This window comes from Trifolium pratense, linkage group LG2 (assembly GCF_020283565.1).
Source record: "Trifolium pratense cultivar HEN17-A07 linkage group LG2, ARS_RC_1.1, whole genome shotgun sequence".
In the NCBI taxonomy this organism is placed as follows: domain Eukaryota; kingdom Viridiplantae; phylum Streptophyta; class Magnoliopsida; order Fabales; family Fabaceae; genus Trifolium; species Trifolium pratense.
Window position 1 is genome coordinate 13,433,422 of NC_060060.1, and position 71,327 is coordinate 13,504,748.

Here is a 71,327-nt window from a genome sequence, read left to right on the forward strand (position 1 = left end):
TTATTGTGGAACATAATTAATGATTATATTTGTGTCAAGGATATATTTGCAAATATTAAAATGCAGTGTTTAATATAAAAAACTTAATAATGAAACAAAATCTACATTAAATGTTTGACACTTATTAACACATCAGCAATGTACCGGTACGCATCCACATAAGATGTGTATCGAAGAATTCGTCTAAATTTTTTTGAATATATTAAATAAAGTGTGTCCCATAAAAAGAAGAGAGAGAGTTCTTATATTAGAAGTGGTACCTATTAGGTACTAAAATGTGTTGCGCTCCAATTATAGTACCTAATAGGTACTACACCATTGTTAAAATTATAAGTTGAAAGATTTGATGTAGATTTGATTTATTGTGAAACATGATTGAAGATACATTTGAAAATATTAAAAAGTAGTGTTTAATTTATAAAAAAGAAAAATAGTAGTGTTTAATATAGAAATTAAAACTTAATAAAGAAACAAAATATGTGCTTGCCACTTGTTAACCACCTCAGCGATGTACTGATGCACATCTACGTAATATGTGTACTGAAGTGTTCACCAAATAAATAAGGTTATACATTGAATACTTTTAAATTTATAATAATATTAAATGAAAATAACTATATATAATATACTTCCTTAATTGGTATATGTAATTTTTTCAAAATGTTACTTAAAAAAATTAATTAATCATTCTTATAAAAAATCATTTTTAATTAATTTCATAAAAATGTATCCTAGTCATCAAATCTAGTTGCTTTAATTATAACTGGACAGCTGTCCAATATAGTCTTGTTCTGTCCAATGTTCTCCACATCACACAATGTTGAAACATAAAAAATCATTTTTCTATTGCATAAAATCACACTAACTTTTCCTTTAACCACTCATTTTTTCTTGCCTCATTTTCTCATAAAAGTATCTCTCTCCTCCTATATGACTATTCTCATGTCACCCTCTGTTAACTTTTTTCCTATAGCTTCTATTTTCTCTTGCATTCTTCTTCTCCAGCTTATTACCATTTTCAACAATCACTTCCATATACACAAATCCCTTTAAAAACTCCTCTCTATCATTTTATTTCCTTACTAGGTACATACAAAATGAATCCACTTTGTGCAACATTTTTATTTCCATTTTTATGAAGTTTATGTTTTACCAAATGTATTAAGATGAGTAGGACTAGTACTATTAGTTCAAAATTAGATAGACCCTCAAATTTCAAGTTTCAATAAATAATTCTTTTCCTAACTAAGGTTTGATTGATGGAGACTAATCAAGCTAGCTAGCTTTAGTATAGGTGTTCAGAAAGAATATCAATCAGAACAAGACCTTTGTTAAAGATTAAAATTATTTTATTTTTAAAGGGTGTTTTGTCCTATCTAAATCTATAACTATAAAGTGTGTGTTCTGTCACCTATGAAATATGAATGACATTGTGATATTGTTCATTGGTCTAAAAAGGTTGTATATTGATCAGTAACCGTTGGATGTTAATGTATTATATGGATGACTCAAATAAAGTAGACACGTACTTGTACTTAACTTTATAGTAATAGTAATTTTTTAATGAATAATTCATGAATAAACATAAACATAGGACTTAGTTGGAAACAAATTAAGTAGTGTGAATTTCTCTCATGTAACCAAAAAAAATTAAGTAGTGTGAAGACTGAAGAGGAAACCAAAAGGACCTTGTGTTTTTGTATGAGGTTCAAAGAGCAACACTTGTCCAAAGCACGGTTCACTATTTCGTTAGGTTTCTAAAAAAATATGTGAATTGCCAACTCCTAGTTCTACCAACCAGACCATCTACGATGATCACAAACATTCAACACTATTTTTTTACTTCCCAACACTCCACATTATTTTATCTTTCTTTTACCTAATCATTCAACACATATTCAATTTTTATCCTCTCGAATAGTTTTTTCATTCAACACTCTACCCCACCACTTTTTATTTCATATTCTTATTTAAATTTATATTTTTGATTTTATGATTACATAAAATTACAATTATCGATTAAAATTAAATTAAAATAATAAACACACAATTTGTTTTTTAGTTTTTTTTAATAAAAACAAAATTTATTTAAATAATTTATACGATATAAATCATTTTAACTTAATTTAAAATACAACACACAAGTAACGTAATTAGTACGATACAAATAATTTGAAATGCAATACAACAAACAAGCAACATTATGTATGTTTTGAGGATGTTGGTTGAAAAATTGATTTGGATTTTGATAATTGTTGGGATGATTAGAAGAATTTTGGGTGTTGTTGAAGTGATTATTGAGATCCATTTCACTTAAAAAAAAGACTAATATTTCAAGATTAACACTAATAGGAAGATAATAATAAGATTATTATAGTGAAAAAATTCGTTTTTTTCTTCTGTGTCCAAATCAAATGAACCAAGTCTTTATTTATAGAAAAAAAAAATCATGAATTTTGGTAAAAAAATAAAAAATTAATTTGCTATGAAATAATTGAGTTTAAACATTTAATGTGATAAAAATCCAGCGAACCAATCAGATTAAGCCATGTGTCCCGCTCAGGATTCTCTCTCCGCGTCCCTCTCATGTTCACGCGCCCTGTCGGCGAGTGGGTTACACGCGCCAATTTGCGCGAACCAGAACATGCCACGTGTCCTCCGCGACAGCATTCAACACAGTTGAAAATTTTCAACACTTCTCTCCTCCACATCATTTTCAATCATTCAACACCTCTCAACACTCATTCAACACCAGCAAATTCAACCATTGTATATGGTCTTAGCAGTTGGTGATTGCCAATTTGGCAGTACTATTGAAGGACATGGACATGGTGTTCCAAGAAATTGGATTTTCCATAATTATATCATACTCTGGTGTAACAAATTCTAGCCATCTTATTTGTGATCGGCAGTTGAGATTATTTTATATTATAAAATTTTGTTTAAAATATAAACTATTTGATCGTAAATTTAGGCTTGAGATTGATTAATGCGTAAAATTGTGTAATATATTTATTATGGTGAATCTAAATTTGTGTTTCAACTACAAATTTTGTTAACAAATGTCTTAAAGATGTTAGTTAAATGACTAAACGCATGTTGAAAGAGATGATAGCTAGTAATTGTCAATGCAGAAACCTTGTTCAATAATTGGCTTTTGAAATAGTTACAGGTATAGAGACTCTATGACAAACATATGAATAAATCAAATTCATACTAGAATGAGAGAGATCATGATGCTACGCCAGTATATCAGACTCTAATTGAAGGATGACTTTTATATGAATGAATTGAAACTTGAAAATACACATTTTAATAAGATTCATTTTTTTTTTTCAATGGCCTACTACTAGAATTGTGGTCTTGCATTCTCATTATACATGAATGGTATGTATTACAAGAGTGTTGAGTCATAGTTGACTCATCAGCATAATAACTATTCGATATGCATAAAAGTGTAACTAAATATATAAGATATTAATAAGAGTAGAACCTCTCATTAAATTTACCTCACGTTACATTTCAGCCATCCAATCTTTTTTTGTTGTGCATTGTTCACTCAAATAAAAAAAAAATTGAAAGGTGGAGATCAAACTGGACCACATCCAGTGAAATTTGGACTGGAGAGGATCCTTTCTCAAATTTTTTTTTGAGAGTAGAATCCTTTCTCGATATTAATCATGATACAATGAATATTTTAATATTATAATACATATCAAACAAACTCTTTCATTAAGCATGTTTAACTTGAAGAATTTTTTTGATGAATAACCTTTTGCGAAGTTTTTACAAAGTATTGTGAAAAGACGAAACACATTGCTAAAAAAATTTGTTTTGGCTTGTGAAAACAATCGACGGTGCTTAAAGTACCAAAATAAATTCTTTTAAATTTATTTTGGCTTGTGAAAACAATCATTCTTCTTTAAATTCTTTTAACATTGTGGTCCATCCGTTAGATTCTCACCATGTTCTTGTACCCACGCCTTATACCACTTCAAAGACATATTGAGCTCCAAGTATAGGGAAATGGATTGAGTGCATTTATTTTCACCATGCAGTCATACATTCACACCATTTAATAGTCCAGATTTAATACTCATCAAATAAATAAAAAACATAAATAAAATAGGTGGTTGAGATTCACCTGGAGTCACTTTTTGACAGCCGGGAATCCAAATCTCCAAGCATAGCCTTCATGGATGCACACCACTTAATTTACATTTATAGTATTCTCATACGTAACTATTACCCCCTCCATTTCTAAATATACGAACATTTATCAAAATTCACGGATATTAAAAAAGTTATTAAAATTTGTGTCAAAAAAAAGTTTTTTTTTACACAAAAAAAAATTATTAAAATAATAAATTTGTACTATTACTAAATTACCAATTATTTAATGTTAATTTTTTATATTCAATGCAAATTGGTGATATTAAATATATTTTAAAAAATAATAATAAATGTATATAGAAATTTATAGAAGATCTTATTTTTAGTGATATATTTTATTTTATTTTTTATAAAAAGAGTCTTATAATATTAGACAGAGAAAATACAAACCAAAAATTAACAAAACAATTCCTTTAACTAACTTGATACTTTTTAACTACTAACTAAATTAGAAGTTCAACAAGAATTAGTTGCAGGAGTATCATAACCCACTTGGTTGGTCTAGTGGTATATTGATTTGAGATGTGAGAGTATTCTCATCTTCAAGGTTTCAGGTTTGATTCTCTCTTGTGTCAATTTGAATGAGTTCACCGACTTTATTAATCGACTTGACTATTTTAATAAAACAATAATTCCTATGGTCCTATCAATTCTACAATGAATCTAAAAAGTTAAATGTTTCTTATAGATATGACCGGAGGGAGTAGATATGATTCTATATTCAGCTATGATATTTTCAATTTCGGATTTTGAGTTTTTTTTTTTATATTTTTTATCTGATTTAGAATATGGTTTAGAGAAATTCTTCCTTGGGATATGGAATTTGGTTTGAAATCGTAGTTTATTTCCATCTTGACCACCATTATTTTTTAGCACTATGCCCGTACCAAAATTGTTTTTCTCTTTCGGACGATTGTCTGTACGAAATTGTGGACTGATCTGGAAAATAAATACTTCAAATTTTCCTTTGTTAATATTTGACTATGATTTGTAATGTGTTTTTGTTTGGACATGCAGAAAAAAGATCCTCGTGTCAATTCGATATTTCAAGAGTTTTTTTTTTTTTTTAAAGAAAGGTACTGTATTTCAAGAGTTTAAAGAACACATATTGTAATAAAGAACACATAATACATATTGTAAAGAACACATATTGTAAATTAATTTTACAATGTATATGAATGATTTAATTTTCTACCATGTCATATAAAAAAGTGGAGTTAAATTGGATGATATGACGAAAAACAAAGTTTTGATTAATTAAAAGTGATAAATTATTTTACATTGTTAATGTATATTATTTTTTCTCTTGATATGTGATTCAGACAACACTTTAAAAATATTATTGGAATAACATAAGAAATAGATGTATTTATTTTTTCAATGACAAAGTCACAAAGATAATTAATGGTATAAAGTATTATTCATATCTAAATATGATTTAGATAAAAATAAATTGGACAACGTTCACAAATGATAGTTTAACGGGTAAAAATGTTAAAATTATTAGGTTGAACGTTATGATTGGGGTTGAAACTCCAATCTCTTCACTACCTTCAACATTCATAATTAAGTAGCACAAAAATGTTTAAGACAATTGGTTTTGCCATTAAAAAAGGAGTAACGGCACAACTTATTGCATGTTTACCTTTTATTCAAATGTAATTATCTTATGTATATAAATATATTTTTACAACTAAAAAAAAAAATCGACTTCAACATTATGTAAATATGATTTTTATATTATTTTATCTCATATTGGTTCCAAGTTCCAACACCACTCATATCCGTATTGTATTTACACAATATCAAATAATCTTTCCGTCCAAAATAAATTACATATTTTTGACTTTGTCTACTATTTATATGATCTTTGACTGTATTTTTTTTTACTAATATGTATATGCGAATATTAACATATGAGATGTTGTTCGATGAGTATTTTCAAAATATATCATTTTTATAATTTTTAATAATAGATAATTTAAGATTCCGTAAAAAAAAAAGATAATTTAAGATATTAATAATTAATGTTGTGCATTGGCAAAAATGAAGGTGGTCAACTACGTCATTTATTTTGGAACAGATGGAGTATATTGTTTAACTTTTGTGTGACTAAAAACACACAGATAAAAGAAACTCGTAATCCCATTAGCTTTCATTAACTTTATACTCCATAAGAATGAATTGTGCTTTTTACATTACTCCATTTGAATTTGAATTAAAATATAAGCCTCAATTTAAAATAAAATATAAGCAAAAATTAATCAAATTATACAGGTAAAAAATGTAGTAAATGGAGCAAACACAAACCCATTAAGTATATGACTAAAAACATTTAATTAAGTGATTTTATTTAGAAACCCACTTGGAGTTAGTCTAGTGGTGTTGACTTGGGTCCTTGGAGTATGCTTCTCTCAAGGTCTCAGGTTCAATTCCCCCTAGTGCAATTTCGGTGGGTTAAGTCTATACAGAGCAAAAAAAAAATATGCTGGCTTTAAATGGGGCTCTCGCAATTGGGCGGTGAGATTGGTCCCTTATATTAGTCGGTCTAAAGGCTGAATACCAAGTTTAAAAAAATAATTTTATTTAGAACACAGAAAGTTATTTGACCAAGACTCTATCCTTCACTCAAAGAAGAGAAAAACCAAATTACATAGGAGAAACATGGCTTCTCGCCCCCTCCCCCCAATGACTTTTTTTTCCCCGAATTTATATTTTAGCCTTTGAATAACAACTTTGGAACACATTTTCCAATTTTTTTTGCCTTAAAAATTTGGAGAGAAAAAGAGAGTCATGGAGGGAAGAGAATTTTTCTAGAAGAAATTGTCCAATCAAAGTTGGGCATAGTCATGGGCAATATGACAAGGCCATGAGCAGCACAATTATGGACCTGGATTGGGTGCATTCAGCACCCATGACTGCATGTGCAGTCAGTGAAAGCATAACCATTCGATCTAGATCTAGTGGTGTATATTTAAAGACCAAAATTTTTATACTTTAACTCAAATTAAATATAAGCTGTTTGATTTTAATCAGATGACTGTGATGCATTGACTACATCACAGTGACTGCATTAAATCCATGTCCGCTCAATTACACTTCTGATTGCCACAACATTGATAGAGTTAGGCAAAAAGATCTAACTGCGCAACACATTGAAAAACAACTATTCCCCAATATAACTTGGAGAACCTTCGAATCGAATAATAATAGCGCTAACAATGCCTTGAATCTTGATCATGCATTCAACAATCACAGGGCTCCGTTGTGGTAGTAATGATTACCTTCTTAACAACGAGACCAAAGCCCCATTGGCAATCAAAAGATGGGAGTTACTTTTGCCGCCCTATTGGTTACTCAAACACCGTCCGCAACTTAAGTAGCGGACGACATTTTTTCCCCAAAACGCCCTATTTTACACATCCGCTACTTAAGTCGCGGATGTGTAAAAATAGTGCGCGCAAGTAACCAGTAGGGTGGCAAAAGTAGCTCTGTCAAAAGATAGGAGGCATCACAATTAACATTTCAAAATCCATAGGAGGTTTCCATATTGGATTAGGGTTCTTCCGTTGAAGTTTTCAATTCCAATTTGGGAGTTGGGTTGGGGTTAGTGTGAAGTTGTTGGTACTCCTTCAAAATAGCAGTATATTTGTTGATGGTGTCCCTGTTAAAGCATGTCAACTCCATCAAAGTAGCTTTTATTTTGCACAAGCAACATTCCATTCCATGTGGTTGATGCCACTAATTCTGCGAAGCTACTATTACCATGAAGAATAAACTAGGAAACCCAACTGCCACGGAATTGATAGTTAATTTTAGTTCTTTCAAAATAAAAAAACTTTCCTATCAAAAGTTCAAAAGTAAATTAATTTCGCAGTTCTATTTAAATTACGGAATAGATATATGTTATCTAAATTGTTGTCAATTTTACTTTTAATAATATTCACTATTTTGAAAATTTAAATTTTAAAAAGACGTTTAACAAAAAAAATAAATTAAAAAGACATTTAGGGCTCGTTTGGTGCACATGATAAGGAGACAGGATATGATAGCACTATCCTATCCTACTTAAATCTGTTGTTTGGTGAACCAATAGGAAAGGATAAATTAATCCTATTTCTAATCCTATCCTATTCATCCTTTGTTATTCTTATCCTTAATTTTTGGTGGGTTACCAACAGGATAAAATTTTCACGCCTTATATTCTTCTAATCTCACACGCTTTATGCTCCAACAGTCCACCTCTCTCTACCGCCGCTGCTCTCTCTCCCCCTTCTCTCCACGTTCTCTCATGTTATTTTGGTTTCTATTCCTATTTTTTATTGTCCCTAATTCTCTTTGCTTCATTTTTCTTTCTACAGATCCCTCCATGTATTAGTTTTGCTGAATTTCTTTGGAATTTCAATTGAAACACCGTAAGAGAACAATTGTTTAATCACAGTAATAGAAGAAAAATTGTTTAATTTGCTGAATTTTGCTGAATTTAATTTGGGGTTTCGATTTCTACAGATCCATTCCTTCAATTTTGCTGATAAGATAGTGTTATCCTATTACTATCATATCCTATCCTTATCCGATTTCTTATCATATCCCATTGCTATCATATCCTGCGCACCAAACAGGCCCTTTAGGGCAGGCCCTTTAGGGCAAATTTATCTAGTAAAATAAATGCCCAACTAAAAATGGCGGTTAATTTTGAAATATCTTGTAATTCTAGTGTAAATTTAATTTTGACAAAAATTAGTATTTATTCATAGTTAACTTTGGAGTTTCCTTTATAATGTGACATTGATTTTGACTAAATTAAAATATCATTACATTTAAAACATGTCTGTCGAATGTTTCAAACGATGTTTTCATTAGCTTTTTTATTTTGACTATTATTCATTAGCTGTTTTAGTAGAATAGATGCTACATATATACGAGGTTATGAAGTTTAAAACAATTCATATCCCTCAAACAGAATAAACAAATTGCATCAATACCATGTATGGGAGAAAGTTATGAAGGTGAAATAGAAAGTAGCGAAATATCAGAATATAAATTCAGGTTCCATGCAACTTCAGGTGATAGAAAAGTAATATCCACCATGCACATCTTGTAACCTGTATAATTCGTCTTAAGTTCTAAAAAACCACACATTTGAGTTCAAACAAACATGAAAACTGAAAAAAGCAATAAACATAAATGTCATTCCGGACATGAAAATGACAGGATATTGCAAGGGACATCAAGCAAGCGTTCTTTAATGTGGTCCTAGGACAATCTCAGCCATCAGAAAGTCGTTTTCCTCTTCCCTCGGTGGCATTGGGTGGCTATCATCAGACACATTCAACATACATCACCCATAAGCTAATAATAAAGAGCTCCTAAAACTGGTAGGAAGCTGACCCCAGATTTTAAAAAGCAGCTGAGGGGCAGTCGGAAATCAAAAAAAAGGCAAAGTTCTGCGTCGTATTCAAGCAAACAAGACCACCCTCTAAGGCTAAGAACATAAATATATATCCGATAAATACACGGAAACACAACAGTCATGTCACTAGGTCCACTGTCCACAGCATCCAAAAATAAAATGTTTTTTTTTCTTTCATTTTTTAGGGGGAGGGGGTTGAAGTTACCATTTAGTCCAGTTTTCTGTTTAGTAATAGGATTTTTCTTCCCGTTCCTCAATAATGCTATCCTAAATGTCTCGTGATATTATTTCCCATTGTGCCACATGTAAAAACTGAGATAATTTTTAGATACCTGCCTCCAGTTTCCTCCTCAACTCTTAAGCGCTCTCCAAAAAAACGAAAAAACAAAGTGCCGAAGCACATTTGCAGCTCTAATTTCTCATTGAAATAGAGTGATCTGAGCCATGAAGACCAACTTGACCAGTACTTTCGCTAGTGGAGAGATGTAATGGAGTATTCAAATCCCCAAATGCAGGTTTATGTTCTGCATTATTTGGTACAACAACTGGTCCTCCTGCACCATCATAGATAGTTTTCTCCAGAGCAATATTGTGCACTTGTTCTGCCAGTACATCATGATTCAATACTCGATGTGTTTGAACGTTGGTAAACTGAACAGGGGGAGGCAAGATCCATTTCTCCCAATCATTTTGCCTCCTTATTCTGTCTCCCTATAATATAAATAAAGAAATAACAGAAAATCAAAACAAAAGGTTCAAATTGATAGAACAGGAAAATTTGATTAGTCTAGTAAATTCTTTATACTAGATATTCCAATGCAACAATATCTCCATTCAAATTATAAACACAAATCTCCAATGCAAGATTCAGAAAGAAAAAGTGGTAAAAGAATGAAAATGGGAAAGAATGAAATTCAAAAGCGAGGGAATTAAATTCAAAACAACAGTTTCAATAAATTGTGTATCCATTCAAGGAAAATGAGAATTATCATATTTATTCAATATTCCAACTGAAATTGTGTATCCATTTAAGTAATAAACTAAAATTTCTTCTGAAGATTCAGAAAAATACCTGCACTTCAACAGCAGATGAAGTTTGAATTACATCTATTATAAGCTGGATATTTTCAGTCAAATCCTTGACCTGGCAGATGGAAATATTTTCATTAATTAAAATATAATGCTACAACTCACATCCAAATAGAAGAATTTTAAAGACAGTTAAGATGTAACCAAAACAAGATGGGTTTGAAAAACAGCACAGTACAAAATTTAAATGATATATGATGTGGTCAATCACAAAATAGTCAACACTATAAGTTCAAACAAACATGAAAACTGAAACAAGTATTACAAACATAGCCACACAAATTCATATATCCAACCCCGTCTCTCCAGCTACGACCATAAATATGATGGTAAATAATTCAGTAGATAAATTTCTGTGTACACCAGAACATACAATTTTGCATGTTTTAAAGGCAATTACATGTAATCAAAAATACATTGATCAACATCAATAACCATAATATCACAACCACATCAATGATTGTATCCATTATATGAGCTACTTTAGCTGTTATGAGGTGATAGTAGTACCAATAATAATAATGACCGTAGTAATACTTGATATGCTAAAAATAAAATAATTACAAATCCAAGAGAAAAAATAATTAAAAAGAGAAAATTAAAAGGATTAAACTTCATATCCTTTTTAATAGCTTTTTATTTTTCTTCTGATATGGTTCATTGTGCATACATTCATGTATGGTTATAATTAACTATCAAACCCATGCTTTTCCAGTGAAGGAAGCCTGAGAAAAAGGCACCAGTGGCAGAAGGCCAAGCAAACGTATAATGCCCAGCAGGCGATGTTTCACGTTTTCATCTTACTGAGGTTCAAACAGGTTATGGATTACAGAAAAAATGTCATTTTAAGTGAAATACTTGTGCAATTGTTTAAAAAAAATATATAAATTCAGGACCTAGCCTTGCCTTTTAAAATTTTCCAGAAAAGAAATCTATAAACTTTCCTCAAGACACTAAAAGCAACTTTTTTGTTTTCCTAGTTTAATTTAGTGATACACAACATAACTAACCACAACTAGAGCCCAAGCTCCTTAAAGAGAACTGCAATATTATAGAAAGCAAAGGTAGGATAACAGAAAAAGTAAAGACATTTACCAAAAATAAAAAAATATAAAAAACCATAACATCAATCCACCAAAATTTGGAGAAATACTAGCGTAATTCCTCGGACAATTTGATATAGTATAGGGTAGGATGCTAGCTTTGGCAATATGACAGGTACTCTGCAGCCATGGGGAGACAGGATGAGGATTGTCAGACTTTAACGCGCCAAAGGCTTGGTAACTTTAGATCTTCATGAACCATCAGATCAATCATGTCACATATAGTGCCACGTGTCCTTAACTTTCGCTCAAAAATTGAAACTGCACGATGAGAAGCATTTCCTTCTGGTACCCTTAACCAGATGCCGTTGTCCAAGCAACCCGTCACATGACCACCGTCATCAACTCCGATAACAGCTTCTGCCTCGACCCCCGTGGCCACATTCTCACCACCGTTACCTCCGTGTATATGCTGCACATTCCAACTTGAAGCAAAGAAAGCATTGGAATTCCACATAAAAGTCAGACTCCATTCAAACCTTCTTTCTTGAGCACCTCTATTAATGCATCAATAGGAACTAAAAGACAAACTGCAACAAGCCAACAAGAAAGACAAATTCGATCTGAGATGGAAAGAGGTTTGCCGGGGCGACATGGAAGCATGGGTCGCAACTCCCATTTTAATTTTTGGGTGGGTCGATGGCAGCAACAACGGGTGGCTGTTCAACGGTGGAAGGCGGATCGACAGTGGACTGACGGTGGAAGTTAGAGGGATTTGTACTATTATGTGTTTTTTAAAATAAATTAAAAAAACTGATGTGTGGCAAGATCTGGTGCATCCAATTGATCAAACGGCTGACATTCATTGAAAGGTATTGTACCTTTCTCGCCATAAAGGCAGAGAATCCGGTTCATGGGGAGATAACACGAGCTAACACCAATGTCATGCTGGATTGCCATAGAACAAGCAAAACAAATTATAACACAGTATTTATCAATATAAAAACACTGCATATGCAAACAATCAGTCATGACCCAATCCTTTCCAAAAAGCGCCAAAATTAGTAAATATGTGGCTTTCATTAAAAGGTTGAAGATGATCAAATAAAACTATTCCTTCTACTTCAGCGGTAGTATAACTATAACTATGAAAGTAAAACTAAAAGCGCATACTTGTGTGTGTGTGTGTGTGTGTTATGAGTCAGCTGTAAAAAAAAAAAACGAATAACACATTCTCACCTCTCTCTCTCACACACACATACAAGCAATCATATACCCTAAACTACTCACTTTTTTGAAGCCTGCAATTAGTTTTATTGGAACCCAGCCCTGGTCATCCATGTTCTGCCGCAAGAATATATCTTTAACTAAATTTTCATTACTGCAATAGAGAAGTTGGGTTATTGTTAACAGTCACTTTCTGAGCCAATAAAAAGGCGATGCTAAAATTGACAGACCAAAATAGAAGCAGTACCTAAAATAGTAATCAATCTGGCTGACTATCTTACTGTGCAACTGGGGGTCTGGCCCTGCATAATAAAGGGCATGGTGTGGCATCGGTGGCACAAAGGGAACACCCCTTAGTGGATCCAGGGGTGGAGGTGGAGGTGGAGCTGCGACAAATACCACTGGAGGTGCAAGTTCTGAAAATGAATAAAGTCATCAGAGAATATCCATATCCTGAAAGAAATCATCTTGACATTAATACAACATACCATGGAATCCCATGTGGCCACCATAAGGCCGCAATGGTGGTGGATGAATAAATTGTGGAGAATTAGGAGGCATAGATGGCCTTATAATTCTTGGAGAAACTCTTGGCGGCACATGCATATCTCTGCCATTGAAATTTCGACGATTGTTCCAGTCTTGATCACGCCTGTTCCCATAGTTATGATGGTTAGAACCATCACCACGCTGATGTGGACCACCATTACGATTTCTAAATGAATTACGCTGATGTGAATGATCATTTGACACAAACCCACTTCTCTGTGTATGGTCTTTGGAAGAAGAGTTGTGAGATCCCGTTGCAGCTATTGAAACTTGGGGTGCAGACTGTTGAGTGTGGCCCCCACTAGAAGATACATTTGAACTGTTGTGTTTGATTGGTTTCTGGCGAGTTGGTGCCACATTGTTTACATTTACATGTACATTATCTCCTCCGACTTGTTTTTGTGAAGAGGAAGAAGGTGTGCTTTCCATACCCTATAATCGGCACTTAAAACAATAGCAATATTGTTGTGCATATATATAAAACAAAAACTAAAAAACAAACAGCCTATATGAATATTCCAACAAAGTGAAAAATGAGAGCATTTCACAATCCATCTGTTTGCGATGACACATCAATTCGATCTAACAATATTCCCACATCACATACTAAATATGATGTGGCCATTTTCCATAAATTCAGACCAAAAATGTACTTGCATTTTCCAAATTGTTCAGTGAGAAAAATAAGAAAAGTGAACTTCGCTGTGAAGTACACAACCTAAAGGCGTATCCATCTTCCTAATCTACTGAAATATACTTCAAACTTCATTTTGCATGATATCATCAGTGAAATTAATTTCAACCATTGAGAACATATAAAAAATCAATTCAACAACGCTACAGAAATAATCATCTCTAACAAATCAGAATTATTGAAATTGCAGGTATTATAAATTGCAACAACTGAAATACTATAGTGAATCGCAACAGAAACAAACCTGCGATTGAGGAACCGAAGATCCATCTAACAAACCCTTAGATGACTCCGATTTCACAGCACCTCTAGCAGACTCAGACAACGCTGGCCAAGACTGTGCATCCATAACCGGTCGAACCTCCGAAGCTACGCCATTAGCAGAAGGCTTATTCCAAACAGGTCTCTTACCATTAGGTCCAGTACCGTCATTGCGGTCACCACCGTTATCAAAACTCTCAGAAACCGAGCTAGAATCATCAACCGGTAAAGTTTCAGACGGAAAAATCTCCACCGATGAAGAAACAGTAACAACGGACTCCGATTCGCCGCGAACTACTTGATTCCACGGCGAAGAGACAGGAACGCGACGCGATTGGATGTTATCAGAGGAATGGTTACCGATCATAGCCATCGATAACAGCGAATCTTTAGGGCGAAGAACTAACTATGAGAAAATGAAATGATCAACGTTATGAACGAAGATTTGATTCGATTCGAATCGATTAGGGTGATTTGTGAGATTTAAATGGAACTGTGAAATGAAATGTGGTAGATTAGGGTTCCAAAAATTGTGCGATCGAATCGCAGAGAATAATGAGAGGAGGAAGAAGAAGAAGAAGAAGAGAAGAAAAGTTTGTTTTATTTGTGTTGGGAGAGAAGAATGCGTTAGAAAGAAAGATTGAAGAAACGTTTTGGATGCGAGGTTTTCTTACCGTGAAGGGATGAGTTTACGGAAATACCCTCTGGTTTTGCTACGTTGGAGTCTTGGTTGTGACGTGTTACGGAACTTTGACTCATACACTCTTCAAAAAAACAAGTGTCCGTTTCTTTTGCTGAATAACAACAGTTCTTAATAATGGCTCCCTCCAAATAAAAAGACTTATTTAATGTATTTATTGATGTCTCTTATTTTCAATAAAATTGCTGTCTTTCATTTCAAAAATTTATCTTTTTAGTCTTTTAATTTAATATTTTTTTCTTCTGAATTCTGATATTTTTCTCATTTTTTTTATATTATATGATCTTTCTATTTTTTTTTTGACGCAAGATCTTTCTATTTAAGATGCAAATTGTGATGCGTTTTTTTCCTAACATATTGTGATGCAGAAGTGTTTATTATATTTTTTTATGATATGATCTGTTCATTTATAACGTGACACTATTTATTACGTTACGTTAAATGTTCATATCATAAAAATAAATGTGTCATTTCACAAATAAAAATGTGACATCATAAAAAAAATGAGATAAGGTCCGAAATTTTCTCAAGTGTAACACTGATTGAATGGTCAACCAAATGATTCATAAGGCGGCATGCGGTGGAGTGATCAGATATGACGCCGGTGCATGGATTGACGGAGTGGCCCGAAACTTAGAGTCGTGCACAATACTTATGGCGGAAGTTCCTCACTACACTTCAGCTGGTGTGGGGTAAGGGCATCGTTATGTTTCTCTAGAGTCAGACTAAGCGATTGTTGTGTCCTTGATCAACAAAGGATGTCCTTCATCTCATCATTGCGTCGCCATTGTCTTCCTCATCAATCGCCTTAAGATGAAGGACTACAAGTTCAAATATCTCGTATCTATAGACAGGCAAACCAAGTTGCTGATTGAATTGCAAATTATGCTCTCTATACCTACGCGTTCCATTATTCTCGGTCACCCACCTCCGAGTTGTGTGAACCTTATCTGACAGAATGTTGCCAATATTTTTTAGTTGTCATATTCGTTTGTAATTTGTCTAAAACGGTCTCCCTATTATAAATAAATAAATAAATTTTAGGACAAAATACCAATTATTTAGAATAGGGGCACACAAAAAAAAATGAATGTATTTGATTTAAAATTTAAATTAAATATATATATAAAAAATTAATCATATTTTTAGAAAGGTTGAAATTTTTTTGTTTGTTTTATTTTGGAGGGTGTAGTATAATTGTAAAAGATAAAACTGTTTAGATTGTTTTTTTACATGTGAAAAGTAGGAAAAGAAAAGACTACACTCTCAAAAGAAAAATTATCCACAATGAGTGGGTGGAACACAGAGACGAGAAATCCATGATCTTCAAGCTATTGAGAGAAGAAGAATCCAACTCGCAAAAAAAATAGAAGAATAAATCCAACTTAGCAAAAACATTGGTACGTACACTACTTTTCTATCCATAGGGGATGACACAACTCCACATTTAAGTCATCGTAGCTTTATAAAAACTATTCATAAGCATGCATTATGCATAAGATGATGAATAATGGTGTGTTTATTTGAGCTTTTAAAAAAATTATATTTTATTTTAGGAATTTTTTAAAAAAATTGAAGTAAATGAGTTATAAAATAATTTGGTGGATGAATACTGAATAGAGAATTGAATGATAAAGATGTCATATGTTTGATTTCTTTGCGACCCACAAACAATATAGTCATATTTGGTTGTAAAAAAAAAAATAACAGTAAAAAAAAATAGTTGTCAGTCGACATTGCATTATAGAGACATTGCATTATATATGTAGGGGCCGAAATTCGAACCTTTACACCCCACTTTTTCCGTGATTTTTTTTACTTTCATTACTATTTTCTAAGCTAAAAATGTAGTAAATACAATTCAACTTGTGCCGGTGGGATAAAAAATAAGTTCTTTTATAATAAACTATCTTGGTTATCTTTTCTATCTTCTTATTTTTTTTATATAGACTCGTGTATAAATTAAGTCGTTTGTATTCATTATTATTCAGTTTATCAATAATATTTGTTCCCTAATTTTTTCTCATCATGAGTTCGATACAAAATTGTAACGCTCCTCACAATTTTTTTTCCAAATTTTTCATTTTTTATTGTTACAAGAGAGGAAAAAAGGAAGAAGAAGAAGAAGAAGAGATCAAGAGATTACTCTCTGACAAAAGTTACTCCCCAAAATATTTCAAAAAAAAAAAAAAAAAACTCCCCAAGAATTAACAAGAAGGATGCTAGCCAAGGTGGTTGGGGGTTCTACAAACTTCACAAGAGGAGCATTAGAGTTGGCTCCCATCTCCGCACGCACATTACCCTCTCGAAGAGTGTGTTCAATTACGAGGCTCCAATCTCTATTCAACATATGATAATGTTGTGAGTTTCATTAGCAAACTTATGGTGGAGGGAGACACCCTCCCATACCAAATTGACAATTTGAAGTGAGTCAGAATAACAAACAACACTCCTCTAACCCTTTTCCCAACAAATTTTCAAGTCGTGAAGTACGATCATGATTTCATCATATAAGATATCAGTTTGTGTTGCAATTAATGACAATTAAAGACTTTTTTATTTAAGATTAAAAAACACCAAAAATACAGTGAGAGCGATTGAAACCCCAATTAGGGTTTTAATTTTTTTGATGAATTTTTTGTTGTTTTTTTCTTTTAAATTTTAAAAAATAAATTAGATTGAATATTTGTACCGGCGAATCCCAAAAAATCATATGGGATTAATTTGCCCTTTATTATATGAGCCTCATCTGTCCAAAATACTTGAGCTTAGCTCGCCTCAATATCACAAGGGCCCATCATGCCTAGAAGATTTGACCGAGAACAACATACAACATATAGGAACCTAATAACGATGGACCCGATCATAGAAAGAGTGTAAGACCTATTTCTGCCATAGAACATAGGCCACACACTCTCAATAGAGAACATAGGCCACACATGATACCTTGTTTAGGGATAGCGGAGCTCACCACTCCCACGACAACCTCGAGCTATTTCTGCCAGAGCAGATACCTCAAGGCCTATATACCATAATTTCTTAAAAGAACCAAATTTCAGGACAAAAATAAAAGACATCAAAGTTTTGGGTCGGAGGGAATTAGCATAAATTTGAAAAAGTATCGATAAGTTATCCTACCTCCGTCTCTAAACATAAGACCATTTTGAGAAAAATACGGAGATAAGAAAGTTGATTGTAGCATTGAATTTATTAATAATTGTTATTGCTTTTACAACTTTATCCTTTAAGAAAGAGAATGAATTAATGTTTTTTTTTTAGTATATTTAATAAACATTGAAGGTTGTAAAAAAAATAAAATAAATAAAGATTGTAGAAAAAGATGCACTATAATTAGGGGTATATGTTGGTAAAAAAAAAATTTAATACCCTTAAAAAATCGAAAGAAATCTTATAAAAAGGGACAAAGAAAAATCTCAAAAGGTCTTGTAATAATTAGAGAATGAGTATATTTTAGATTTTTTTTTTCGTTTTTCTTTTACTTCATTCAGACATAAATATAAGCAAAAATGCATTTTTTTTAGATTAATTGAATAACAAATGTATATAATCTGAATTATAGTCCATATTTATTCAATAAATCTAAAAAGTATTTTTTTTCTTATATTTCTATCCTAATAGAGTATTTATTATAAAAAAGGAAAGAAAAAAAAAAGAAAAAAAAGGAAGCATTGCACACGAGAGATTTGAACAAATTCACTCTGAAACATTTTGGAATTTGACCTAAATTCCTTTTTTTATTTCCGCGGGAGAAATGGAAGAAAATGACCGGGACGAAGAATCCGATACCACAGTCACCATGAGCACGTTTTCTCAGCACAATTTCAACGACGACTCTGAAACTCTTTGCATCTCCATCATCGAGGTGCTCAATTTCCATTTCTCAAACTCTCATTTCATCACTCCAAAATCTCAAACTAACAAACACTCTTTCATTCTACACTCTCAACACAGAACATGAGGGAAGATTACGGTTTATACGTGTGGCCTTGCGCTGTAATTCTCGCCGAATATGTTTGGCAACAGAAGCACCGATTCACAGGAGCTAACGTTGTTGAGGTATGTGTGTGTGTGTGTTTTATTTTATTTTATTTTTAAAGAAATTCGTGATTATATGTTAGTTTATTGTTTACGTTTTCTTGTAATATATTCTTGTAGCTTGGTGCTGGAACTTGCTTACCTGGTTTGGTTGCTGCAAAAGTTGGTGCTAATGTCACTCTTACCGATGACTCCAGCAGATTAGAGGTAATACCCTATCACTATGTGTTTTCCTTACCGTTTTTTATTGATATATGTTTTAAATTAGGCCGTGTTTGTACAATTTGGTGGTTAATTTAGTTTGTATAATCATCGGCATTTAGGATTTAAAGGATACACACTGTCAGTGTAAATTAGTTTTGCATTGACATCGATGAAAATTCATTATTTATTTTGATGATTACTACATTTTAAAAGTGGTGATATGACATGGCAAAATTGAGAGTTCATGTTGAATGTCAGTGTAAAACTACTTTACACCGATAGTGTATGTATGCGTATTAACTCTAGTACTTACATTTCGACAAATTTATAAAATCACTTGCTCAACGTGTGACAAGCTTTTTAATAAGCGTTTAATTAAGGTGTATGTTTACCAAAAATGTACCAAGTGTTGCTTTGAATCCAACTGTTTTATGGATTTTGTCAATTATGACACAATGCTTTTCAATTTTAGTTAGTAGTATTTATCATATGATTATTTAATGGGGGAATTCTGAAACTAGTAGATCTGTCAAATGACTGCTGCCTGTTATTGACTTCAGGTGCTTGACAACATGAGACGAGTTTGTGATTTGAATAAACTTGAGTGCAATGTAAGCTATCACTGCAACGAAGCTCGTTGGAAAAATTTGCCTTTCAATGTTAATATTAGTATCTGGGTGTACTGTATATAATATATATTGTGGATTTTCTGAAAGGTGGTTAGAAACAATAACTGATTTTGAAGTTTTTATTTGTATCATGTTTGTCTGTGTTGTCTGAATGAATGTATTGGTTTCTATTTAAAGGTGCTAGGACTGACATGGGGTGTTTGGGATTCATCCATATTTGATTTACAGCCTACAATTATTTTGGGCGCTGACGTGTTGTATGACTCAAATGGTGAGAAATGGGTTCTGTTTCAGTTATTTGTTACCTTTCTCTGTAGGTTTGATGTACTAAAACACTGTATCTTTATATTATTTAGCTTTTGATGATCTCTTTGCCACTGTGACATTCTTGCTCCGAAATTCACCTGGATCAACTTTTATAACGTCATACCACAATAGAAGGTACTTTTCATTCCGTGTGACACTCAGATATTGTGAAGATATTTCATCTTAACTCTAATTTCTGCATCTTATAATATTTATAATATTTTCTTAATTAGCTACTGAATCTTTTGCAGTGGGCATCACCTTATTGAGTTCTTGATGAAAAAATGGGGCTTGAAGTGTCTCAAGCTGCTTGATGGGTTTTCTATTCTGCCATCCTTCAAGGCTTCTCAGATAAGTGGTAACATCCAATTGGCAGAGATAGCTCTAATGTCGAAAGATAATGCTTGAGGTACCTCAAAGCTTTATAATCAAATTTAGTAGTATTTGTATTTTTAGATGACACTGCAGCTGCTATATATATTGTACTTCTTGATGATGATCGAGCAATAGAACAGGACAGGATCATCCTAAAGGAATAACTCCTAAGATGGATATTGTATTTCTTTGCTATACATTTGATGAAGAAAAAACAGGCTTCCTTTTTATTTTAATGTTGCTTAATGTTAAAACCTGGTAGCAACTAGCAAACTTTTTGGATGTAGAATCGCGATTGCGCACATGAAACAATTTTCAAGCAGTATTTATTTCAACTGCTTTACGTACTATGTTCGGGCTTGATTTGATTTACTATTAAGAATCACTTGGGGTTTTATTATACAGTAACCGAATAGATGGTTAGATGTTGATATTTGGTGTGTTGTCAAATGGTCATACTTAAAAATCCTTATGACTATTTTGAATCGTTTTCAAATTTAAGTTTTGCATTCTTATCTACTATTTCAAGCTGTAGCCTATGGTTGTAAACATATGCTGGTCATGTTCCTGACAAGACCGAGCTCTTACTTTTTTCCATGAAAATCATCACTTGGAGAAGCAGAGCTCATGTGGCTGAATGAAACCTTTCTTGACTAATTATTTAAGAGTTAAGATTACTTATAACTATATTTCTCAATTGATTTGCCAAGATAAGATTGAGCTTTTATTACACTGAAATAAGAATACACATTTCTTTATAAATGAAAAAAACACAATATTCTTGCCATCTTCAAAATGTGATCCACCACTTTTCATACAATAATAACTTGTCTGAATTACCACAATTAACTTGAATTAAATTAATGCTTTCTAATTAATCTTTCTGCAGTCCTTCCTAACTTCTTGCCCACCATTGATGCTACTCATTTTGATCATGGATTTTGCAAAAGCGTCATAGAAAGCTTTTTGTGAAGCGGAAAACTTAGAAACAAAATACTTGGTTTTTGGGCTGTCAAGCAAAGCCTGATCAGAAGAAAACAAGGCATTTTGTTGGAGGATCAACTTGTAATATGTATTATCAAAAGCTGTTGAAGAAGGGTCCATCGTGGCGCCTGCATTTTTTGCCTGATTTTTCTTTGGACAAATTGATTTTAGTTTTGTTGCAAACGACGGATTTAATGAAGGGTCAACATCATGTGTAGCATTAAAGTTTTGGATTCTGTTCCGGAAAGACGAGCAGTGAGAGAAACCTAAGGTATGCCCTCCTACATTTTGGGTCAAAACAAGTTACTTTGAACTCCATTACAGTATGATATAAATTGGAAATCATGAAAAATAATGAAGTTTTGGCTGCTTTCAATTTTAAGAATTGCTTACCTGACAGAGCTACCAAGTCTTTCGCTGACAATGCTCTTTGAGAGAAACTTTGCTGCAGTTGTGATATGTTGAATGTTGGTGCTGGCAATTGTCTTGTTTCAATGGCCTTGGATGTTCTTCCATCCTTTCTTCCCTTAGGAACATCCCATTTAGGTCCTCCTGACTGTAGAATATATTTGGATATACCATCAGTTAGAACATACAAATACAAGTTACCATATCTGCATATATCAATGCTAAAAATAAAATAAAAAAAACATAATGGAATCTCAATGTCAAGAACTTTGGTTCTTGACTTTGCTTTATTACCAGATAAACCGCGTCTCTTGCTGCGAGAGCAAGGATATCAGCGCAAGAAACTACACCAGGGCATTTAGCTTCTAATGCTTTCTTTGCTTTATCAATGACATAGAATGCATGCAATGAAATGTTTGGCGGTCCGTCCTTTTCTGCTTTGTTGTTTCCTTTTGAATTTAGCAGCACAGATGCATCACATCCCTTAAAAAGTATAGGAAGAAAATGACATAATGAATAAATATATATAGATGGTGTGAGGAAAAAGGAAACAAGAAAAAAATGTCAAGAAAGGAGTTCATTATAGCAATACTCGAATGAAGCAATCATGGAAGTGCATTCGCAAAAGCGCTGCCGGAACAGTTTTGTCCTTAGCAGTAGCATCCTTCACTGTCTTCAAAACAATAAACTCTAGATCATGGCATGTTTTTTCATAGTAGTTTACGCTCAGTGATTTTCCTGTAGAAACCACTGAAAACATGACAATCAAATTCAAGAATGTAACCATGGCAGCCATGCTAATTAAGAGTACTTGATTTTTTTAAGCTGTTATTACCTGAGGAAATCAAAGATGAGTTGAATGGGTTTTTAAAGGGATTAAAGAGATTAATTATTAGATGAGATAATGTGACCCTTGAAGACCAGTTCGTTAACTAGTATTGTCAATGAAAGAGTAATGTTTAAGCATTCTCATTACAAAAAGACAATGAACTTTATGGTACGTAAACCAAAGGAAGTTTCAATTGTTCTCGTGTACAATGTTTATAGGTCGGGTGGAATTTCATGGTGTAGGGCATGTTACTCTTAATTTTTTTTTTAACAAGTCAAAATGAGATATATTAACAAAAAACCTCCTCAGCACAAGATGTCCCGAGAACAACTACAAGAGTTTACAAATAGTCACAAAAAGAAATACAAACAATCACACAAGGCCCAAACATAAAAGGAGACTAGACCACCAACTATGGTAGTTTAAGACTAAAGTAACACTCGTCGTCTTCAACCACCTATAGGAAAAAAGCTTGATCTTGTCCAATAACTGATGAATAGTATTAACTGAGCCCCTGAACAACCTGTAATTTCTTTCCGTCCACACAACCCATACACTAGCAAGCCAAATGAGTTGCAAAAAAGATGCATGTTACTCTTAATTAGAATAAATTAGTTACAAGTTCAAACTAAATGTAGTGTTAAGCTATAATTGCATGATCTTCATGATTACTACAATTAGTAGAAACTCAAGTCCTATGAGTACATTATTATGATTCATTGATTATTACATATTTTTTTGGCAATGGCATTTCCCTAGTGTGAGGAGTGAACTGCTTTATTTTAAGGCCACATTTAGGTTAGTGGCCACGTCCTATTTTATTTTAAGGCTGTCTCAATAAGTTTTCTAAAAGTTATTTTACTTTTTACATGGTATTCTATATATTTCTTTTAACTGCGTGAAGGAATTTTATTTTTTTTTAGGATTAATCGGTTAGGAGAACCTAGATTCAATTCTTAGTAGAAATAATTTTTTGTCGGTCTTTGTTTAATTCACGGCTGAACTTTAAATTATTAGGTCCCCTTCCCCTCGATTAATACTAACAAAAAAAATAAAAATAGAAATCTAGCAAAAATGATATATCCACCATTCTAATTGGTACTAACAAAGGCCTATGTTTATAAAAGTAGTGATTTGTATGTATTGAGTATAATTAGATTTTTATACATTCAAAATATTAGTAACTAGTAATAGAAACTCGATTTCTTTTAGAAAATAGAGGGATTTGGATAGTCTCCAGCTCATCCTCTCCTGTTTGTTGCCATCATCTCAACCTTTCATTCATGCTTTTTCCCTCTCTTTAAAATTGTTACTTTTACTATGAGGCATTTGATGAAAAACAGCAGGGATGACCTAACAGAAATGACAGTAAATGATCAAATTTTAAAATAGAGAAGATTTTATTCCAAAACAAAAAGAGTCTTAAATCCATTCTCATTCGATCTCTCTCCTCATATCCTCTTCTTCCCTCTTCTTTATCAAAACTAACTCAAATTGAAACTCCCATTAGATAGATCCAACCAACCCAACTTTCAATATATCAACACAACTCTTCTTTTGTCGATCTCTCCTACCACAATGCATGGCGGGGTGGGGAAGACTTCGAGACGGGGAAGAGAAAATAAGAGAAAACATTCTACCTTCGAGTGATTACTATATATTTTTATTTTAAAAATATCATAAAAACATTAAAAGGATTTGAGAATTGATGAAGCCCTCTAAAATGATTTTCTAATACATTTTGAGTTTTTTCATATTAGAGAGATTTTGTATTATAAAAAAATATTAGCCCTCCCCTCAAGGTGCATGACTATCATTTTTTTTCCTCTCAAAGCCCTCCCCCTCCCTTCCTAAACTCCAAAACACAACACGAAAATAACACTTTTTCCAGCTGAATGAGATCCCTTGTGATAACTATTTCTACCCAAAAAAGAAGGCTTATAACTATTTGAAAACAACTTTGCTCACCCTTTATTGCTAAAAAGCCTAACCGAAACTAACTGTATTTTGTCCGAAAGTACATATCTACGTTTGAAATAATTTCGGGAGGTGGGAAAAGCTCTTCCTTAACCATTTATCCAAATCAAGCAATACATCATACATATAACTGTTTCCTTTTGTTTGGGTTACAAATACTCATTGCTAGTTAGTAGTTACTAATGCCTCTCCTCAATACTATGTAGGAGGTGGTTAAGACCGAGCCATCGTAATTATGTTTTTTTTTGCTACCAAAGCTTGCATTCTAAGTCTTCCTATGATGCTAGCCATGTTGGCATGTTCTATCTATCAAAGCTATAATTATTGCAGTTGTTTTTCTGTTGATGTGTTTTCTTTTTTTTTTTGAAGAAGCTGTTGATGTGTTTTCTAGTTAAAAGGAATCTAATTATTGAGAGACCTGCTTTATTTCTATGTCCAAACAGTTTGGTGATTTTACAAAAAGGTAGAGCATAATGCAAATGTTGTTCATCGTTTGAGATGAAAAAGTTGCTATCAAGTTAGTGTGGCTAGCTGTAATGATGTACTTTTTAGGTCCATTGGACCCTTTTTTAGTTTTGAATTGATAATGAGTTGATTGTGTTTTTGACTATGATCCATTAAGATTAGAGAAATGATTATTGAGCATCTAGATTTTGATGCCAAATATAATGTCTTAATTTTTGTGTAATTTTGAGATGTACTATAACAAGATAAAAATGCGAGAGATAGAAATAAACACATTCCATTTATGTATTTTGAGATATTTTTTTTTTGGTTTATATGTATTTTGAGATTTAAGTAACACAGTTTACTTCTTGTTTAATATTCTTGCATGTTCTAAAACTCTTATATTTGAGAGTTCATAGGTCTGAGTTATTTTGAGTTGGGTGAATGTTTGTGTCAATTAAATTTGAGTTTTCATGTGTGTAGAATGAAGCTATGAAGTTTGAACTTAGGATCTCATGTAAAATATCCAAATTAAATTTGAGTTATTGTATTCGGTTTGTTATTTAAAAAAATAGATTGTTGATCCAATTGTAGGAACCCGAAGGATCGAATCATAAATCTCTTCTTAAAACTCCGTTATAGTCTCGTAGCCTAGGAAGCACCGACACTCCTCAGATTAGGCGTGTTCGTGTCGGACACCGACAGTTATGATTACACTAAATTATGTCATTTTTCCAAATTTTTATCGGTGTCGACGTGTCAGTGTCCGTGTCGTGTCCGGTGTCCGTGTCTGTATCCGTGCTTCATAGCTCGTAGCTCACCACCAACTGAGCTTCCTACGAGACACGAACCCGATTACATTTGATTAAGTTCTCTTGAACCACTTATATTATTTGCATTTGAATTTGAATTTTGAACATAGTAGATTTATATAACCAACCTGCAAGGATTTGCATTGAAGTTCTAAACATAAAAAATGAGGTCAACCAACTACAATAGAGCTAGTACAATGTAAGAATTTAAATGTATATTAGTATTTGGTATACAACTATGTCTGTATGCTTTTACATTATTCACAAACCCTATCAAATCAATGCTATCAAGACTCCAAAAAAATGTGTAGTAATATAATGCTCTCGTGTTCTTAAAAAAAATAGTACTAAACTAAATAATAAAACACTAAACAGCTAAATCTATGCTCATAAAAGGGCTAAAAGCAGAAGAAGGGCCACTATAAATGCAAAAGCAGGTTTTATCTTAAATGAGTGACTAGATGGTAGTTTTTCAGGATCATTAGACTGATTAGATGTTGGTTCAGGATTAACAGCAATAGCAGGAGAAACAGCAGGAGCATGTGTTCGGTTAACTGGTAAATTCGAGAGTTCATCCTCATAACCTGATAATACAAACATATCATATCTCATTAACAAAAGCTGATGGAGAAGTAAATGAAATTATAAGGTGGCATTGTACTCACAGTTAGATTCCTTCCAACCGAGCGTCATATTCTCGCGATCAAAGACTACTCGGTAACCAGTCATGAAGTTTTCTGCAAAAAAAAAATATAATGATCAATGTTGCGGACATTATATTTTCGTCAACTTACGTTTGATGAGGAAAAATCAATTATGATGCTCTTTAATGAAAACCAATTAGTTATTAAAAGCTTCAATTCGATTAAAATACTCACGTCCAATGATATTCACATTGTTGCTTTTCAAGACAGCCAAACAAAGAACATTGTTAACATCCTGGAATTAATACCACAAGAAGCATATACGAGGTTAAGAGGGATAAAAAAACATTAGATATCATCAATTACATGAATAACAAATGTTAAATTTTATGCTCTCACCCGACCACTAACCATTACTATTGGATCCATGACAAAATAATTGTCTCCGCCTTTCATCGTCAGGTTAATATTAGGAACTTGAACCGACTGGTTTGATCTGGAAACAAAGTTGAAATCTTAACTAATTTGCAACTAATACATTTTACGGTTGATAGAATGAGAAAAGTTTAAATAACAATAAGTGTTTGGCGATTAATTTGAAATGAAAAAGAAGAGAATTCTCTCAAGCTATAAATTATAATCACCTTAAGTCATAGCAGTACTCAAATGGAAGATCATCAGAATTAGAAAATGAATGTCTTGGTAGTTTAATCTTCGAATCAAACTGCAAAAACAATGGAAAAATTAAAAATAACTCAAGTGACATGAAATGAAACTCTAATTACCTTCTTAAAAAAATACTATTAGTTAAGATTACTTACACTTTGAGTAATTTGCTTATACGCCGGGTTGTTTAGGTATGTATATGAGGTACCAGTGTCAAATATTGCATTGAACTCAAGATCAGCATTTGTTCCCCCCACAATAATTTGTGTCACAGTGATGTTGTAAGTTGACCTACAAAAAAGAAAGCTCGTGTTAAAACTTCAAATACAAGGCACTTCTAATACGGACCTTTTAAAAAAGAGTTCAAAGACGAACCCTTGAAGTTAACTTCGTATAGCAGGTTAATCTAATATTATAGCACGGTACTTCTAAAATACACGGTGCTTCTCAATATTATTGCAAACTGGTAAAAGCACAAACGAAATCTAAGATATATGTAAATGTATAGTAACCACTTACTGTGATGGTCTAATGTTGAATGGTGTTTTTCCTTGGTCCAAGCTGCTAGTAGTATTATCCCCAAATGTGATTCTTCCCAAACCATCATCACCAAAACACATTGAAAAAGAATTTGAAGTTAGGCCTTGTTTGGCTAAGATACTTGGAACTGATACATCACTCATTCCTAGTCCAAACAAACCATTTGGAGCTGCCCCATTCAGAAAAGCTCCTGTTTGAACTTGTCCACAACTGCAACATATTCATTCAATGACAAATACAAATGTTCAGGTTACAGAAAGAGAAAAAAGAATATGCGCTAATCAATCACAACCATGTTTTCCACCACTTAAGCCCACTTTTTTATATGACATGGAAGGTTGAACCATTCTTATTGGTTGTCAGTATAAAATTAATTTACACTGACAGTACATGTCCTTTAAACTTACAGAAAAAGTAAGGCCTTGATAAAAACATATGTATGTGTGTAAACTCAAAAGTATATTTGAGCAAAATGTTGAGAATTTACCCAAAAGTAATTCTTGGGTTGGCCTGTTTAGTTTGATTAACATGATCTGTAATTAGGTGCAACTCATCCTCTACCAAAAAACCAGTAGTTGAAGTATCTTCTGATAGATATTCAACTTGATATGGACAAGTACCAGTAGATGAAGAACATTGTTTCTGATGCTCACATAAGCTGCTATTGCAAGGAACATTCTTGCTAGTTGATGATCCTTTGTTATCATAGATATTAAACTCAATTTTCTGTTAAGATAAAAAAGCAAGTGTCATTAAATGCAAATAATATAGATAATATAAGAGATGAATTTCTATACAGTGACAGTGTAAAATATTTTTATACACACATCCAATCAAATCAAACGACAGTGTCACATTTATAGGTTAGTTCCAATATAGTTTTACACCGTCAGTGTATACAAATTAGTAGAGGTGAATTTTTAGATATATACCTTTCCTGTTGATAGCTGTATACCACGGACACATTTGGTACAATTGCAAGGGAGCCAGAATAAGTCACTCCCAGTGTCCAATGCAACAAGATATGATGAAGCTGGTGTCCCAACAGAAACATTGGCAAAATGCAAACTGAAATCCAAACATTAAAACATACACATTATTATCATCCACAATAAGAATGCATAACAAACTATTTTTACTTCTATATTAATTTTGTAAAAAAAAAAAATTAACACAAAAAGTGAAAAAAGCCATGTTCGGATAAACAACTTATTTGCAGCTTATAGCATAAGCATTTATCATGATAAGTGTTTACATATAAGCAATTTAGATAACAAAATATAAAAAAGTAAAATGTTTTTGTATAAGCTATAAGTTATTTTCATAAACTATCTTGAAAAGTTTATGAAAATCAACTAAAAATAGCTTATGAACAATGTTATAAGTTGTCATAAGTTGTTTATATAACTTCTCCCAAACAATCTCACAAAACACTAGTTATACACTAGACAAACTCAAATAAGTTAATCCAAACAAAACCTATTAAATAACATATTTTAAAATTTAGTACATTTTCAAAATAATAGAATAAATCATCAATTTAGTCTCCCAAAATTTAGGCATGAAACAATTTAATATCTCAAAATTTACAATATTTTTAAAAAATTACATAAAAAAATTCGATTTCTTCCGAATTGGTTAACTTAATCTAAAAACTTTTTTTTTTTTTTTTGGTAAAGACTTAATCTAAAAACTTATATCATCTAAAATGAAAAAAAGAAGAAAAAAAAACTAGTGTAATGAAAAATTATCAATCTCAATAATCAATTTTAAAGACTAATAATCTTTGTCTCTAGATCACATAAAAAATTCAAAACACTCTCTCTCTCTCTCTGCTTTTTTTCTTTTCTAAAAAGTAGTTTCCCATGTGAACCTTTTTTCATGTGCCAAAACACAACCTTATGTGGTTGCTACATCATAGAACAATCATATAATATATGAACCAGAAAAAATAAATAAAATTTAAACAACATAAAATTTCTCATAAAAAAACACAGAAAAATAAATAAAATTTCTCATTAAAAAAAAAACACAGAGAAAATTAACAAATGGTAGAAAAATGACTTACTATCCAAACAAGCCAATCTGATAAGTGGAATTATCAGGAGAAAACGTAAGAAGCTTCTGATCAACATCACCACCGTCATCAGCAAGATGCCGCCCGCGAAACACGCGGTCTCTGTCGGCCATAGCAACATAATATTCACGAGTTCCTTTGTCAGGTACTTTGTCAATACCCAAAATACCCTTCACCGGATCAGAAAACCGATGGTGAATATCAAATCCAAATGAACTATAACCATAACATCTCTGTGATTGTGAAATTAAACATAGTATTAACGTTAGTAATATTGATAGATACAAAGAATTATGTGTTTGGTAGGAGATGAAAAATGAAGCCATAATGAATAAATATGATGAGTTCAATTGAAGCTATAGTAATTGTGATGTGAAATTCTTATATATTTTTGAGTTAACTTAACAAATGACGCGCGTGTCAAATAAATGTCAGTGGTAGAGTCAAGAAGCGTGTGGTAAGAAACTTCCGTGTGTGTATGTATCATATGAAACATTCAAATATTGACAATTTATATCATACGTTCCTCAATTCACATTTATTGGTATACTAGGTACAAACCGGTACGTACGCACGGAACGCGCCTTCGGCGCGTTATATTGCGTCGGTGCGTTAGGTTGTAAGGGTTCTACGGCGCGTTGCACGCGCTTTCGGCGTGTTACGAAGTTGGTTTCAACGAAGATATTTTTTGATAAACAGAACAATTAATTGGATTAAAAGGTTGCGATATCATTAATCGACACAATGTTTGTTTGCGATAATAGTTAAAAAAAAGTATTTGATAAAAAAAAAGTAGTAGATTCGCATTCCGTGAGTTTACTCTATCCATTCATAATTTAAAAGTATTTATTTAACAATCGATTAAAACAAATGATATATGTAGATTTGCATGTCGTGTTAACAATTACGTAACTTATATGCAACTTTCTTTTTTTTTTTGACATAAACTTATATGCAACTTTTATTTTGTATGTATATGTCTTATTCTATTACTTGTTCGATAAATACCTCAAATTATCCGTGAGTAGTTTAGAAAAATCTTGCAGCTCTGTCCATCCCAAGTATTTGATCTTTTTAACTATTGACATATATATATATATATATATATATATATATATATATATATATATATATATATATATATATATATATATATTAAGATATGATAAATTTAATTAGAGTTATACAATTTTATCTTTTAGTTCACTTAATAAAAAAAAAAATTATTTACAGATGCATGTTTTTATTTTTGTAAGAGCATCTTGGATATATAAACGTTTCTGAAACAGTTTCATAAAATGATGATTGTTATTTATTTTTTATTATCATTGGAGGAACTATGATACAGGAGAGTGGGTAGCAAAGAAATAATTCAAAATTAAATAGTATTTTTTTTATTCTTTTTTAAGTGTCACTTTTTAAATGAATATAATATTTATAAAAAATGAAAATCACATTTTTGTTTTATGAAATGATCTATTTTAGAATAAAAAATTTGATAAATAACTCTTTGATCAATAAAAATAATAATCGTTAATTTATTAATTTAAAATGAAAATGATCAAAATACTTCAATTTGTTACTCTATTGTAGAGGTTTCCCAAAATATATAGTATAAAATAAAGGAGAATATTAACGTATGTATCAAAAACACATGTTAAGGAAACAAATTTAGAAAGTATTTATTGAAATTAGTTGTGCATTTTATCTCTTCAGCATTAAATTTTTACACCATTAAATATAGAATTTTTATATTAAGGTATCTTAACATGTACCCTTAAGGCAGACGTTATCATGACACTAAAATAAAAAGTAAAAAAGTCATAATATATTAAAATTATTATCACAAGTTCTTTTTTATGCCTCAAAAGACTTGATTTATTTTGAATTAGTCATAAATTGTTGTAAGAGTGATAAGATAGTTGATGTTTTGGTTTAAGATTCACAAGTACTACTCTGAAGAACAAGTCAAAGTCTTTCTTTTACACACGCGACCGGTGTAGGTAGGTCCCTGGTTGGAGACTTTCTTTTGAGCAACTTTAAAATAATATTCATGCAAGTAAATGCAAAGACTTTACATTTTATTTAAAAATTCAGTAGTATGATTTTTGAGTCTTGCATATGAAAAAATTTCCCTTGAAAAAAAATCAACTTGTTTTAATTTATATTTTATAAAATCTTACGTTGTATATTGCCTTGAAATCTTGAAATCAAAATTCAGAAAACAGATTGTGCTAGGCGCAGAGGCTACTGCACTAGCACTAGCACGAGGCGCAATTGTTAAGTAAGGTTGGAGCCTGGCTACCGGAAGCTGCCCTAGGCGCAGGCACGCACACCTATTTATATAGTTGTGCATTTTCTGAGTTTTGTAAGGGGATTTTAAGATATCCTAAAGCCAACAAAAGACTATAGTTTATAAGAGAACTGTTGGGCTTAAGAATAATTCTACAAGTGAGTTGGACACCACACTCTTAAACCCATAAACCAAACACCTTAAGGTTTTGGGTAAGAAGAGTGTGGTGTCCAACTCACTTGTAGAGTTGTTCTTAAGCCCAATGTGGATGATCCCCCGGCTGCCCCCTCGTGATGACCCAATAGTGGTATCAGAGTCGATGGTTCGACGAAGGGTTGAACTGGCTCCTTGTATCAAAAGTCTTCCTGACAAAGGTGGTCAGGCGGCGAGTCTCGTGGAGCAGTGTGGCTTACGGCGGTACAAGTGTAGGATGAAGAAAGTTTCCGCTTGAGGGGGAGCATATCCAAGAGTGGATGGACTCACACTTGAGGGGGAGATTGTTGTGGCAAGTGTGAGTGGTTAAGTCCCACATTGCTTAGAAAAGTGGAGGTTGAACACTTTATAAGTGAGATGACCCATAAACCTAATACCTTAAGGTTTTGGGTAAGAGTGTGGTGTCCAACTCACTTGTAGAGTTGTTCTTAAGCCCAATGTGGATGATCCCCGGCTGCCCCCTCATGATGACCCAACAAGAACACTCTTGGACAATCTCTAGGGTTGAGGTATTGATTCATCACCTTGGGAAACACTTTCATATTGGATTTTTTGGCCAGGGAAGAAATTCGGGCAAATGGTAGAATTATGATCAAGGGTAATTCTTGTAATTTATTTGGAGAATTTCTTTGTAAACAAATATTCTTTTTTAGAGTGGAACGAAAAACTGCTCTCTCCAGTATGTTGTTTTTTGATCGAACTGAATAAACAATTTATTGTGTCTTTTCTCTTTTGTCGTTTTATCTTTTGGTTTGATTAATTGCTTTCTCGCTATATTTGTTTACTTTAATTTATTTGCTCCATACATCAAGACTATTGGTGTGATTTTAATCGAATTCACAACATATTAAATCGAATAGTTGGAAAGTCTAAATATATTAGTTAGATCATATTGGTTTTTTTTTTTTGCACATTGACTTAATTTTTGTTTTTTTATAGTTGATTAATAAAGTTGGTGAACAAAGAACGTTTTGCTGGTGAAATCAGTATTTTTAGCGGTGAAGAAGCCAACTGCTCCCAGTTGAACTTTAACCTTTTCCTAGCTTGAAGTTTTTTAATATTATTATTTTTTATGACAAAATAGTTGTTAAGTGTCATGTCAAATTTCTAAGTCTGGATATATTAAAAAAACTATAGTGATATATTTTGGAAAATAGGTACATATATATGGCATGGTGAATAGAAAAATACGTAGGTAATAAGATACCATTTCTTCTTTCTCGAGCAATTGAATTTCACGAACAGCTTCAGAAAGTTCTTGCAAGACATGAAGACCTTGTTTCTGGAAGAGCTACAAAGCCTGCTAATAAACATGTTCCGAAAGTTATACCAAGACGCCATGGCGTTGTATCTGGCAGAGTTACAACAACTGCTAATGAACAGTTTCCGAAAGTTCTACCAAGACGCGATGATGTTGTAAATTAAACGATTATATTGGATTAATGGCTGGTCTTCCCCTTGTAAAGTTACCAGATTATTTAGCAATATGTATGCAAATGAGAATTTTCAGGTCGAAATCAATAATGCTGATCAATGAACAATGACATTTGGCTACAAAAAAATAGCACAGTAGACATGGATCATATGATCATGGGTAGGTTCGGGGAAATGACCTTTGCGACCAGCACATTCAATTTCAAAATTCAAAATGTGAAACGGATCATCTTCGACAAAAGTTACATTTTGAGCTTCAACAAAATTACGAAACGCATGACATTGTTAATGGGATCAAAATGCGAAACGCATGACATTGTTAATGGGATCAAAGAAAAATCTATAAATATGCACAGTACAATGGATAATTGTATGCTGCGTTCGGGAATCGCTCCCGAAAAGGAATCTATTGATTCTCTCCCAATTGGATGGACCGTAGGTGCGATGATTTACTTCACGGGCGAGGTCTCTGGTTCAAGTCCAGGATGGCCCGGCTGTGCCAAAGAAAAGAATAAAAGATTGATTTGACTCCTTCGTGCATGCTCCAACTTGGCTCGGGGAAGTGCAACACATTCTTAGAATACTGTTAAAAAAAAAAAAAGCATAACACATTCTTAACAGGTTGAACAGTTAAGGGTCGGAGAAGTGCAATTACTCATTTTTAACTTAAAACCCACATTCTTAAGAGCAAAGAGTCGGGCGGAAAAAGGGGAGGGGGGGGGGGGGGGAGCTCTTCGTTCCCGGTTCTCCTGTAGCTGAATCGATCCTCCGGAACCACAAGAATCCTTAGTTTGAATGGGGATTCCAATACTTATCTCAAACATAGAATTTTGATGTTACCGTAAGAAAAAGGATACAGGCAAGCAAACTCTAACTGGCAGTAAGACAAGGTTTTTAATTTGTTGTCTTCTTATATTTTCCAACAGGAACTTCATTCCAAATGCTTGCAAATGCATTTTTATAATTAAGAACAAAATATGTAGTACGAGCAACCTAATCCAATTTTGACTTATAGAGTTGCTATGGATCTGATCAGTGGAATTGCAAATTGGGAGAGAATCCAATTGCAAAGAGTCGTATAACGGGAAAGTTTTTTCCCCGTAGAATTTTATTTAAAGAGAATCTAGTGTATATCCTCACCATTCATAATATTTTTAATAATTGAAACTAAATATAATTAAACAAAATGAGTGGGTGGGATTTAAACTAAGAAAAATGATTTTTGTAGGACTAATTTAGGATAACTTTTGGGACAACTAATTTCTAGTACTTCCACTTATTCATTTTAAAAGATGAAATTCTAGCCGCTATCTACTAGGTTATTTGAGTATAAAACTTTTGGGACAACTATCTCTCTCATACTCGCTCGCTTTGTATTCTTACTCTATCTCTCAAATTGTATAAGACCTGAGGGAGTAAATAACAACTCCTACTTTATTGATCACCCGTAACATTAAATGCTTCAACCAATTGTTTAAGGTTTGACAAATGATAAATCATCTTAAAAGTAAAGTAGAACTTTGTTGTTGGTGCATTGATATAAGCAAGCAAAACATACAGTGTAGTCAAATCAGTATATAGACTATACATTGGTCACTTGGTCAGTCTTTACTCTCATGTTGTGTAACTCGAAGCAATGCCACATGTTTGGCTGTAATATTGCCTTCGTGATACCGATTTCATTAATATGCCTACATATTTTTCAATGGTACAAAACTTAGGTGTACTTATTTGTGTGATAATTTTATTGATCTTCAATTTAAGTTTAATATTCTAGTATAACTTAATCTATGTGACATAGGATAGAAGTTGTTCTTGCTAACATATCTAAGGGATATCTTGGTGTCATCAAGGTTAGGGGATAGAGTTTATGGTTTTTTAGTAGTTAATGTGAGAGAGATGTGTCTCTTTTTCTTGTCATGCGGTTATATTTATGTATAAGCGGGGAGAGGGAGTCTTTGACGGTTTTCTCTTTTCCCGCTTGTCCCACAACCTTGGATATGACCCTTCCCCGTGACTGTCGAGGTCATGGATAGTTCCCGACTCATACCTCATGAGTGCCCGGCGTGGTATCTCATCATTTTGGACTTGCATCGGTTCTGGGTTTACTCACCCCTTTGTTGGGCTTGAACATTATGCTGATCTATAAGCTATATTCTGTCCTCTTTTTTGGTAAAAAATAAGGCAGTATTTAATTCGATGGTTTCTCCCCCAAATTTATCTTCTCACGCAAAACATGTAGAAAACTTTGAAAAACATTCCGGAAAAAAATTCAGTGAAATGCAAATTAAATTTACACTTAATTTTTTTCTTCTTCAGAAAACAGTGTTCCGAAGTTTAATATAAGGAAGTTACTTTTACCGCCCTACTGGTTACTCAAACACTGTCCGCGACTTAAGTAGCAGACAGCTTTTTTTTTCTTTCCAAAACGTCCTATTTTAACACATCTGCTGATGTGTAAAAATAGGGCGTGCGAGTAACCAGAAGGGTGGCAAAAGTAGCTCTCTTAATATAATAGGGTCAAGGCCCAACTTTGTCTGCAAGGAGTCACTACATTTTTGAAAAAAGTTACTTTAAGCTTCAACAAAATTACGGTGTCAAAAATTTACACTTAAATACATGTTGATATTCAGAATGGGGCAAAGTGTTAGGAAACCACTCACTTGCACCATGACAGAGAGTCCTTAAATTTGGCAAAGAACAAAATCACACGGCTAGAATTACTATCCAATGTTTTGTTTAGAAGACTAAAGATAAAATAGAAGTATAAAACAAAAGAGAATGAGTACAAGCTAGAAAAGGGTCATCTACTAAAATGAGTCATATTCATATCCATATACAAGAAGCTGAAAATAGTTTATCTCAAAATTTTCTTTACACTAATTTAGTACAATGATATCACATAGCTGCATTAGCTCTCAGTAGTTGTAATCAAAAGTAAGACCTAGAATTAAATAAGCTTATAAACAAAAAAAAAAAAAAAACCTCTTTTACTGTTTGTGCTATTCATATACAAAATCACAGATCCCTTCTGCATAATGGGCAAGAACCATGCCTTAAGAGCCACATATCTATGCAAGGAAGGTGAAACATGTGATGACAATGAGGTAAACTTCTAACTGTCTCTCCAAGTTGAAAGTCCTGCAAACATACCAATAATAAAAAATGTCAATATCCAAATCAAATTGTATAATACTACCTTTAGTCCTTAATATAAGTAATTAATGTATTTGACCTATATTATAGACCGGATACATTAGTTACTCAGATACATTATAGACCGGATACATTAGTTATTCAGTGAATCTAAAAAGTAAAGAGTAACACATAGTTCATGTCAAATAGATAAGCACTGATATTAACAAGAATAAGGGCAAAAAATAACCAACCTGGAGACAAACTGAACAAGAAACTTTCTCCCCTGATGCATCCATATTGTCCGTGGTGATTTTGATTTTTGGGATTTTCGCAACTGAATCTACAGATAACCCTTTGGAACCACCAATGTCAAAGATGTTTTGAACCTCATCAAAGCTTGTTTCAACAGCACCCATCTGATAAAAAAGATCAAAGGTATCAGAAAAACTATGAAACATTGAAGTATTGAACATTGCAGCCGAAATTCTATCTCGTTGATAAGTCCTTTTGAACACAAAAAAAGTACCTGACTTTGAACAGCACTCAACATGGCAGGACCAATCCTCTCACGCACAAGTCTTCCACTCAACAAGCTAGCAATAACATCAATCTGCATAACTCAAAAGGATCAAAATCCAAGCTACAAAACATGCCATTGTGAAATTGAATGATGAACAAAACTCAAAAGAGACTAAGTCTTTGTTTGGTATCAAGGGGGGTATGTCAGAATCATGGTGAGATACTCATCGTGATACCAAACATACACTAAAACTATGCGAATAATATAGCTACATGAAAAGCTTCAAGCACAAGAAAAGATCTCATTCTAACAACACATACTCACCAAATATAAAAGACAACCAATCCCAGATTCATCAGAATGCCAAAGAACAAGAGAAGATTCAAAAACTTCAATGGAAAAAACAGCTCCTGATATAGCACCAACAGCAGCACCTCGAATGAAACCACTCTCAGTTTCTTGACCTATCAAAGCTCCTGTCATAGCTCCCAATAACGTCCCCACTGCAGAACAAAACAATCCATTAAAACCTTATTCACCTTAAAATATTCAAAATGCAACATCTCAATGTTACAAATCCAAGCCATAAACTACAATTTTGGAACATTATGAATATTAAAATAACAAAATAAAACAACATAACCAAAAGTTCCAAAACAACGAAACAATCAAATCCAATCAACAAAAATATCATACACCCATTTCCCAAGTTTCATTTTTTCTTCTAAATTTCACACACCCACTTCCCAAGTTTCATTTTTTCTTCCAAATTTCACATAAAAAACTAGAATTTATCCCCAAGTGTAATTTTTTCATCTAAAATATTAAAACCCAAAATTACAATACAAAACCACACATTGACATTAAAAATTCAACCTCAAAATAGAAACAAATCAAAGAATTAGAACAAGAATTGAAAAGAAGAATCAAACCTAATGCAAAACAAAAGGTCAAGATCGCAGAGAAAATGTTCCCAATGATAGCAGAAATTGCAAGGGTACCAAATTGTTTAACTTTGTCAACGAGATTTCCAAAGGAACCGAACAAAGATGAACGAGAAGGACATGGATTTGGTACAAAATCCATCTAGGTTGTTTTTTCTTTCTCTCAAAAATCGGTACAGACAACAAACAACAATTGGTAAAGTATACTATGTTCGGTTTGATTTGATGTCACAACAAAACACAAGATTTGGGTTTAAGAAGAAGTTATTATATAATAAAATAATAATATAAATATAAATAAATAATTAAAAGAAGAAGAAGAAGAAGAAGAAATGAAGAATAATGATATGATAAAATAAGATGAGAGATATTTATAAGAGACTTTTTGGTGTTGGAGAATGCTTAATCGGTAAGAGAGAAAGAGAAGAAGAAGATTGAAAGAAACTACGATCAACCAACTCGCATTTAAAGCTTGTGTGTCTTTAACCACACCAATTTTCTATCTCTCTTTATATTTTTGCTATTTTTATTTTTTCATCTACACTTCTAATTATTATTTTTTAATCAAAAACTGCAAATAAATTGTTAATAGGTTTAACCTTATTTAGTAAACCATCATTTTTTTAAGTCTTGAAATTGTAGGTGTGTGATAATTTAAGACTTTAAACATAATTTAAATGTAAGTTTGTTTTATATTAATTAAAAAATTAAATTTATTCATAAATATTAGTTCAACTGACAACAAAAATGATGAAATTGTTAAGTCGAATGTTATGATTGAGTTCGAATCTCAGCTCTTCTACTTATGTGTGTGTCTGAGTTTATAATAGTTTTATCATTTCGTCTGTTAAAAAAAAAAAAAAAACTTAAAAATTTTATATATATTGGACTACCTTATTAGAATCCTAAGACCAATTAGTATTGATGAGAAGTCTTTGAATAAAAGTTTTTTTTTTTTAATCTCGGCAAAGATTAAAATTTTGTTTGGTTTTGCAATGAGAAATTAATTTTGAATGAATTAAATATATAAAATTGATTTTATTTGAAACTTAGTTGAAAGTAAAATAATTTATATTTGCATATATTTATGTAAATTGAGTTGGACGACATATCTTAGCATAAAAATCATTTATCTATATTATATATAAAGAGAATATATGATTTTGGTGTGGACTTTTCATAATACAAACAATATCCATGATTTTTTTTAGTAGCAACAAAAAAAATTTATTAACAAATTCACCAAAATGTAAGACACATTTTTTTTTTAACAAGCAAATTTTTTTTATTAACAAACTCATAAAAATAATTTTTAACTTCACGTAAATCAATTTTACATAAAAATTAACTCTATTTTAAAAATTTAAATGTGTCAAAATCAACTTTACACTTTTTAACTCTTCTGATTAGAACCAAATATACACTAAATATTTTACTAATATGAAACCAAATTGTGTCATTTTTTTTAATGGCAAATTGTGTCATTTAGTATGAGACATAAGCACCTCGAACACTTCTTGACAAATGAAGCATACCGTTTTGAAGAAGAATATTTTATAAATTTAGTCTCAAATTATCAAACAATTAACATTTCTAAGATAAAAATGGTTATTTACTCCATCCTAATTTATATAGTTAAAAACAAAAAATGAGTAGATCGCTTTCAAAATAGCACGAGTCGAGACGGTGACAATAGTGAAGAAAATGGAAATTAAAAGAAGGTTCTTTTTGTTTTGACAACTAAACTCAAATCAGGATGATTAATCAACCACAAAAATGATCACATGAAATATGAGTTTGTTTACAATTAGATGGGTTTATTTTCCATCACTCATTTTGTTTTATTTGTTATTTTCACTTTTTTCAGCTTAGTTAAGAAAATATGTATCTGATGGCTTTCGTTGGCTGCTATTTAATTGTCTCAACAAGTTGTCTTATATTATGATACTCCTTAATACACTACTCATTTAATTTTCCACATTTATAATATTATGTTAGTATATTAGCATTTTTTTGTTGACAAGATGTTAGTATTAGTATATAGTAGTATATACTAGTGTATTTAATTTAATATTTTTTAATATTATCATACTTACTAGTGTATTTTTTTTTAATGGTACTAGTGTATTTAATTTAGTGATGATAGGTGTCTACAAAATGGGTATTAAATTTTTTTATTTCCAGTATAGTGTATATGATGAAAATATCTTGATTGGATAGGGTCAGTAGGTGGGTTGTAGTAGACTTTGCAAGGGATGAGTTATGGGACAACATAAATATATATGCATGTTGTATTTAATGTTCTTATCATTCTTCCAGATCTAATATGTACGTGGATTAGCATGATGTACTGATTTGTAATAATTTAGAAACATCTTGTACATATGTATAGAAAAATTAATTAATTCTTGCTTGTGTTTTTTGTACAAGTATAGTTTTTTTTTTTTATTGTTCATGTATATTTGCTTTTTATTTGTGAATACATGCATGTATAATTTTGGTGTACATTATTTTGTCATCACTTAATGATTTTGGTCCATTGTGGTCCATGTAGTGTTGATTTCTTGAACCAAATTTCACTTTATGGTCATAAGGTGTGATGATAGGGACGATCCAAAAATTCAGTATGCATAATTTAGTTGTTTGGACATTGCATTGTATATATAAGAATCGAATTTCAAATTTGAAATTCATCACTTATTTATGTTACTTTCAAATCGCTTGATCCATAAAATGTTAACAAGAGAAAGAGAAGTGGTAATTTTTATCTTATTGACTTATTAGTAGAAGTGGTACTTGCAATTGATACTTAATAGGTACTCAGTTATATTTTCCTTTAATAATAGTATGTAATAATTATAAATGCTTTTCTTTTTTATTAAAAATATGTCTAAACTTAGCTCAGTTGATAGAAACATTTCATTATATTGCAGAAGTTGGGGTTCGAATCACAGACACTTAATTTATTCACCTTTAAACTAAAGTATAATTTCTACCTACTAAACTACTTGACAAAAAAAATATTCCGAGCTCGAACTCACAAATATCATAATACCCATTTTCTTTGCCAAATAGTTTTAAAATTTGAGTGAGTTTCCATGGTTTACATTAGACTTCATAATATTTGAAAGAACCATTCATTAATGTTTGGCTTATGGTCAAATATGGTATTCAAAATCGAACCTTGTTCATCATTATGTCACATTGCCATAAATATTTCTTCTGAGATTTTCAAATTCAAAGTAAACCAACATTCGTATTCATCAACTACGATCAAGGGTAGAAACAAAATCCGCAATACTCGTTGATCTCTTGTTAGTAGTACACTCTTTGGTCTCGTGCATATATGTTGGGAGTACATAGAAGTTTGGTAGAAACAATGAGTCAAATGCTTCATAATTATAAGAGAAAGTGACCATCCATATCTCCATCCAAAATCTTAAGATATGCGTGAGTTTTCACATCTTGAATTTGGTCTAATACCAAGATCCATTCTCGCTCTCCCACCAGGCCGAACCACGACTTTGATACCACTTGTTGGAAAGTTTGGAAAAATTCGGGAGAAACAACGAGGTCAAAAATTCCAGGATCACAAGGGAGAAAAACGCTACATCTCCACCAAAATTTTATCGTGTTTGTCATACAACCCTAAAATGAAATATTTTATGTATAGAAGGCAAAAAAAAAAGACTAACTATAGAACTACATTGTCATGTAAAATTTCGACTTAGTCTCTTTGGATGACCGGAGACAATAAGAGCATCCACAATGAAACTCTCCATACATTTTTGGATACCAACTTAAATGAGTCTAAGAAAAGTCATAGAAAGAGCAGACTCTAAATCTCGATCACATATATACATCACTCATTTATAATTTTTTTAATAATATTACTTAATAAGCACTCATCTATTAAATTTTAGCATCTATTAAAAATTCTAAATGAGCCATACCAATAACTCTACAAAATTTTAAATAGATCCTGGACTGGGCAATGGGCCTAAAGGCAAAATCAAATTAGCCCAATTAATACAAGAAAGGAAACAGGCCCAAAACAATTGAATTCCAAACGCCCATTTGGCGATACAAGGCCTAGGCGAGGTGGGTAATGACGGACGACGCCCATAAGACGGATTTGCATATGACAATAAAATATCTTCATCCTTCCCTGTCTTAGCGATTAACTTGGGAACGAAGAAACCAACTCCTTGAAACCGCCATGGCTTGAAGATCAAGGTTTTATTCCTACTTTCACGCTGCATCACCGGAAAAGGCGCTGAAGACCGGATTTGTAGGAACCCTAGCTTGGAGAAGAAGGCTTTAATGGTCTATAAATAGTTTGATACTTTCATCTGTAAAGGAGGATGGAATTCTGACTTATAAAACTCCCAGGGTTGTTGGGATTGAACTGAGTGTAATCACATCATTTGATCAATAACACAAACCCCCTTGTTTTTTACCAGAACATTTTGGCGCCCACCGTGGGGCTGCGGTAAAATCATTTGATCCCAGCCTATCACAGCAACTAGACGAAAAATCAAACATCTTCACATGGCTGGAGAACACGAAAACCACGACAACTCTAACGTTAACACCCTGCAAGCCGCCGTCGTAGAGATTCGGCGCTTACAAACTCAGATTGCGGCCATAGAAGCCGAAAGAACTAATGAGAAAGAGAAAGCGAAGTTGATTTTGGAAGAGGAGGAGGGAGAGGGCGTCATGGACGTACAACCCTTAGCACAGCACCTGTGGGATGCCCAAGTGGTGGAAACAATCAAGGTCCCTCACCTTCCTACTTTCGACGGAAAGACGGATCCAAGGGAGCACCTGATGGCAATTGGGACACAAACTGCCATAATCAATGCTCCGGAACATCTAAAGTGTAAATTACTAGCCGGCACCTTCAAGGATGTCGCCCTGCGTTGGTACATGAACCTTCCAAAAAACTCAATTGAAAGTTATGCTGACTTTCATAAAAAATTTATTCACCAGTTCGCTGGATCGAAACACGTGAAAGTCACATCAACCAGTCTTTTCTCTATCCGCCAAAACCCTGGCGAGTCATTGCGTAATTTCCTCGCCAGATTTAGCGAAGCTACCATCAAAGTCTCAAATCCAAATCAGGAGATGTTTGTGGCAGCCTTCCACAATGGGCTAAGAGCGGGACATTTCAATGAGTCCTTAGCCCAAAAGCCAGCCTCGTCGATGCAAGAGGTAAACAAGAGGGCGGAGTGTTATATTAAGGGCGAAGAAAGTAACGCCGAGAAAAGGCAAAGAGACGTTAAGGAGAAGGAATACGTGGGCCGTGCCATTAGAGCGCCCGAACACCCACGACCAAAATCGGGGGGCCACCAAGGAGACCCATGGCAGAGGCACCATGGGAAGCCCTACCGCCAACCGCCCAGAAGAGAATTCAGGAATCATCCCGCCAATGAAGACTTCACGCCATTAAACGCCTCAAAGGTTTACGTCTTAAATGAGGTTCTGGCCACTGGTTTGGCAAACCTTCCCCCAAGGAGAACCAGTAACATCCCCATGGGGCTGGACGACAACGCCTGGTGCGCATATCACAGGTGTAGAGGTCACTCCACGGAGAAATGCTTCCGCTTAAGAGATTTAATCGAAGAACTAATCAAAAGCGGACACCTTCGCAAATTTATTGACGACGCCGCCCAAGGGCGAGTTGTCGTGCCAAAAGTTCCCCGGCAGGAGCCACGAGACCCTCCTGGGCCAAACAGAGAGCCTCCCAAGGGGAGGATCTCCGTAAATACAATAGCGGGGGGATTCTCAGGCGGGGGCGAATCAAGCTCAGCAAGGAAAAGGTATGTACGCCGAGCCATCTCGGAGATATACCTCGTAAGTCAACCCCAGCCATTAGACGTACCGGATTTGGCATTCACGGCAAAGGATGGTTTGGAGGTAGCACCCCACGACGATGATCCCTTAGTGATACAAGTCCAAATTTTGAACTGTGATGTGAAAAGAGTACTGATAGATTCGGGGAGTTCAGCGGACATTATGTACTGGGAAGCTTTCAAGGCCATGCAATTAGCAGAAGAGCAATTGCAACCATACTCCGGAACCCTGGTTGGGTTCTCTGGCGAACAAGTGGACGTAATGGGTTACGCCTCCCTTCTTACCACGTTTGGAGAAGGCATCAACGCCAAAACTATCAAAGTGCGATATCTGGTAGTTAAAACTCCTTTTACCTCCTATAATATTATTATAGGAAGACCCGCCTTTAACGCATTAGGGGCGGCCATGTCCACTTTATACCTAGCAATAAAATACCCCCTCGAGAATGGGGGAGTAGGAACAGTAAGGGGCGATCAGATTCTCGCCAAGAAGTGCTACGAGTCTAGCTTAAAGATACGACACCGAACTTCCAGCGCAAGCGGGAAATTCGAAAGAAGACAAGCCGCAACTCCAGGCGGCATAAACATGATAGAGAGCGCAGATATGGATCCAAGGGAGGAATTCCAAGATCGAAGGGTAAGCCCTATAGAAGACCTGGAGCAGGTTCAAATTGGCGATTACCCTCACCAGACAACTAGCTTGGGAACAGCGTTGCCCAGCGAGGAGAGGAGACGAATCATCAAAATCCTGAAGGATAACGCTGACCTATTCGCATGGAAACCTTCAGATATGCCAGGGATTGACGAAGGGGTGATAACACATAAACTCTCAATATCACCCAGCACAAAACCAGTTTCCCAAAGAAAAAGGAAGGTGGGAGAAGAAAGACGAGTCGCTATTGCAGAAGAAGTAGAGAAACTAAAGGAAGCAGGATTCATCGAAGAAATAAAATACCCCTCATGGTTGGCAAATGTCGTCATGGTGAAAAAGGCCAACGGGAAGTGGAGAATGTGCGTGGACTTCACAGACTTAAACAAGGCGTGTCCCAAAGATCCATATCCCCTACCTAACATAGACAGGTTAATTGATGGCGCCTCGGGGTGTAAGATGCTGAGTTTTATGGACGCCTACTCCGGATACAATCAAATAAAGATGAACCCCTCCGACGCCCGCCATACAGCCTTTATGTCGAATACCTGCAACTACTTTTACAACGTCATGCCTTTTGGACTGAAGAATGCGGGAGCAACATACCAAAGGTTGATGGACAGGGTTTTTGCTGAGCAAATAGGGAAGAATTTAGAGGTATATATCGACGACATGGTAGTAAAAACTTCCGATGGAAGTCACCATGATGATGATCTGTTGGACATCATGGGATCAGTAAGAAAGTACAACATGAGACTAAACCCAGCAAAGTGTTCCTTTGGGGCACAAGCCGGAAAATTCTTAGGGTTCATGCTCACCAGCAGAGGAATAGAGGCTAACCCCGAAAAATGCCAAGCCATCATAGACATGAGGAGCCCTACATCCGTGAAAGAAGTACAGACCTTGACAGGCAGAATAGCCGCACTATCCAGATTCCTATCATGTGCGGGCGAAAAGGGTTTCCACTTCTTCGCATCTCTTAGGAAAAATGAGAGATTTTCCTGGACGCCAGAATGCGAAGAAGCCTTCAAACAACTAAAAGAGTTCCTGGCATCACCGCCCATCTTGACACGCCCATTACCAGGTAACACCCTTTACCTATATCTCGCAGTCTCGGATAGAGCTTTGAGTTCAGCTCTAGTTCAAGAAATAGAGGGCGAAGAAAAACCTATATATTTTGTAAGTAGAACCTTAAGGGGAGCAGAAACAAGGTATCAAAGAATAGAGAGATTATCTCTCGCGGTAGTTGTCACAGCAAGAAAGTTAAGGCAGTATTTTCAAAGCCACCAGATAGTTGTTAAAACAGATTACCCTATCAAGAACGTCCTCCGAAAGCCAGACTTGGCAGGAAGGATGGTGGCGTGGTCCGTGGAATTATCGGAATTTGACATCACCTTCTCACCTAGAGGGGCCATTAAGTCACAAAGACTAGCTGATTTTGTATTGGAGATGTCTACTCCGCCAACAACAGAGAAAACAGCGTTTTGGACACTCTCAGTTGACGGGGCCTCCAATGTGCGAGGAAGTGGAGCCGGAATAGTACTGGAAGGACCGGATGGCGTGATGATAGAACAATCACTACGTTTCGCCTTCAAAGCTAGCAACAACCAAGCGGAATACGAGGCTTTGATAGCAGGAATGAAGTTGGCAAGCGATATGGAGGTAAAAGAGCTAAAGGCCATGAGTGATTCCCAGCTGGTAACCAACCAAGTATCAGGGAAGTTTCAAACGAAAGAGCCGCAGTTAATCAAATACGTGGAGAAGGTGCAGAACCTAGCTAAGCATTTCGATTCGTTCGAATTAGTCTACGTTCCCCGCGAACAGAACATGAGAGCAGATCTATTGTCAAAGTTGGCGAGCACCAAAAAACCAGGAAGCCATAGAACCGTTATCCAAGAAACCATAAAAACTCCCAGCATCAACGGGGAAGAGGTAATGATGGTAATAGAAGAAGAAGACTGGAGATCGCCCATTATCCGGTACCTCCAAAAGGATGAGCTCCCGAAAGAAAGGGAAAAGGCTTTTAAATTGAGGAAAATGGCGGCATGGTATTCAATGGTAGGGGATAAGCTATATAAGAGAGGATTCGCGTCCCCCCTCCTTTTATGCGTCAGTACTGAAGAAGCCAAGCGCATCATGAATGAAGTACACGAAGGATCATGTGGTAGTCATATCGGTTCAAGAGCATTAGCAGGAAAGATATTGAGAGCAGGATTTTATTGGCCAGATATACATGATGATACCGCCATGTACGTAAGAAACTGTGACAAATGCCAAAGACACGCCAACCTGCATCATGTTCCGGGGGAGCCACTGAAGTCAGTGTTATCCCCTTGGCCCTTTTTCATGTGGGGTGTAGATATCGTTGGCCCATTTCCGGTTGGCTATAAACAAGCGCGATGGATCATCGTCGCCGTAGACTACTTTACAAAATGGATTGAAGCAGAGCCGGTATCCAGCATTTCGGCGGAACAGGTAAAAATCTTTTATTGGAAGAAAATCATCTGCAGATTTGGATTGCCCAAATACATCGTATCCGACAACGGTACACAATTCGCTAGCGAAAAGGTCGTTGAATTCTGTCGAAGCAAGGGAATCAAAAACACCTTTATATCAGTGGAGCATCCACAAGCAAACGGACAAGCAGAGTCAGCAAATAAGGTGATACTAAGAGCCTTAAAAAGAAGGCTAGATAGTAAAGGCGAAGCTTGGGTAGCCCACATCTCACCCATCCTCTGGTCGTATCACACCACTCCCCAATCCTCGACAGGTGAAGCGCCATTTACAATGGTCTATGGTTCGGACGCGATGATCCCGGTGGAAATAAATCCTCCTAGTTGGCGCAGAGAAACCACGACGCAGGAAGAGAACGACAGAGCTCTGGAAGAGAACCTAGACATGATCGAGGAAAGAAGAGAAAGAGCGCATTTCAGGGAATTCGCCATAAAGCAAAGAGCCGCTAGGCGTTATAATACGAGAGTCAAACAAAGGAGTTTTCAAGAAGGCGACCTGGTGCTGAAAAGACCTATGGGAAAGGATAAAGGAGGAAAGTTCGCAGCAAACTGGGAAGGCCCCTTTCGGGTGCAAGAAGCTTTCGAAGGAGGAGCATATCGCCTAGAGACCATGGAAGGAAAAATCCTCCCAAGGACATGGAACGTAGCAAACCTAAAGTTCTACTATAGCTAATCACGGAGCATCACTTTATCGGTGGAAGAATAAGTAAAACCATTCTCTTCTTTTAGCAATATTTTTAAATGATGTATAAGAACCGTTTTCATAAAGGAATAAAAAAAAAAAAAAAAAAAACAATGAGACACTCTTTTCCCCTGTTTCAACGGGGGTTTTTATCGAGGCTCATTGAATTTCAAAATTCTAGTAGTTTATATCTTCTTGCATATCCCAAAATATTTGCGTCAATAAAGGTCAACCTGATTAAGTTACGGGCTCTGAACCAACAAAAATGGTTATCTCAAACTTGAGCTCTGAATCTTTACTTAAAGATCAACTCAGATGTGAGCGCTGAACCAAAAACAAGGGTTACAGTGCCTTGGCGTCACCCACGAGTTAGGTACGTCAGAAAAAAAATTTATTAAACAAAGGTTACAGTGCCTTGGCGTCACCTTCGAGTTGGGTACGTCAGAAAAAAAATTATTAAACAAAGGTTACAGTGCCTTGGCGTCACCCACGAGTTGGGTACGTCAGAAAAAAAATTATTAAACAAAGGTTACAGTGCCTTGGCGTCACCCACGAGTTGGGTACGTCAGAAAAAAATTTATTAAACAAGGGTTACAGTGCCTTGGCGTCACCTTCGAGTTGGGTACGTCAGAAAAAAAAAAAAATTTTATTAAACAAGGGTTACAGTGCCTTGGCGTCACCTTCGAGTTGGGTACGTCAGAAAAAAAAAATTTATTAAACAAGGGTTACAGTGCCTTGGCGTCACCTTCGAGTTGGGTACGTCAGAAAAAAAATTATTAAACAAAGGTTACAGTGCCTTGGCGTCACCCACGAGTTGGGTACGTCAGAAAAAAAATTATTAAACAAAGGTTACAGTGCCTTGGCGTCACCCACGAGTTGGGTACGTCAGAAAAAAATTTATTAAACAAGGGTTACAGTGCCTTGGCGTCACCTTCGAGTTGGGTACGTCAGAAAAAAAAAAAAAATTTTATTAAACAAGGGTTACAGTGCCTTGGCGTCACCTTCGAGTTGGGTACGTCAGAAAAAAAAAATTTATTAAACAAGGGTTACAGTGCCTTGGCGTCACCTACGAGTTGGGTACGTCAGAAAAAGCAAAATTAAAAAGGTTGAAAGGCCTTGGCGCTACCTGTAAGTCTTACGAGTTGGGTACGTCAGAAAAAGAAAAATCAAAAAAGGTTGCAAGGCCTTGGCGTTACCTGTAAGTCTTACGAGTTGGGTACGTCAGAAAAAGATACAACAAAGAAAGGCGAAATTATCAACACCGCCGGAAGAAGCTTATACACAACCAAAGCAGGCGATTCATTATACCACCAAAAAACAACAGGTATAAAGTTATTTGCATCAATTTACAATTATTATAGAAAATAGAAGATGTCACAGGTGCAAGGACGAAGTTTCCTAGACAAAGACGACAGAAGGCGTTACCTCACAACGTAATGCAAAAATAATTCGTAAAGTTATGAAAAGAAGAAATCAGGCGAATAAAGAACTTTATAAAGGACCCAGCCAAGGGGCAAAATTGTTCAAAGCCACAAAAGGGCATACAAAATAATTACAAAAAGCCACAGAAGGGCAGAAACAAGATCATTACAAAGAGATCATTCATTGAGGAGGAACATAGGGAACGAGCTTGCCGTCAACAATTTGATTCATTGCATCAGCTTCGCCAAGGCGCTTAGCATCGAGATCCGGGAAAAGAAGCTTGACCTGTTCTATAGCAAAAGAAAAGCCCTCGTCATATTGGTTGGCGGCATAGAGCTGAAGCTCTGTGACATCACTCTCCAATCTAACTTTCTCATCAGCTAAGGTCCCAATAGACTGTACCGCTTCATCCTTCTCCTTGGATAGTTTAGAGAGTTTCTCAGCCTGGGCAGCAGCATTCTCCTTGAGCTTAGCCTCCGAAGCGGCATAGCTTTCTTTAACTTTAGACAGCTTTTCTTCATACTCTTTCTTCAGTCTCTCTGTCTCGCCCTCCCTTTCTTCCTTCAACTTTTTAATGTCATCCTCCAGCTTCGCCTTGGTTTCAGAATACCTCTTCTCAATATCAGCGAGGTTATCATCAACCATCTTCACCTTCTGCCTCGCCTCCACAACCTCTTGCTCCTGGCGGTTTGTCAACAGATAATTGAGAAGAGTACCCTTGACTTCATACTCTAAGGCTTTCTTCCTCAGGTCTTCCGTCGAAGTGTTGGTGAAGCGAGTCATGTCACCCACCATGGTTACTCCTCTCTCAATGAATTCCAGAGGATCGAAGGAGCTCCAGGAAAGGGGCGCAGCGGTTTCAGCATCTTGAGAAGGAGGCTGAGAAGAACTGGAAGCCGCACCTTTGCCCTTGTCGGCACCCCCAACATTTTGAATAGTTTTCTCTATCTTTTGTTTTTTGGGAGGAGGAGGAGCAGCACCCTCGTTTCCCTCCGCTTCAGCAGCTGTCTTTCCAGGGATCTCAACACGGATCCGCCCTTCATGCTTCTTCTTGCTCCGCCCTTCCTTCATAGCAGCTTCCTCCACTTGCAGCTTTTTCAGGGGATCAGTCACGTCGACAACAGGATTGGCTCTTTGCTGGCGAGCTTTAGCCAAGAATGCCAGTCTCTCCTCATTAGAAATAGTCCTCATTCTCTCTGCAAAAGTAAAAAGAGGCAAAGAAATACAAGTTAGTAACGAGGCGAGATCAACATTAAACAAATAAAAGATACAAATTTATTACTTACGCAAATATTCTTCCAAGGCGCCACTATTACCCTCACACCTAAGAACGTCAGAGGTATCCATAAGGGCATAGGAATCAAGGAAGTTGACGGTATCTTGCTCAAAGTCGCTCAAAGCCTCAAAGATGGCTCCCTTGATAAGCCTAGGGTTTTTGGTCCAATAAAAAGGAAATAAAGGATCCTCAACCTCATCATACATCAGGTCAGGAAATTTCTCATCATGGCGAACCCGAAGGAAAGAATCTTTGAAGTTTTTGAAATTGGAGGCATATAAGCTTAGGAGACGACGGTTGGGTTGACTACTAAGGGAAACTAGAGATTGAGGTTTTAGGTTCTTTATTTGGTAAAAAGAGAAGAAAACACCAACAGAAGGGTCTAGGTTAAAACCTGAACACATTACCTCGAAAGCTTTTATAAAGGCCCAACTATTAGGATGAAGTTGGGTGGGGGCGACATTAAGAACCCTCAACATCTCAGCCTCGAAAGAGGTGAAAGGCAACCAAATATTGAGGGGCTGGATCACGCCAGTATAAAGATAGAAATAATCTGGCGGGGTAACATTCTGGAGAAACACGAACTCGCCCTCCCTGACGGGTTCGGTTATAATCAGATCTTCACGAAGAAGGGAATCAGAGAGTTTGACAGCTTTCCTAAAGCTCCTCACCATCTCCACACTAGTATACTTTGAAGAAACTTCCATGGTGACTGGAGCGTAGTCGGCAACGACCAGGTCTCGGCAGGGGTTCTTCCGCTTTCCTGTGAAAGAGGAAGGGGAGATTATGACGCAATCACTGTCATTACTACTATCACTACTGTTATCACTATCACTACTACTACTCCCAACATCAAAACCCCATAATTCCGAATAAAACCCCCGGCTATTAAGAACGCCGTTAGCCCTAGTATAGTGGGCTTGAACTTGTTGCGCCCACTCGAGATAACTAGGAGAGGAAATAGGAACTCTCCCACCATCATCCTCATCTAACTCCCTCAAAATAACCATTTTTTTCTAAACCTAATTAAAAGATTAGGGTCCCTACTCAAGACAGACCAAATCGGCAAAAAGGAGTAAGGTATGAAAGAAAGAATACCTCAAAGGAATTGACAAAGCTTGGAGAAATAAACTGGAAGCGTCCTAATCGTTGAACAAAGGCTTGCTGGATCGAAGAAGGATATGCGAAAGAGAATGCTGATTCGCGAGAAGAAATAAGTAAAGGGAAAGAAGAAACGGAGATACTACTTATAAAGAGGGAAATCTTTTCGTTTTGGTTGAAGTCCAGAAGTCGAAGTAAGAAGTACCAAGTGCGCCGTCGGATTAAATACGCGTCAAAAAGCGTGTATCCCGAGAATAAGTTTTGGAAGATTTATCGTCAAATAGTTATCACCCTAAAAGGCGAACATGAAGTCGCCTCGAAACACAATGCGCCTCTGGAATGACCACGCCAAAAGTACAAACCTCGCCTTTTTTGAGCATAATATAAGTAAAGGAAAAACGCTCAAAAAGAGAAAAAATTCAAGATTAAGGAGAAAGCAAAACACAAGAACAATAAATTCAGCCCTAGACCAAAAATCTTTATTAATTTTGAAAAATAAAGGTACAACGACAGAAAGCAAAATTACAAAGAAAAACTAATCTTAAAAGTCCTATCACTCGGACTCGGAATCTTTTTGCGCAGGCTCAGGGAAAGTCATCTTGGATTCCACGGTGACCCGAGACCCCTCTTCTTCACTAGACGAAGAAGCACGAAGCTCAGGAGGAACGTAGGTCTCCAGAAACGAAACGTAATCCTCATCGCCACTACCAGAATCGGAGGTATCCGAGGAAAGGACGATAACCTCCACCTTTTTGACATCCTTAGACCTTCGGGAGCGAGTGAAGTTGGAGGTAGACACCTCTACCCTTTTCTTCCTTCGCTGAGGCGGGGTGCTTCTGGCAACAGGTTCTTTCGCATTGTTATTTTCCATCTTAAAGATTCAAAACAAGAGGATAAAAATTCGAGTTTTGAGCAGGTGATATTTATAGTCAATATTTAACCTTAACATCGTTATTAACGGTAGTAATAAATGCTTGAACGGTTGCAGCCACCGAGCTTTGACCATCTCGAAAAATGTCACTTTTACGTTTCCAAGGAGTCAAAATTTGACCCATTTTAGTTATTAAAGACTGCAAAGGAAGGCGGTACCAGAAAGGACAGAAGAGCAACACATAAGTAAAGGAAATTGCTTAAGCATTCAAATTCGTACAAAAGAAATACAACGGAAGCAAAGAAACAGAATAAAAATAACAAAGATCCCAAAATCCGGAAGCAAATTACAAATACTAGAAAGAAAAGCACAAAACGGAAAGATGAGCAAACAAAAGACTTCATGGCATGGTGGAATTCCCCAATTCACCAGCATCGGCAACGGCGATACGGTGCATTTCCTCCAATGCCCGTTTCACCCTCTTCGCCTTCACCATATTCTCGTCAATGGGCTTCAGATCCTCTCTCAGCTCGTTCTGCTTGTCTAAAAGGTCCATCAAAGAATGGCGCCTTGAAATCAGCTTAGCAACATCGTCCCTAATCTCGCCTTGGAGAGCCCTCTTCCTCTTCACAAGCGGCTTCATCTCCTTGTTCAGCAGCGCCAAACGATCGTCCACTCTCCGCTCCTCGTTGAAGCATATCCCTAAGATTTCCTCCTGCACACCCATGGTCTCTTTCGTGATCTCTATCTGGCTGTCGACAGCTTCGGTAACTTCGGCATGGCATTCTTTGACATTCTCCACAGCAATCACGAAGGATGCACTATCCTTCAACTCTTTCTCTAGACGCAGCACACTGTCAAGAAAACGCTTCTCTTCCTTGGTCAGCCTCCAGCAATAATCGTTCAGCTCTTTGACGAACTCTGAGAATTCGCCAAAATCATCCATCAAGTCCTCCGTGCTTAAGGCCAACATACGCCGGAGCCGCTTAATGACAGGGGAAGCCGGGGATTGACCACATTCGAAAGAAGGATTTTTGGGAGACATAACTCTGAAAGGAAAGCTTAGAGTTCTGCAGGTAAGAAGGGATGAACTGATTATTTCATCAAAGTACCACTTTTATAGACGGAGAGTCTCATCGTGGCAGCAGCAGGAGGGGAAACGGTTAATGAGAGTTGCTCATGAATGTAAGAACGTGCACCAAAGAGTGGGAGAGAAACGCGGTATATCGCGCGCCAAGAATTTTGGAGGGAAATTCGAATTGTACTTAAGCATTTCATTCCTACGGATTTCATGCTTGGGGGGCTGTGGACTGGGCAATGGGCCTAAAGGCAAAATCAAATTAGCCCAATTAATACAAGAAAGGAAACAGGCCCAAAACAATTGAATTCCAAACGCCCATTTGGCGATACAAGGCCTAGGCGAGGTGGGTAATGACGGACGACGCCCATAAGACGGATTTGCATATGACAATAAAATATCTTCATCCTTCCCTGTCTTAGCGATTAACTTGGGAACGAAGAAACCAACTCCTTGAAACCGCCATGGCTTGAAGATCAAGGTTTTATTCCTACTTTCACGCTGCATCACCGGAAAAGGCGCTGAAGACCGGATTTGTAGGAACCCTAGCTTGGAGAAGAAGGCTTTAATGGTCTATAAATAGTTTGATACTTTCATCTGTAAAGGAGGATGGAATTCTGACTTATAAAACTCCCAGGGTTGTTGGGATTGAACTGAGTGTAATCACATCATTTGATCAATAACACAAACCCCCTTGTTTTTTACCAGAACAGATCCCATAGAGATGTAGTATTTTAATAAAAATTAATAGGTTTAATAGCATATTTAGTCTTTTATATTTATTTTAGGTTTTCTATCAAAGAAATTTATTTATTTTAGGTTTTAATTTGATCTTTTATTAAGTCGGTTCCTTACGTTATAGATGTTAACATAAGTTCGTCATTTTTGTTAAATTACGAATTAATTTCGTCTAATTTCTCGTTAATTTTGAGTTAATTTCGTCCAAAACTTTCACGTGACACCCTCCTAAATTATCTGTGTATGCAAATCTGTTAGTCACATAGATGATTTAAACAAAAATTTGACTAAAATGATTAACTTAAATTTTTTTAAACGTAATGAATCATATTGAAACATAAAATAAATGTAACACACCAAACATGTAATTAATTCAAATTAAACTCATGATAAAAGTGGTAGGTATTCAATATTTTTCTCCAACAGTGGTGTCTAATAGATATCCATGCTTAAAACTTCTTATGGTTCTTTTTCGGTTCGATCAGCGTACATGGTTTTGCAGGACAGGCGTGTAGGTACTCTGGATACAAATATAGTGGCAGCATTGAAAAGATTATGGAAGAACAATGTTCCATCAAAAGTTATCGTTTTCGGTTGGCGGTTGTTACTTGAAAAATTACCAACATGAGAGGTTTTATTTCGCAAAGGTATTATCATAAATAATCATGAGAGAAGTTGCATATTTTGCTTCAAAGAGGTAGAGGACATACAACACATTTTTTTCACTTGCTGCATTATTTCACATATTTGGCAGAAAATATTTGTTTAGTTGGGCACTAATGTCATCCATTTTGAGGACGTTACAAGCCATTTCACTTTGTTTGGTGAATTAGCAAAAGGCAATCATAACAAGCGAATTCGTCATATAATTTGGTTGGCGACGACGTGGAGTATTTGGCGTACGCGTAATAACATTATTTTTAGAGGAGACTATGTCAACATATCATCTTTAGTGGAACAAATTGTTTATTTTTCTTGGTTTTGGTTTATAGGCCGAACATGGAACAATGTTAATTTAGTTTTCTCTGAATTGCGTAATAATCCTTTAGATTGTTTTCAACGCATCTAAAGTGATCTATTCAGAATTGTAAGGGTTGAGTACCCCTTGTTCTCCTTATAATTCATTTTTTGCTTATAAAAAAAATGCTTAAAACTTAATAACTCTCCATGGTATGATGCGTTGAACCGACAAACAGTATTAAATTTTGAGTGAGTTTCAATGATCTACATGAATTCTCATAAGACTATCTTTAATGGTGTAATACCTATTAGGTACTCATGGTACTTATTAGGTACTACTATTGGAGCAAAACACCTTTGAGTATCTATTAGGTACCACTTCTCACATAAGAACCCTCTCTCTGCTCTTGGACCCACCTTAATTTAGAGTCAAATATTTTTTTATGGGACCCACACACATTTTTGAATTGATGTGGAATTATTGATGGGACCCATTTAAAACTTTTTAAGAAGTGTTAGGTTAGAGGAGTTGAGTACCTATTAAGACAATCTCCAATGGTGTAGTACCTATTAGGTACTCATGGTACTTATTAGGTACTACCATTGGAGTAATATCCATTTGAGTACCTAATAGGTACTAGTTCTACAATAAGCATTGATACTTATTTTGTTTTTGTGGGTCTCATTTATAATGATGTATAGTTATTGGTGAAATTTGTTATTGATAGGGTCTAATTAGAACTTTTTAAGAGATGTTGGTTGAAGTGATTGAGTACTTATTAAATACTATTATTAAAATATTATAAGGCAAATGTTAAATAGTGCCCCCGGGCACTCTTTAAGCCCTTAAATAGTAAGTTTTTTATTGAATTTTTATGGAAATGCGTAAAGTCAACGCATTGGAAATTGGAGTGTTTAATTTTTTGAATAAAAAGTTTCTTTTAATGGAATGCTTAAAGAGTGCCCCGGGTGCACTAGTTAGCAAGACTCATATTATAAATGAATGATGTGTACACGTGAGGTCCAGTTAAGTACTAAAAAAAATGAGTATCTCCATTGTGAATGCTCTAAATACTATTATTAAAAAATAATAAATAAGTGATGTGTCTACGTGGGACCCAATTAAAAACTTAAAATTAGAGTTCTCCAATTATGGATGCTATGATATTTGAAAGAAACATAAATGTTTGGCTTATGGTCAAATATCGTAGTACTATTCAAAATGGAACCTTATTCATCATTATGTCGCAAACATTGGCATAAATAGTTTGAATAATTTCCTTTGAGATTCAAATTCAAAGTATCAACCAACGTTGGTATTCATTCATACTAGGGTCCATATATGGTGGCCAGCTTTGACGTGCAATCCGATCAGGGATAGAAATATATAGAATCCTCCTCACCATGGGAGACCAAATAATAAATAGTTTTTTTTTGACAATAAATAATAAATAGTTAAACACTCCTTAATCGCTTAATAGTAGCACACAACTATTTATTCAGTTCGCCCCAAAAATTGACATATGTTTGTGAGTGTTTGTAAGAGATAAAAATGAGTTACGATATAAATTAGCTTCAAAAGTTCATAAAGAGTACAATCTCTTCCCTTAAACAAGAGTGTTACAAAAAATTGCTTACAATTACTCCCCAAAATAAATCCTCAATTTCTCTACCTTTTCTCTCCAATCTCACTCAATGATGAATAAACAAGAATACAATTTTTCTTTTATTTCTTCCTCTAATAAGATCTCTCAACCAAAGGTGTTTACAGTATGTTTCTCTACCGTAAAATCTCACCTTATAACTCTCAAATCCTCAAAACCCTAATTTTTCGTGTTCTCTCTCTAAGATTTCTAAGTCTATGTGTTTTTTCAAATTTTGTTAAAATGTGCTAGTTTTAAATTTTAATTTAGCTAGTGTAAAGATATAATGTATAAATCATCAAGTTTTTAGTTTCGTATTTTTTTTTACATGAAATAGAATTAAAACATCTCTATATATTTACCAAAAAAAAAGAATCAAAACATCTAAGACATAAATAAAAAAATCTTGTTACTAATAAGAGGAATGACTAGGTTTGATATCTTCACTTGAGTTGGAACTTAAAATCTTGTAGTTGTGTGTGAGAGTTTTAGATGTCACTTTGTTAGAAGATAAAAAAGTGTGAGGAGCTAACTCATCTCTGTAAATACATGAATTCAACTTTCAATATCAATATCAATATCAATATCAATATCAATGTAAGGACTTCTTCGACACATAATATATAAATATCTTTGTCGGTATTTTCCGAACATTGAAATTTATCTTTACTCTAGACTCCAATAAATCCAAAAACCCAACTCATCTAAATTTACATGAAAATTATAGCTAAAGATGTGGTATATATATATATCCTTATATTTACAAGTTTTTTAAATAATAAAAAAATAATAAGAGATTATAAGAAGTACTCCAAACTTAGTACAAAGTAGATATCACATAGGTTATAAACATCTCAACTGATTGACAATTCAATCAGAAAATTGTGCATTACCCATGTACTAATATTACCGTTCTTAGCATAAACCAACCCGGCCAAATATGGGGGAAAAAAAAAAAAAAAAACATAACAAATATCATGCTGAGGTGAAATAATTCCATAAAACGCCAAAATTTCCCATATTTACTAGTTGACTCATTTACTAAAACATTTTTTTTATTCATAAGTTGGTTTATAAATTATACTACCTTTTTTAAATAAAAAAATGGTTTACATTTTTTTATATGAAAAATAAAACGAGTATAAATCAAACCTTTATATATTCTCCTCTCTTAACTTAGGCTTTATTTGATAAAAAATAGCGAATAGCTGATAAGCTAGCTTATAGCGGATGGACTTATAAGTTAGCTAATTTAATTTGTAGTGTTCGGTAAAATTAGCGGTTGAACTAGTTTATAAATATGAAATGACATAAAAAAAATATGTTTAATTAATACTTAATTTTTTCAAGTAAGATAATAGAGATAAAATTGAAAGAAAAAATGATAAGCTATAAGCTCATAAGCTACTTGAAATAGCGTTTAAAAAATAAGCTAGTAAAATAAATTATAAGTTTTTTTTAAAAAAAACTGTTACCAAACAGAGCTTATAGCTTATAAATTATAAGCTCAATATTTGATCTTACCAAACAAAGCCTTAGTCGTTACCATTCTCATTTTTTTTTATCTACCGACGAGGGTAACCACTTTTCATGTCAAAATTTTATTTGCTTCCGTAACGTAACAAATGTTCCGAGATTACTCTTATCATCTTTTTTTTCCCGAGATTACTCTTTACCTATGAAGCCCCGATACGTGACATGATACCGATACGATACGACACCGATACGATGATACATAAATTTTTTAAAAAAATTCGATACGATACGGCCGTCATACGTTATTTAAAAATTAAATTTTAAATTAAATATATATAAATGCACATTATACAAACATAACTAAAATCGATAAAGATAAAAAAATTAACATTCAAATTACTCAAATTGAGCAAACAAGTAACAATTACATATTTTAAGTTAAGTTCTATCAAAAAAGGGGAGTGAGATACTTAACTGGTTAATTAGTTGAGCTAAGAGTTAAAGAGTTGAAGATCCAGAGTTCAAGTTCTAACAAGGAGAATAACTAACATAAATATAATATATAACAATTTGCTTATAAAAAAAATATGTATTACCCAAAGACATAGTTGATAACATCATACTCTAACATTCAATACTTAAGAGAAAACACGAATTGTATCAGTCTCATTTCCTACGTTTTTATCATCAAAGAATATTAATTGTCTGATACTTTTCCGATACGTGTATCGGAGAAGTATCCGACACATATCAGTTATATTTCTTTTTTTTAAAATAATATTGATATCGAGTACGTATCGAATACGATACTTCGCCATTTTTAGAATATCGTGACTTCAGAACTCTTTACAATTTGCAAAATTAATATCAAATTTATCATATCTCCTGTCATATTAGTTTGTTGTCTAATCAAAATTTAGAACCACTACACGTCTACACCTATACACTAATTGATTTTTTCTTCTTTTTTTGGTCAAGACTAATTGATCTTTTCTATAAGCAAGTTCATATAGTTTTCCTGAACGTGTCAAATAATAGAATAATGGGAGGTGTCACCGCTAATTCCCGGAAACTTACGTTGCATTTTGCCATATATATCTCAATGTGTGACTATGATTGATCATTGATGCATGCAAATAACAAATACCAATGATGGAGACCTTCATTATTGTTCTTCAGGTGGCTATAGAACAACGTTCTAATATTAATTAGATATATATATTAGTAATGAAAATTAATAAAAGATAGTGCTTAAAAGGGAGGACCGTTGTTCGATCCCTCACAACTGCGATCGGGAGGGGGCTGAAACCATTTAATGCCAGAACTGACCCACGAACCAGATTTAACTGGTGATGAAAAACCAAAAAGTAGAAGTGGTAGGTATTCAATTTTTCTTTAAGATTTCAAAAATAAAATAAATAAAAATTCTTTCTTCTAAATATGGTACATTGGTACCTAATAAGGTATCGATGTTTAAAACTTACTTTATTTGCAAAACAGTTTTAAAATTTGAGTGAGTGTCCATGGTCTACATGACTTCTCATAATCATAATATTTGAAAGAAACATAAATGTTTGGCTTATGTTAGCCACTACGTGGAATATTTGGAAGCTTCAAAACAATGTGGTTTTTGATGGAATCATGTCGAATGTTTCCTCTCTTTTGAATGATATCAAAGCTATCTCTTGAACGTGGGTTAATGGTCGGTCCGGCCACAAGGCTTGTATCCAAAGCTTGTTTTAATTGCTTTGAGTTGTTTTAATGGTCTATAATAATTTCCCTTTAATAATAGTACGTAATAATTATAAATGCTTAACACTTAAAAAACTCTTCATTAGAAGGTCTGCGCCCTTGAACTCACAAATATCATAGTAGTAATTAGTACCCACTTTCTTTGCCACAGTTTTAAAATTTGAGTGAGTTTCCATGGTCTACAATAGACTTCATAATATTTGAAAGAAACATTCATTATTGTTTGGCATATGGTAAAATATCGTATTCAAAATTGAACCTTACTCATCATTATGTCACAAACATTGCCATAAATATTTTCAATAGCTTGAATAATTTCCTTTGAGATTTCAAATTCAAAGTAAACCAACATCGTAGTCATCATCATAACTACGGTCCATGGTGGCTAGCTTTGACGTGCAATCCGATCAAGGGTTGAAATAGAATCCTCCTCCCCATCGGAGAGACCAGGAGGGCATCACCATGGTTATTCGGGAAGAGATGTGTGGCCCGGGTTAGTTTTACCGGCAATTAACATGAGGATCTCTGGCCCAGGACGGTTGTTTGTAAATAGAATTTTAGATTGAATCCACGTGTTTTACTAAAACGTCTCATTTATTACTTAATTCTCCACCAACCGTCTTCTCTCTATCCTCTCATTTATCTTCTAAAACCTTCCTCCTCTTCTTGTGCTTCATGTTCCTTAATTTAATCAATTTACAAACAAACAAAAAAAAAATGGTTCCACGCCACTCAACACCAAACAAATCCTTAACTTATTTCCCAAACCTTTTGTTCCATCGCCCATAAATCAATCACAAAACCAATTCCACAAACAACAATCTTTTGTTCTTGTTTTGTTCCAGTAACAAACATAGCTACCTAGTACTACAAACCAAGAACACTCAGAACAGAACAGAACATGACATCTGAAACAACAACGCCGGTGGCAACAACGGAGAGGACAACGATAGGGATAGAAAAATTGTTTAGATGAGAGTGATGAGCAGTGTTGTTTGGAACTGTTGTAGCTTGTAGAAGTGGTAGTAGATCTCAATCTCCAGCAGCTACAGTGTATTTAGCGTTGTGAAAGTAAAAGGAGAAGTGCGAGATTTTCGATTGCAATTAAAAAATAAAAAATTAATTAACAATTATAAAAGGAAATTTAGTGTGTTTTAATGGCATCGTGCAGATGTCGTGCAAGGAACTTGTCGTTCCATTTAGCAGTGCTCTTTAGTAAAATAGAATTTTAGATTGAATCCACGTGTTTGTCGTCGGATTTGCACGAGCGCACTGTCGTGCATCTTAGCATTTCCCTTTTTGTAATTATTTATTAAAAATATTTTAATAGGTTTTAGTTTCATGGTCCGCCGTGAGAGAAACTCTTATATAGGCACACACCCAACACCTCATTGTTGGGCACAACCAATAAAAACCTTCCACATCATTAAAATCAAAATAAAATATACTCCCTCCGGTCCTTATTATAAGAAACAATTTGGAAAAAACACACATACCAAGAAACCTTATCTTTCTTAATAAAAATTCTAAAATTTTACAATCAATTCCAAAATTAACCTTGGTGTATTAATTTATCCTTAGGAAATATATCACTCTAATTAATGCATAACTTTGGAATGAATACAATTTAATAAGGGTAAAAATAGAATTGTAAGAATAAATTTAATGATTGTTTCTTATAAAAAAGACCAAATTTTTTTTCAAAATTGTTTCTTATAAAAAGGACCGGAGGGAGTAAATTGTAAAAATCTAAAGTAACCGAACCGGTGAGGTGGCCCTTCTTCTCTCCTCTTCTTCCATTGCCACTGTTTTCAACTACCCACCCACACTGCACACCGCTTGTTTTCGTCCACTGCGATGGCAAGACCTTCCACCATGATTGATTCCTCCTCCTCCCATCGCACCAATTGAAAGGATTTCAAATTTTATTATTATATTCATTATCTATTTTTGTTCGTGCTTCTGTGTCTTATATTGCCAATTTTATTGATAAATTTTTAGTTGTGAATTTGACCGTGAATTGGATCTAGTTCAAACCGCATGTTCTATTTTTCTTTATTAATTGTTCAAAGGTGCACTGGTTTTGTCAAATTTGACATTGAAATGAAACCATATGTAGATTGTAAAGTACCGAGAAGAAAGAGAGAAGAGATTTTTTTATAATTTATGATTTAATTGATTTTAATGTTGTGGAAGATATTTATTGGTTGTGCCCAACAATGAGGTGTTGGGTGTGTGCCTAGATAAGAGTTTCTCCCGCCGTGAACCGTTGCATGTTATCGGAGCTCCTTCGTTGACTGCGGCAAATGTCATATGTTAACCACCACTTATTTTTTAATTAATTATTAATATAAAACTATTAAACTGTTTTTTTAAAAAATTAATAAATCTGATTTGGATTGGTAATAAAGAAATAACTGTTTTGGGTTTAATAAAAAAAATTGTTTGCACCTAATTACAAAATAGTTTTAAAAAATAGAAAGGCTTCGTAGTATCTACTATCTAGTACAAAGCCCCTCTACAAATCTCTGTACAACTAAACTAGAGAGATATGACTTTGCTATTTGTTTCTGTTGACTCCAATTTGTTGCTTAATATGCTGGAGCAAAACTCTGTATAATTGTATTTTGGGAAAGAACATTCGGTCGGAAAAGATTGCTTAATCTCTATTGCTTTCCATTACTCTCTTTGTTTTTTCCTATAAAACAGTTATCCTCATCGAAGTGTTTTCTTCACTACTACTTACTAAACCATTTACAGAGTACCAGCCAAAAAATCACACTCTGTTTTCTTCCATTTTCTCCACTTAGAGTAAATCACATTCTCGTTTTCTTCCATTTAACGGTTCTTTATTATTGCTACAAAACCATTTACAGAATATTTAATATAAAAAAAATCATGTTTTCTTCCTTCCACTACTACAAAAACCATGTTTTCACTTCTGTTGGAACAAGTTAGCAACTTGCAGGGCGTCTCCGAGTTTTAGGAGGCTCTGTGTAAAATATAAAAGTGGTCCCTTAATAAAAAAAAATTAAAAAAATTATCGATTTAAATTGCATATAATATAAAAAAAAACATTCTTGTAAATATATAAATTATCAATATTAAACCTTACATTAAATTAAATGGAACAAGAAATACAAAATAATTATCTTTGAATATAACGTCAAAAAGGAACATCATAATCTAAGATTAAATTTTATGCAAAGATTAAAATGGACTAGAACTATATTTACGAGTATAGATAACTAATATATTGATACTCATGATATTTATGAAAATTAACAATATATAACTATTATTTTAGGGCCTAAAAATTAATCTATTAATATACATCTGATATTTTATAGGTATAAATAATATATAAATAATATTATAAGACCTCAAAATTTTGAGTTGAGGCCCTCAAAATTTTGAGGCCCTATGCCGTCGCACACCTCGCACATGCATGCGAGCCTCCTCTGGCAACTTGTATGATGAACTTGGTATAGAAATAAACACAAGTGAAAGAGTTAGAGTGTGTAAATTTGAAAAAGTTCACATTGAGTCCCACATTGGATGAATCACTCACTTTAGTAGTGTTTATATACCTTAAATGCACACCTTGGGGTGTGCCCCAAAGGGATACCTAGTTTTGTAAATGGGCAACCACGCACTCATTGTCGAATATCACACACGCGTGCCGCCGCCGTCCGGCTCGGCCTGGGCTTGGTGATATATTATTTTTTCATGCCCAGAAAAGAAAAAATAATTATTAATTATTTTTTGGCTTAAATACAGTTTTGACCCCCCAAGTTTCACAATTGCTTGATTTTGGTCCCCCACGTTTCAATTGCTTGATTTTAATCCCCTAAGTTTCACAATTGCTCGATTTCAGCCCTCCAAGTTTCAATTGCTCGATTTTGGCCCTCCAAGTTTACCCCCTTTTGCATTTGCTAGCCCCCCGTTGAATTTTTTGATTAAAAATTGGTTATGTGGCATTTTAAAGTTAAATAAGTATTTAAAAATATATAAATAAATTACAATTTTTTTTAAAAACTAAATTATAAAATAATTTTTTTATTATATGTAGTTTATAAAATAATTTTGTTATATAAAAAAGTAAAAAAAAAATTATGAACTATTTTTTAAAAACTTTGTAAACTTTTTTTTAAATACAAAAGAATTATTAAACCTTTTATTAAAAAAAAAACAATTTTTAATACATTTTTATAAAAGCATATATTATTATTTTTTAATTTTTTTAATTAAAACATATTTTATTTTATTTTTAAAAATGTCACATAAGCAATTTTTAGTCAAAAAATTCAACGGGGGCTAGCAAATGCAAAAGGGGGTAAACTTGGGGGTCCAAAATCGAGCAATTGAAACCTGGATGGCTAAAATCAAGCAATTGTGAAACTTAGGGGGTTAAAATCAAGCAATTGAAATGTGGGGGGCCAAAATCAAGCAATTGTGAAACTTGGGGGGCCAAAACTGCATTTAAGCCTTATTTTTTCGTGTGCTAATGTGACCGTTTCAAAAATTAATTCGCACGTGTTTTTTGTGCTTCGACCAAGTCTTGAAACCATAGTTTTAAAAACCGGACCGGACGATCTGACCGGTCGGACCGGGAACCGGTGGGGTGGCCGGCTCGGTTAGTATGCAGAACCGGTTCTGCTTTAAAATTGTCGAAAACCGATGTGACCCGGCCGGGTCGATGGTTGAACCGAGAACCGGGTTAACCCGCACGTGTGAACCGGACCGGTTTGAAGAGGAAATCAATTATTTCAAAAAAATTCTAAATATGTTGCATATGGGAGTTGAACTCATGTCACTTGGATCCAGCAGCATCACTACTACCACTAGGCCACTCACATTTATGTGATATTCTAAATAACTGAAATATATTTAATACTACTATACTACTATATTAGTTATAAAACACCATGGCATGTATTAATATTTTGTTCCTTATTATTTTTAATTTAATATATATTCATTGTTTTATTTTAATATAATATGTTAAATTATGTTTTTTTTTGGACTTTTAAATTATGTTGTTCTAATTAAAAATTATGATATAATAATACTTTTATTGACTAAATTATAATATTATACGGTTAGATATGTATAAATAATGATGAAATGAAAAGCTTTTGTGTTTTTTCTTTTAAATATATGAAATTTTATTGAAAAAAGTTTGAAGGAAAATTTTTTTTTATTAAATTTTATTGTTATGAAATTCTAGTTAATATATTTAAATTATTTATATAAGCCGGGTCAATAGTCATGCGGTCTGACCAGTGACCCACTGGTCTGACCAGTGAACTAGTGACCTAGTGCCTTGACCGGGTCGATCATCGGTCCGAATTTCGTGGCCACGTTTTGCTTTGCTGGCTCCCACTTTTTTCTCCTTTCTAGTTCAAATCTTTGCTCTATAAATACTCTTCGGTTATCACAATTTTATTCATTCCGATTTCACAATTCGAAATCTTCTTTCTTCTCTCTTGCTGCTTCAATTCTTACTCGAAAAAAAAAAAAATTCTTTTTTGTTGTTTCACAGAAAGTGGTTGTAGAGAACGGTATTTTCAGTGATTGGTTGTTTTATCCTGGGACTTCACGGTTGCTAGTCTACCTTGCACAATTTGGGTAGTGCCGTGAAACGTCTTAAAGAAAGTGTATCGAACCGCAACTCGGCCAGTAATTTCTTTGTTGCTTGTTTTTTATTCGAATTTTTCAAAACCGAAAAATAACAAATATCAATCATTTCCTCCCAAAAACTCACCATTTCTTCTCTTATCCCCGCCCCAACCTCTTCCCCGGTGAGGTAGTTTCTCACCAATCTAATTTCATAGTTGTCCCTCGCTATGATCTTTAGTTAAGGCTAACGTGCAAAGGGTGAAACCGATTATAGTGGGAGACGAAGTTGTCGTCGATTCCATCAACATCAACCGTAGGATCAAAATTTTATTAGAGAGGCAATCGAAGATAGCTTATCCTCTAGTGGCCTACTTAAACCATAAGTTCTCGTCTTCTCGATGGTAAATGACTTCAATCGGATTTCACACGTTCTTACCCGATTTTTGGTGGAAGCTGAATCTAATCGGATTCCATTCACAGTTGTTGTGAACAAAACAGATCCACCGTTGTTGACAACAACTGTGAAGGAGTCCAATTGGATTCGGCTTCCACAAAAAAATGGGTAACGAACGGGTCGAATCCGATTGAAATCGTCCATCGTCGAGAACTTGAAGGTTCAAGTGAGCCACTAAAAGATAAGCTATGTTTGATTGACTATTTATTGAAGTTTTAATCCTACCATTACGGTTGACATCGATGGAATCAACGACAACCTCGTCTCCTACTATAATCGCTTTCACCCTCTACACGCTAACATTAAAGCTTGTAGCAAGGGACTTTGATGAAAATAGACTGGTGAGAAACCACCAAGCTGTATTCCTCATCGAGGGAGAGGTTGGGGCGAAGAGAAGAGAAAAAATGGTTAGTTTTTGAAAGTGAAGAATGTGAGGGAGAGAGGCCGGTGGCGACTGAGAAGGGAAATTGCGAGAGTGCCCAAAATGTTCGGTTCATTCTTGTTCAAAAGGAGGGTTTTTTGAGTTGGTGGGAGTGAAGTGTGTTGGTTCATCTCTTTGGTATTGTGTAGTGTAGGTGCTGGTGGTTCTTTCTTCGTTAGCTGAACCTGTTTTTGGAGAGATTATGGTGGTTGTGAAGCTTTAAGGAATGGGGAGTGGTAGTTGGTGTTTTTATTGAGGGACAAGTTCATGGTGGTGTGTTGGGTTTTGATGGTTGTTTGTTTGTTTGTTTGTTTGTTGAAGATGTTTATGGGTTGAAGAAGATGAACAGAAACATGATTCTGGAGTAGTATAGTGGTGAATATGTTTTTGTGTTTCTGCAACCTCTCAATTTTCTGTTTTGTTTTCTCCTCCCATTTTTTCTTTTACAATCTCTATTTTTTCTTCCCTATTCTTTTCTGCAGTGATTTCTAGAGTAAAAAGTGAACCCCTTCTTATGTGAACTGGGATTTTGGATTCTGTGAAGTCGACTGCATGCAGTCAGTAGATTTGAACCGTCTGATCAAGATCAGACGGCTCAGATTTTAAGGTCAGATTTTAATTATAAAATCTGATTTTAAAATCTGAACCGTCCGATCTTAATCGGACGGTTTATATGTAACCGACTGCACTGCAGTCAGTATATTTATGAATTCACTGAATCCATATCCGTTTTTCCCTAATTTGTGTATCAAATTCAAATACCCTCTGTCCAGTGTTTGCTTCTCCCCAGCCTCTTCTACTTTCACTAATTTGACTCTGACCTTTCTCTATTTTCTTATATGAAAAACAGAACAGCTCCGCTGTGATTCTGTGAAGCCTATCTTTTTTTTTTTTTTTTTTCTATTTAGAGCTCTAGTCTGGTCAAGCATAGCCTGATGGGTCAATTTTATCATGTGCTTGCTTATGTTATGGCTCAGGCAGGCTTATGGAGGATTTTGTCCTATTTCTTTTTGTTTCGAAAACATATAATTTGGAGGCTCATAGGAAACCGGAACCAAAACATATAAATTGACATGTAAGTTTAATTTGAGGAAATTAATTTTTAAAAAAAGTTTTAATACAATAGTATTTTACTTTTATTTATTCATCTTTGATTGGAAAAATTAAAAATATTGTAATTAAACTGTAATGTCTTCAATCCGTCATTGATCAATATTGTTGTTTCGACACATCTTTAACTCTTGTAGATATGTCTGATATGTGTCTAAGAAGAGTGTAAGCAAAGAAAAAATATTTTATTTTAGAACATTTGTGCGATATATGTCATACGAGTGTCTAACGGGTATCGGACACTGATAAAAAAGTGTCACAGTAGAGGAAAAATTAAGTTTTTTTCGACACCGGTATGAGTTATCAGACACGTGTCGTATGAGTGTCATATGAGGGTCGGACACCGACACGTATCAGACACGCCTAATCATAGAGGTGTTCGTGCTTCATAGATAATAGACCATTGGATTATAAATGTTAAACGGTGCCCCGAGGCACTGGTTAAGGATGAAAAATAGTAATTTGACATTGGAGTTTGTGGAGTCCTCAAAAGTTTAAAAAGTATTATTTTCTTTTCAAAACTTTTTGTTTTTGGTTTCCTTAACCAGTGCCCTGGGGCACCAGTTAGCGTGACTCTATAATTCATGTACAATGGTTTTTTTATTCATTCAACACCACTTTTTCACTTTCACATCATTTTCTCTTTCTTCCACATAATCATTCAACATTCATTCAACTTTTACCCTCTCCGATAGTTTTTTCATTTAACACTCTACCCCACCACTTTCTCTACCCCACCACTTTTTATTTCATATTCTTATTTAAATTTATATTTTTGTTTTTATGATTACATAAAATTACAATTATCTATTAAAATTAAATTAAAATAACTAACACTTAACAATTTATTTTTTAATTTTTTGTAATAAAAACAAAATTTATTTAAATAATTTATAATACAAATAATCTTAACTTAATTTAAAATACAACACACAAATAACGTAATTAGTACAATACAAATAATTTAAAATGCAATGCAACACACAATCAACGTAATTAGTACGATACACACAAACAACATAATAATTATTGGGATCCATTTCACAAAAAAAAAAAAAGACTAATACTTTAAGATTAACACTATAGAAAGATAATAATAAGATTATTATAGTGAAAAAATCGATTTTTTTTCTGTGTCCAAATCAAATGAACCAAGTCTCTATTTATAGACAAAAAAATGATGAATTTTTGATAAAATAAAATAAAAAATTTACTACGAAATAATTGACCCCAAATAATAAGGATGAAATAAAAATCTAAAAATCACAACAACCAAGTTGCCAAGTGGAGGAAGGGTCTCACTCCCTCCCCCACCTTTCTTTGTTTCAACCGTGTTGAATCTTTTCAACTTGTTTAAATCTACATGTGCTTCAACACATACTTCAACAAGTTTATTGCCTCTATTCAACCGTTGAATCCTTCATTCAACAAGGCCATTGTACGTGGTCTAAGATAATATTTAAATTTAAAAGAAAGGGAGAAAAGTTGTTTGATGGTTGAAATGTGAAAATTTAAGAAAATTGGGGAAAAACAAATTGAGAGGATTCATTCTCGTTTTTGGTATATGTATAGTTTTTTTTAATTGTTCATGTATATTTGTTTTTTATTTGTGAATACATGTATAATTTTGTTGTACATTATTTTATCACCACTTAGTGTCTATTTGGTTTGGCGGTGAACTGCCCAAAACACACGTCCAGCCATTTACGCCGTGCTTTTCACTTGTTTGGTTCGCCCCTGGTAGACGTGCTTTTGTAGCTTAACGCACGTTTCACACGAAGCTGGTATAATGGTATTCCTAGCTTTTCATTATGGCAGAATCAATTCTCATTTCCATGACATGGTTATTGACTATTTTGCCCTTTATAACTTGTCGATGGATGAGAATGTGATGATTTTCAACAACTGTTATTATGGTGGCATCATATGAGTAAGGCACGAGTAATGAAGCAGTGGCAATGACAACGAGGTGAAAAAAAAACTCCACTATAAAATATTAATCAAAAAATACACATAAAAAAATATTATGTGTTTAATAAATATTTATATATAATACATTTAAAATGATAAATATCAGATTTTTTTTAGGTGCACTATCAGATTTTATTGAATAGGTTTTTTTTACTAATCTTTGATTTATTTTATTAAATTTAAATAATTATCTATAATATAAATGAATTATATAGTTTTAATAACAATTAAAACTCATTTTGGTCATTACACATCTAAAAGTATTTTTTATCCAAACTACATAAATTGATAAGAATCACTTTTACATAAAGTTATCCAAACATAAATCAATTTTACTCAACTCACTTTTAACCAAAATTAATTCTGTCAAACTCAATTTTTTTTTTTTTGGTAGAGAAAGAGGGCCGAAGCCCAAAAAGAAAAAGAAAACTATATGGTTACACGAATGTTCCTAGGCATGCAAGCCTCAGAAATGTCATCAAAAAGGAGATTTGAGATCCCACTAGGAGGAGTCTCCATTACATGAATTTGGAAAGAATTTATAGAAAAGCTAAAATTAGCCAGCCAATCAGCACTTCTATTTCCCTCCCGCCATGTATGTTTGAACTGCACCTGCCAATTCAACTTCAAAAGCTCTTGAATGCGACACACCAAAATAGGCGGTTTACCATTGATTTTCACGTTCCCCGTTATCATGTCTACCAAGATTTTTGAGTCACTTTCCACCTGAAGGTGGTGAAAACCATTTCTCCACGCGAGCTGCATACCCAAGTACATCCCCCACATCTCAGCACTAAGAGCATCACAAGTTCCAATTTTGCGAGAGTACCCTGTTAGCCATCTTCCATTAGAGTCACGCAAGAGACCACCGCACCCAGCTAGCTCTAGAGTATCCTTATATGCTCCGTCACAATTAAGTTTAACCCACCCTTCTTGAGGTTTTTTCCAGCCTATGAAAACGGTGTTTCCATGGCTAATATTCATAGAATGGTGGTTACAATTGTCTATGGCTAATATTCATAAAACGGTGTTTCCATGGCTAATATTCCTTTGTCAAACTCAATTTTACTAAACTCAATTCTAATCGC

General features: G+C 34.3%; 5 protein-coding genes across 7 annotated transcripts; 1 reads left to right on the forward strand and 4 right to left on the reverse strand.

Moving 5' to 3' along the window:
- Positions 1–9,653: 9,653 nt before the first annotated feature.
- Positions 9,654–15,134, reverse strand: LOC123907865 (la-related protein 1C-like). The gene is made up of 6 exons (XM_045958286.1): positions 14,433–15,134; positions 13,434–13,926; positions 13,193–13,361; positions 13,009–13,099; positions 10,659–10,730; positions 9,654–10,297 (listed from the first exon to the last, which is right to left on the reverse strand). Exons 1-6 carry the CDS (start codon positions 14,820–14,822, stop codon positions 9,998–10,000), a joined length of 1,515 nt encoding a protein of 504 aa, XP_045814242.1. The 5' UTR covers positions 14,823–15,134; the 3' UTR covers positions 9,654–9,997.
- Positions 15,135–18,853: 3,719 nt separating this feature from the next.
- LOC123910833 (probable methyltransferase-like protein 23) lies at positions 18,854–21,067 on the forward strand. Of its 2 annotated transcripts, none has more exons than XM_045962104.1 (7): positions 18,854–19,032; positions 19,122–19,226; positions 19,326–19,412; positions 19,970–20,020; positions 20,216–20,309; positions 20,395–20,479; positions 20,596–21,067. In XM_045962104.1, the coding sequence occupies exons 1-7, from the start codon at positions 18,922–18,924 to the stop codon at positions 20,750–20,752; spliced, it is 690 nt and encodes a 229-aa protein (XP_045818060.1). In that variant the 5' UTR covers positions 18,854–18,921; the 3' UTR covers positions 20,753–21,067. The 2 variants fall into 2 exon arrangements, with proteins under 2 accessions (XP_045818060.1, XP_045818061.1); XM_045962105.1 differs by having other exon boundaries at positions 20,267–20,309.
- Positions 21,068–21,393: 326 nt separating this feature from the next.
- On the reverse strand, positions 21,394–23,109 carry LOC123910832 (peroxidase 64-like). Its single transcript, XM_045962103.1, has 4 exons — positions 22,704–23,109; positions 22,406–22,594; positions 22,097–22,259; positions 21,394–21,984 (listed from the first exon to the last, which is right to left on the reverse strand). Exons 1-4 carry the CDS (start codon positions 22,905–22,907, stop codon positions 21,590–21,592), a joined length of 951 nt encoding a protein of 316 aa, XP_045818059.1. The 5' UTR covers positions 22,908–23,109; the 3' UTR covers positions 21,394–21,589.
- Positions 23,110–26,360: 3,251 nt separating this feature from the next.
- Positions 26,361–30,611, reverse strand: LOC123910834 (aspartyl protease family protein 1). Of its 2 annotated transcripts, none has more exons than XM_045962106.1 (10): positions 30,095–30,611; positions 28,959–29,094; positions 28,514–28,752; positions 28,006–28,236; positions 27,642–27,777; positions 27,465–27,544; positions 27,220–27,316; positions 27,055–27,115; positions 26,842–26,913; positions 26,361–26,760 (listed from the first exon to the last, which is right to left on the reverse strand). In XM_045962106.1, exons 1-10 carry the CDS (start codon positions 30,427–30,429, stop codon positions 26,564–26,566), a joined length of 1,584 nt encoding a protein of 527 aa, XP_045818062.1. In that variant the 5' UTR covers positions 30,430–30,611; the 3' UTR covers positions 26,361–26,563. The 2 variants fall into 2 exon arrangements, with proteins under 2 accessions (XP_045818062.1, XP_045818063.1); XM_045962107.1 differs by having other exon boundaries at positions 27,232–27,316; positions 30,095–30,583.
- A 6,240-nt stretch (positions 30,612–36,851) lies between these two features.
- LOC123910859 (NEP1-interacting protein 1) lies at positions 36,852–39,063 on the reverse strand. The gene is made up of 5 exons (XM_045962144.1): positions 38,634–39,063; positions 38,026–38,204; positions 37,708–37,791; positions 37,433–37,597; positions 36,852–37,184 (listed from the first exon to the last, which is right to left on the reverse strand). Exons 1-5 carry the CDS (start codon positions 38,785–38,787, stop codon positions 37,062–37,064), a joined length of 705 nt encoding a protein of 234 aa, XP_045818100.1. The 5' UTR covers positions 38,788–39,063; the 3' UTR covers positions 36,852–37,061.
- Between the last annotated feature and the right edge of the window lie 32,264 nt (positions 39,064–71,327).

What these genes read in the sequence shown, in the direction of transcription:
- LOC123910859 (XM_045962144.1), bottom strand. Translation starts at nt 38,787, where the DNA reads ATGGATTTTGTACCAAATCCATGTCCTTCTCGTTCATCTTTGTTCGGT. An exon ending in TGAGTGCTGTTCAAAGTCAG is followed by an intron (nt 37,598 to 37,707) that starts GTACTTTTTTTG and finishes CTTTTTTATCAG; the next exon opens with ATGGGTGCTGTTGAAACAAG. An exon ending in CTTGTTCAGTTTGTCTCCAG is followed by an intron (nt 37,185 to 37,432) that starts GTTGGTTATTTT and finishes GTATGTTTGCAG; the next exon opens with GACTTTCAACTTGGAGAGAC.
- LOC123910834 (XM_045962106.1), bottom strand. Translation starts at nt 30,429, where the DNA reads ATGGCTTCATTTTTCATCTCCTACCAAACACATAATTCTTTGTATCTA. An exon ending in CAGATTGGCTTGTTTGGATA is followed by an intron (nt 29,095 to 30,094) that starts GTAAGTCATTTT and finishes TTTGGATTTCAG; the next exon opens with TTTGCATTTTGCCAATGTTT. An exon ending in CAATGTGAATATCATTGGAC is followed by an intron (nt 26,914 to 27,054) that starts GTGAGTATTTTA and finishes TTTTTTTTGCAG; the next exon opens with AAAACTTCATGACTGGTTAC.
- LOC123907865 (XM_045958286.1), bottom strand. Translation starts at nt 14,822, where the DNA reads ATGGCTATGATCGGTAACCATTCCTCTGATAACATCCAATCGCGTCGC. An exon ending in TGGCCACATGGGATTCCATG is followed by an intron (nt 13,362 to 13,433) that starts GTATGTTGTATT and finishes ATTCATTTTCAG; the next exon opens with AACTTGCACCTCCAGTGGTA. An exon ending in CAGATTGATTACTATTTTAG is followed by an intron (nt 13,100 to 13,192) that starts GTACTGCTTCTA and finishes TCTCTATTGCAG; the next exon opens with TAATGAAAATTTAGTTAAAG.
- LOC123910832 (XM_045962103.1), bottom strand. Translation starts at nt 22,907, where the DNA reads ATGGCTGCCATGGTTACATTCTTGAATTTGATTGTCATGTTTTCAGTG. An exon ending in TCCATGATTGCTTCATTCGA is followed by an intron (nt 22,595 to 22,703) that starts GTATTGCTATAA and finishes ATACTTTTTAAG; the next exon opens with GGATGTGATGCATCTGTGCT. An exon ending in CAAGAGACGCGGTTTATCTG is followed by an intron (nt 22,260 to 22,405) that starts GTAATAAAGCAA and finishes TATATTCTACAG; the next exon opens with TCAGGAGGACCTAAATGGGA.
- LOC123910833 (XM_045962104.1), top strand. Translation starts at nt 18,922, where the DNA reads ATGGAAGAAAATGACCGGGACGAAGAATCCGATACCACAGTCACCATG. An exon ending in TTTGCATCTCCATCATCGAG is followed by an intron (nt 19,033 to 19,121) that starts GTGCTCAATTTC and finishes CTCTCAACACAG; the next exon opens with AACATGAGGGAAGATTACGG. An exon ending in ACGTCATACCACAATAGAAG is followed by an intron (nt 20,480 to 20,595) that starts GTACTTTTCATT and finishes AATCTTTTGCAG; the next exon opens with TGGGCATCACCTTATTGAGT.